General features: G+C 46.6%; 1 protein-coding gene across 1 annotated transcript; it reads right to left on the reverse strand.

Annotated features, from left to right (window-relative positions):
* Positions 1-16562: 16562 nt before the first annotated feature.
* Positions 16563-49146, reverse strand: TARS1 (threonyl-tRNA synthetase 1). The gene is made up of 19 exons (XM_040421002.1): positions 49018-49146; positions 43961-44041; positions 40804-40994; positions 40465-40588; positions 39311-39432; positions 35701-35818; positions 31713-31777; positions 31018-31096; positions 28756-28902; positions 27800-27898; positions 25888-26054; positions 24988-25150; positions 23550-23687; positions 23327-23404; positions 20562-20662; positions 20367-20471; positions 19314-19386; positions 18505-18619; positions 16563-17118 (listed from the first exon to the last, which is right to left on the reverse strand). Exons 1-19 carry the CDS (start codon positions 49063-49065, stop codon positions 16970-16972), a joined length of 2163 nt encoding a protein of 720 aa, XP_040276936.1. The 5' UTR covers positions 49066-49146; the 3' UTR covers positions 16563-16969.
* Between the last annotated feature and the right edge of the window lie 22943 nt (positions 49147-72089).

The raw sequence follows: 72089 nt of genomic DNA on the forward strand, positions 1-72089 counted from the left end.
AACATGTTTGGAGTATTTGGTCGCTGCAGTGGTTCCAAGAATTCCTTTCATGCAATGCACTGTCTGGAGGACCCAGCATTTCCATGCATTACCCAGATGGTGTATTGATTTCAATGGACACTTTGTAATGCTTTATTTTCCCTTTAGAGGCGCTGCAGGAGTTATATTCTTGGTCTGAAAAAAGTTGCATACAATTTTTGTGCTAAACGTTGAGTCTTTTTGTGATTTTTGTGATCTTGCGGCTTTTGAAAAGTTGGTGGGAAACTAAGCGTGTTTCGCTAGGCAAGTAGGTGTAAGGGTACATTTACATGACAGTGAAAAAAAACGTCCATTAAAATGGATGAACTGTCAATTATTCATAACCATTTTGCATCAGTGCGTGCATCCATTTTCTGGTTGTTTATTTGTTTTTAATGGCTGTTAAAAACTACCATTAAAACAGATGAATTTCATAGGCTTTTTGAAATCTCAACCCCTGCAGTGCCCTCAGTATACATAATGCCCCCATAGTGCCCCCTGGACATCCAATGGCCCCCATAGTGCCCAACCCCAGTATAAATAATGGCCCCCATAGTTCCCCCCCCCAGTATAAATAATGCCCCCCCCATAGTCCCCCCCAGTATAAATAATGCCCCCCCCATAGTCCCCCCCAGTATAAATAATGGCCCCCATAGTTCCTCCCCCAGTATAAATAATGGCCCCATAGTTCCCCCCAGTATAAATAATGGCCCCATAGTTCCCCCTCAGTATAAATAATGGCCCCATAGTTCCCCCTCAGTATAAATAATGGTCCCCATAGTTCCCCCTCAGTATAAATAATGGCCCCCATAGTTCCCCCTCAGTATAAATAATGGCCCCCATAGTTCCCCCTCAGTATAAATAATGGCCCCCATAGTTCCCCCTAGTATAAATAATGGCCCCCATAGTTCCCCCCCCAGTATAAATAATGGCCCCCATAGTTCCTCCCCCAGTATAAATAATGGCCCCCATAGTTCCCCCCAGTATAAATAATGGCCCCCATAGTTCCCCCCCAGTATAAATAATGGCCCCCCCATAGTCCCCCCCAGTATAAATAATGGCCCCCATAGTTCCTCCCCCAGTATAAATAATGGCCCCATAGTTCCCCCAGTATAAATAATGGTCCCCATAGTTCCCCCTCAGTATAAATAATGGTCCCCATAGTTCCCCCTCAGTATAAATAATGGCCCCCATAGTTCCCCCTCAGTATAAATAATGGCCCCCATAGTTCCCCCCAGTATAAATAATGGCCCCCATAGTCCCCCCCCCCCCAGTATAAATAACGGCCCCCATAGTTCCCCCCCACTATAAATAATGGCCCCCATAGTTCTCCCCAGTATAAATAATGTCCCCCATAGTTCCCACCCCAGTATAAATAATGGCCCCCTTAGTTCCCACCCCAGTATAAATAACGGCCCCCATAGTGCCCCCAGCATAAGTAATGGCCTCCTAATGCCCTCAAGCATAAATGATGGCTCCCAGCAGGGGGTAGGGGTGCATACCCGGGAGCCATCCTCTTCATCTTTCATCGTGAACCCCCAACAGCACAAGTCAGCGCTACCCTGTCATAGTCTTTTTTGGAGAAAGGGGCCTCAACTGCTGGATAGGCATCGGAGAGATATTGGTGCCCTGCGGAAGAGACAGCCTTCCATGTGGCTTCAAGGAAGATTAATGAGCTATTCCAGATTTTAGATATTGATTGGTTATCAGATAACGGACGGGTTTGGGGTGGCGGGGTCTGGCACCGAGCACCCCCGCCAATGAGCCACTGACCCTGGAAACCAAATAATAGACCGAGTCTGAAGCAGACTGACTTCAATGGGGGCCCAGCTGTAGTACCCTATCACGGCCACCACACAACAAAAGGAGCCTTTTATCAAATATCTTTTTATTGAAGGTTTTTCATACACATACATAGTTAGAAATAGGATGTCAAGACTCCTCACAATAGTAACATTACATTGCAAATTGTAATTATGAAGTAGCATATTGGCCCGATGAGTTGAGCTTCTAGCAAAGAAACAGGGACTAGGCAAGCTTATTTTTGAGGCTCAGAAAAAAAATCAGCTACCATAACAGTCAAGTACATCTTTTGTTGTAATAAGAAGAACAAGTCTAAGAACAAGTGATAACAATTGAGCAGATAAACTAAAGAGAGATCTGATATGTCAACAAGAGACCTAAGGTCTGAGGTCGCCCCCTGGGGAATGATGGGATATTGTATCGAAATTGCAGAAATGATAGAGGAAGGTAATTCCTCTCTGGTGATCGAATGGCCTTCAATGTGTGGATCGGATTCGTCAGTTATGACAGATTTGTCAGCTTTGTCAAATTTGTCAGAGTTGTCAGGTTTGTCAGAGGGCTTGTACACTTCTTTTGTCAATACATGGCAATAATGTGGATTATTGTTTATGTGTGATTCTAGCTTTGTAGTCCTTCCATGGGGACCAAATCTTGAGGAACTTAGGATGTGATCTATTTGCCCAGCTTGCCAGTTCCTCCATGAGGTACAGTTGGTCAACTTTCGTTTCCCATTGTCCAATGGTTTGAGGATCTGGGTTTAGCCAGTGTAGCGGGATTAGGGATCTGGCAGCCTGGACTAACCATGTAGGCAAGTCAGAAGCTTTAGGAGTCCAAGTTTCTGATGGGATCCACAGAAGGACAGACGTAGTAGGTGTGAGCCGGATATAGGTGTCACACATTTGGTTTAATGTGTCTCATATTTGTTCTCAAAATCCTTTTATTCGCGGGCACGACCAAAATATATGTCCCAATGTGCCTCCCTTCTCAGAACATCTCCAGCAACTGTCTCTCGTAGTCCTATTTTGTATAGTTCGTTAGGGTCATTGTACCACCTGGTCATGGTTTTATGAGAGTGTTCTTGAAGTCTGACACACCGTGAGAAGCCATGTGATCTTAAGTGTATTTGGTCTATTTCTACTTTTGAGAAGGTTCTTTCCAGATGCTTCTCCCATTGCCTGATATAAGCGGGAGTACCTGTAGCAACCATGGACTGCAGGTTCCTGTACAGTAATGAGATTGTGTGTTTAGGGATGGTGGGGCTGGATGCTATTTTCTCGAACCACGTCGCTTCCTGTGCCCCTCCATGCCTGGCTTGTAGGGTCTGGCATGAGTTCCTGAAATCCATCTGATCTAGGAAGTTGTGTTTGTTTATGTGTTGAGAGCATAATCGTTCTAAGTCTGATGGTCTTTTAGTGTGAGCTCAGTGATGCTCATGGTTCTGAAAAGAAGCCGGAAAGAGGGGGTGTCAGTCGTTTTGGAGTGTATCAGGTATGGAAGCAGAGATGAGGGTAGGTGTCTCGGAGGGTCAGAAAAAGGTTTATTGTTATCCTGTAAGGGAGTTGATGACATAGTGGACATCTTTGGTTAGGCTGTATATGGGAGGAGGTGAAGTTCCCCCAATGCCCCATAATCCCGCAAGCTGTTTGTCAGTCAGATTGGCTAATTCTAGATCAGAACTCAAGATGCACAGTTGAAGCCATCTTCTCAGCAATATCGCCCTGTAGTATGTTTTTGCATCTGGGAGGCCGAAGCCACCTTGGGAGCGGTCTCTTATTCACCTGTCATATGCCAGTCTTGGCTTTTTGCCCTTCCATAGGAAGGTTGTGAATAAAGTGCGTACTGATGCGAAGAAGGCTTGGGGTAGATATATGGGCACCATTTGGAGCAGGTACAAAAGTTTGGGCATTATGTAGGTTTGCAACAATTCTTTCCTTCCCATCCAGGAGACGTAGGGTAATGATAGGGATTGTAGTTGTTCTTTAATGTGTTTTAGAAGAGTTGAATAATTTTTGGCGTATAGTTTGGAGGGTTTGTTAGTTAGGCATATTCCTAAGTATTTGAGTTTGTCTTGTTGCCGTTTGAAAGGGAAAGCCGTTTGAAATTGATGGATTTGTTGGGGTGGGGTTGTAGAATACCCCTTTAATTCTTAAAGAAAAAAGATAAATTGCCTCAAAGAACGTTTCTTATTTATTTATTTTTTTTGTTGCTCATTCTCTGCTTAACATCTAAATTTCCAGTGACCGGAGGGCACGTTCTAAAGGAATCAATCATTGCAATGTCCTCCGATATATATCAGAGTTGTCATTACTGAGGACCGTCCGTTAATAATTAATCACCATGGAAGGCGTCACGCTAAATATTTCATACTAATCTTCCCAGTTAATTGTATTATTGCTTCGTTTAAATTGATATTGGATCTCCTGAATATCTATTAACCACAGAAAAGCCACCTGCAGCAAAATCCCATTAAATCCATTGACACAAATACAGTCTTTCATTAGCGCCGGCCTTTTAGTTCTGACAGAGTAACATAGTAATTGTGAAATAGTAACATAGTAACATAGGGGCTGACGAAAGACATCTGTCCATCCAGTTCTGCCTATTATCCTGAAAATTTGACTCAGAGGAAGGAAAACCACCCTCATGAGGTAGAAGCCAATTTTCCTCACTTTAGGGGAAAATAAAATTCCTTCCCGACTCCAATCAGGCATCAGAATAACTCCCTGGATCAACGACCCCTCTCTAGTAGCTATGGCCTGTAATATTATTACGCTCCAGAAATACATCCAGGCCCCTCTTGGTCTCTTTTAGTGACTTCACCATCACCACCTCCTCAGGCAGAGAGTCCCATAGTCTCACTGCTCTTACCGTAAAGAATCCTCTTCTATGTTTGTGTACAAACCTTCTTTCCTCCAGACGCAGAGGATGTCCCCTCGTCACAGTCACAGTCCTGGGGATAAATAGATGATGGGAGAGATCTCTGTACTGACCCCTGATATATTTATACATAGTAATTAGATCTCCCCTCAGTCGTCTTTTTTCTAAAGTGAATAACCCTAATGTTGATAATCTTTCAGGGTACTGTAGTTGCCCCATTCCAGTTATTACTTTAGTTGCCCTCCTCTGGACCCTCTCCAGCTCTGCTATGTCTGCCTTGTTCACAGGAGCCCAGAACTGTACACAGTCCTCCATGTGTGGTCTGACTAGTGATGTGTAAAGTGGTAGGACTATGTTCTTATCACGGGCATCTATGCCCCTTTTGATGCAACCCATTATCTTATTGGCCTTGGCAGCAGCTGCCTGACACTGGTTTCTACAGCCACCCTCTGTTTTCTATCCCTCAGCCAGTTACTTACCCACATACAGACGTTTTCTCCCAGTCCGAGCATTCTCATTTTATATACTAACCTTTTATGTGGTACAGTGTCAAATGCTTTGGAGAAGTCCAGATATACGACATCCATTGATTCGCCGCTGTCAAGTCTAGAACTTCCCTCTCCATAGAAACTGATTAAATTTGTTTGGCATGACCGATCCCTCATGAAGCCATGCTGATATGGCGTTATTTGCTTATTTTCATTGACTCCGCTCCAAGATAGCATCTCTTAGAAAACCTTGAAACAGTTTACCCAAAACAGATGTTAAACTTACCGGCCTATAGTTTCCAGGCTCTGTTTTTGGACCCTTTTTGAATATTGGCACCACATTTGCTATGCGCCAATCCTGTGGGACATTCCCTGTCAGTATAGAGTCCGCAAATATCAGAAATAAGGATCTGGCTATGACATTACTAAGTTCTCTCTACATATCCATAGCCATGTCCGGCATTATGTTGGATGATACCCCATATTGGATCCACCCCAATGTGGAGTGTAAATTTACTTTGGGGTCTGGTTTCTGTATTTTGTGTCTGAATTTACTTTGTGGACTGAATTCTGTATTTAGTGTCTGATCTGGGGTCTAAATTTACTTTGGGGTCTGAGCTTTGTATTTAGGGTCTGGTCTAGGGTTAGAATTTACTTTGAAGTCTCAGTTTCTGTATTTTGTGGCTGATCTGGGTCTGAATCTACTTTGGGGTCTGTATTTTGGGGCCAATCAGGGGTCTGAATTTACTTTGGGGTTTGTGTTCTGTATTTTGGCACTGATCTAAGGGTCTGAATTTATTTTAGTATCTCTGTTCTGTATATTGTGTTTGATCTGGGGCTCTGGTTTCTGTATTTTACAACTGATCTGGGTCCGAATTTACTTTTTGGCTCTGAATTCTGTTTGTTGGGTCTGAATTTATTTTTGAATCTGGGGTCTGAATGCTGCTTTATTTTCTCCCCTTTTTTGACAGAATTTGCAATGGAGGCTCCTGATGCAGATGAGAAATGAAGCCGAACATGCACTTCTGTGCGGGTAAAATTTGGGTAAGGTCAAATCTGTTTTTATTCAAGTATGCATTATATTACATGTTGCAGAAAACATTGTGGGGCTACGCGGAGCTCCCACTGTACAGTCGTGGCCAAAAGTTTTGAGAATGACACAAATATTAGTTTTCACAAAGTTTGCTGCTAAACTGCTTTTAGATCTTTGTTTCAGTTGTTTCTGTGATGTAGTGAAATATAATTACACGCACTTCATACACTTCAAAGGCTTTTATCGACAATTACATGACATTTATGCAAAGAGTCAGTATTTGCAGTGTTGGCCCTTCTTTTTCACGACCTCTGCAATTCGACTGGGCATGCTCTCAATCAACTTCTGGGCCAATTCCTGACTGATAGCAACCCATTCTTTCATAATCACTTCTTGGAGTTTGTCAGAATTAGTGGGTTTTTGTTTGTCCACCCGCCTCTTGAGGATTGATCACAAGTTCTCAATGGGATTAAGATCTGGGGAGTTTCCAGGCCATGGACCCAAAATGTCAACGTTTTGGTCCCCGAGCCACTTAGTTACCACTTTTGCCTTATGGCACGGTGCTCCATCGTGCTGGAAAATGCATTGTTCTTCACCAAACTGTTGTTGGATTGTTGGAAGAAGTTGCTGTTGGAGGGTGTTTTGGTACCATTCTTTATTCATGGGTGTGTTTTGGGCAAAATTGTGAGTGAGCCCACTCCCTTGGATGAGAAGCAACCCCACACATGAATGATCTCAGGATGCTTTACTGTTGGCATGACACAGGACTGATGGTAGCGCTCACCTTTTCTTCTCCGGACAAGCCTTTTTCCAGATGCCCAAAACAATCGGAAAGAGGCTTCATCGGAGAATATGACTTTGCCCCAGTCCTCAGCAGTCCATTCACCATACTTTCTGCAGAAGATCAATCTGTCCCTGATGTTTTTTTTGGAGAGAAGTGGCTTCTTTGCTGCCCTTCTTGACACCAGGCCATCTTCCAAAAGTCTTTGCCCCACTGTGCGTGCAGATGCGCTCACACCTGCCTGCTGCCATTCCTGAGCAAGCTCTGCACTGGTGGCACTCCGATCCCGCAGCTGAATCCTCTTTAGGAGATGATCCTGGCACTTGCTGGACTTTCTTGGACACCCTGAAGCCTTCTTAACAAGAATTGAACCTCTTTCCTTGAAGTTCTTGATGATCCTATAAATTGTTGATTGAGGTGCAATCTTTAGTAGCTACAATATCCTTGCCTGTGAAGCCATTTTTATGCAACGAAATGATGGCTGCACGCGTTTCTTTGCAGGTCACCATGGTTAACAATGGAAGAACAATGATTTCAAAGCATCACCCTCCTTTTAACACGTCAAGTCTGCCATTTTAACCCAATCAGCCTGACATAATGATCTCAAGCCTTGTGCTCGTCAACATTCTCACCTGAGTTAACAAGATGATTACTGAAATCTGTTAGATGCAAGTCCTTGTTGATACATAAGATCTTTTTTTTTTTACCATCTCGACAATAGTTTGTAGTGGTTTTCCTGGATTTTAATGCAGGGGGAAAAACCATGTGAGTGGGTTAAAACAAAGGACCTCTCCTCTGGCGATATGGATAAATTTGGTTCCTTTTCCCATGAGACTAGGAAAGGTGGTATATCTGGGTTATTAGAAAATTGCAACTGTGAGTATAAAGTAGAGAGTTTGTCTGGTTTGTTGGTGAGTGAGAATAAGTTTCTCAAACCATGATATGTCCCTGCTAGGGTTGGACGAAATCAAAAATATTTAGACGATAACGATATAAAAAAAATGTATTGCGATAACGATATATATCGCGATAAATACCCGTTTAAAAGAAAAAAACACAAGGAGATGTTATACTGTATGGGGGGCCACAAGGAGATGTTATACTGTATGGGGGCCACAAGGAGACGTTATACTGTATGGGGGGCCACAAGGAGACGTTATAATGGACTATGGGGCAGCAACCAGCAGGAGACGTTATAAAGGACTATGGGGCAGCAGCCAGCAGGAGACATTATACTGTATGGGGGGCCACAAGGAGACATGATGATGAGAGCAGCAGCCACAAGGAGACATTACAGTATTGGGGGCAGCAGCGCAGCCGCAATGAGACATTACAGTATTGGGGGCAGATGGCAGCAGCCACATAAGGAGACATTACATACAGGGTGGGGCTTGGGGGGGGGGGCACCATGTCTTATGGCCACCTGTGTGACTGTGACTTGTCACCTGCCTGCCAGGCTGCCACCACCATAATTCCGTCGGCCCTGAGTAATAAAGTAAATATCTGCTGCGCCACTCCATTCAGGGTTTCGGCGCCATACAGCTCAGGGAGTCCTTTGATTCTAATGTTCTTGCATCTACTCCTGTTTTCCATATCTTCAATTAAAGTAAAAGCCTTATTCAGTTGAGTTTCTTGGGCTCTAATCACATGTCCCGCCATATCACAGGAATTAAGCGAGTCTGACATTACTGATTCCATGTGGTCGATCCGGTGACCTATTGTTTTCAGGTCACTTTTAATCTCTAAAAGGTCCTGGATTACTGGATTTAGGGCTTGTAATATGGTCTTTTTCAGGAAAGCTTTAGTGATCGTCTCATGGTCTCCTGCAGCAGCCTCCATGCTCCTCATGTCGTCTTTCACCTCAGTGGCGGGAAGCGGCGCCATTTTATGTCGCCGCCATTTTATCCTTTTTACAAGCAATAGAAGATAGTGAACTCGCTATAATCATTCCCCAAACAACACCAGTTGCATGCAGAATTCCAGTTAGGGCGAAGCAATGGTTATGCCTTTAGACAAGTTATTTAATGTACTTTGCGAAATGGTGATAGAGGTCAAAGGAAAATGCTATCTCCAGCTCTGTAATGCATGTCGGACAACCAGGAAAAGACTGCAGGAAACAGGATGTGAGGTTGCAGAGGGGGAGGAGTTAAAAAAGGAATGACATAATGAAATACAACTATAGATAACTTCATAAGGTGGCAGTAAAGTACACTAAGTATAGTGGATAACAAAATAACATTGAATACAATAAATTCTAGTTGCAAACCATAGCTGGTACGGAACAAGGGTCTATTGTTTTTTGCAATAAAGCAGTGAGAAGACGATCACTCACCCATCTAATCCATTCTGCGCCTTAATAGCTCGTTTTATTGATGCCATGACCCAGGTGTTTACCCGCGTCTGTATCACAGCGTCAGTTTAAGTAAAAAGGTTGAGCCTCCGGTAATGGTAAAAACATCAAATATTTATTCAGTCATCTTTAAAATTCGCCACATCCAGATGGACATAGACAGTGTTCATCTACTGATGGGTTTTGGGTGTGTCCTCTTTGCACCTTTAGCCATAGAATCATAGATTAGTTGCACCAAACACACAGACATCAGTAAAGTCTCCACGTTATGCTTTCCTCCTCTCTATACTGGATCTGTAGCATAAAACCTGCAGAGCACTTCTCTAGAGATCCCCGTTATGCTCTAGTAATGACGACCATCACCATCTGACAGATGGAGAGGATTCCGTCAGAACAGACATTTTCTCGCCATAAACCATCATCTTCTATTAGTTTTACAGAACAAACCAGCATGACAAACCAACCTAGGCTCCTGCATAGGGTCTAAAGGTTCAGGGGCAGCTGTGACATTGGTGGAGGGATGGATTTTTTTTCTTGCTTTGCGATTATTCACTTCTCCATAACAGTCCATTCTTTACACCTGTCTATACATATTAGGCCGACGCAGCACTTTGGGCTTTTTTTTTAATTAAAAAAAATGACCATTTCCCATAGAAAATGAATGGAGGGCGGTTGCGCATGCATGTTGCGCTCTTGTTCACTTTGGGAGTCCCATCCTAGCAATATGCCATCAATGTGGTTGGCGAGACAACCCCTTTAAATTTATTATAGAAGGAGGTGCTCTTAGGAGCCAGCACTAATATGATCTACAGTTGTGTTCAAAATAATAGCAGTGTGTTTAAAAAAGTGAATAAAGCTCAAAATCCTTCTAATAGCTTTTATTTCTATACACAAAAATGCATTGGGAACACTACACATTCTATTCCAAATCAAAACATGAAGAATAATATATCAAATTTGGGTTGTTCAAGAAATTTAAGAAAAGTGAATATTAGACTGTTTAAAAAAATAGCAGTGTTTGTATTCTTCTTTACAAACTCAAACATTCATTATATAAAGTGAACAATGTTTGAAGATTTTGCTTTCCTTTGAATCTCTTCACTAATATTTAGTTGTATAACCGCTGTTTCTGAGAACTGCTGGACGTCTGTGTTCCATGGACTCAACCGACTCCTGGCCCCTGTGAACAGGTATTCCAGCCCAGGATGATCGGACTACATTCCACAGTTCTTCTCTATTTCTTGGTTTTGCCTCAGAAACTGCATTTTTCATGTCACCCCACAAGTTTTCTATTGGATTAAGATCCGGGGATTGGGCTGGCCGCTCCATAAGGTCAATCTTGTTGGTCTGGAACCAAGATGTTGCACGTTTACTGGTGTGTTTGGGGTTGTTGTCTTGTTGGAACACCCATTCCAAGGGCATTTCCTCTTCAGCATAAAGAAGCATGACCTCTTCAAGTATTCTGATGTATTCAAACTGATCCATGATCCCTGGTATGCGATAAATAGGCCCAACACCGTAGTATGAGAAACATCCCCATATCATGATGCTTGCGCCACCATGCTCCACTGTCTTCACAGTGTACTGTGGCTGGAATTCAGTGTTTGGGGGTCGTCTGACAAACTGTCTCCGACCACTAGATCCAAAAAGAACAATCTTACTTTCATCAGTCCACAAAATGTCTCTTCAGGCCGTGCTCTTTGTCAAATTGTAACCTCTTTCAGCAGTGGGACTTTGCGGGGGCTTCTTGCAGATAGCTTGGCTTCACATCGGCGTCTTCTAATTGTAACAGGACTCACAGGTAACTTTACACCTTCTTTGATCTTCCTGGAGCTGATTGTTGGCCTTGCCATGTTGGCTGTTCTTCTATCCATTCGAATGCTAGTTTTTCGCTTTCTTCCACGTCTTTCAGGTTTTGGTTGCTATTTTAAAGCATTTGCGATCATTTTAGCTGAGCACCCTATCATGTTCTGCACTTCTTTATATGTTTTCCCCTCTCCAATCAACTTTTTAATCAAGGTACGCTGTTCTTCTGAACAATGTCTGGAACAACCCATGTTCCTCAGAGAGAAATGCACTGTAACCGGCGTGTACAACATTTTCTGCCTTTCTTCCTTAAATAAAGGCAATAATTGCCACCTGTTTTTCAAAGAATAAATGACCTCACCCATTGAACTCCACACTGCTATTATTTTGAACATGCCTCTTTCAATTAGTGATTCAATTACACAGAATCAGCAGCATGTATGTCATGACTGTTGGGTCCGTTGGATTTCTATTACTCTACTACACCTGCTAGTAAATTATTTGCCATGTAGAAATATCATTTCTACCAAAAACAGTGATCGATCAGGTTAGTGATGTCTGACTGCTGTTATTTTGAACACAACTGTACCTTCCAAATACCACGGAGAGGACGTACATCTAGAATCATGCCCTCCCCGCTGAGTGTGAGCTGCGGCTGTGAAGGAACGCGACTAATGACAATGTCGTACACTGGTTTCTATAGATTTTCCTCTTCATAATCACCCCGGCTGATGTATCCGCAGCCGCTGACACGTGGGTGATTACTTTATACCACTTACGGAATGCTTTCACAAAAAAACACATCAAAGCAAATCATAATGGGGCTTTTAGTGCAGGTGGCGGTGGCGACCATTTATTTATAATTGTGATAACCTTAGACGTGTATTATTTTCTGCTTAGCGTTCTTTGTATTATGGATTTTCTCCCTATGATCACCGGTTCCTCTGTACTATGCCGCTGTTCCGTGAATGTATGAACACAACAGATAGGGATCTCTCGATCGTGCGCTCTCTTGTTAAAGTTTTTTTTTTTATATATTTTTCCCCTCCCCAACCCTTCATTTCTATTATTCTTTAGGCGAGTGGTCCTCAACAGGTGGCTCCAGTGGTTGTGAAACTACAACTCCCAGCAGGCTCTGACAGCCAGAAGATAGTGTCAGTCTATGACTCATAGGTGTCTGATGGCTGGGATCACCACTGTTCACAAGAAGGAGGGTCCCGTGCCCCCCAGTTTGAATGGAGCCGAGGTGGAGCATACACGCCGCACCTCTAAGGGACGACCGACAATACTGTAGCTGAGCGCTGTGCTCCAATATCTCAGTCAGTCCCATAGAGGTGAATGAAGGGGTAGTGGTACCCCGTTTCAAATGGGGGACAAGAAATCCTGGAGTTCTCACGGGTAAATTCTCACTGATCAGACACGTATCCTGTGTGATGTGTGATACTATGTCACTATGGGACCCTTTACAAACATTTGAAAAAAGATGTGGTGTAGACTCTGGTGGGGAGAAGTAGGTTTGTCATAGGTTGAACACTGGTGGTGACTGGCTGTTTTATTAGGACACTAGCGGGGGCTGGCTGTGGTATTGGGACAAGGGTGCAACCTGGCTCCGTTACTGGGTCACTGGTGCGGGTTGGCTCAGGTATTAGGGCAATGGTGCAGAGTTGCTCTGTTATAAAGAGCACTAGTGCTGGTTGGCTGGTATTTTGACATTGATTCGGGCTGGCTCCGTTATTGGGGCACTGGTGCGGGCTGGCTCTGTTATTGGGGCACTGGTGCGGGCTGGCTCCGTTATTGGGGCACTGGTGCGGGCTGGCTCCGTTATTGGGGCACTGGTGCGGGCTGGCTCCGTTATTGGGGCACTGGTGCGGGCTGGCTCCGTTATTGGGGCACTGGTGCGGGCTGGCTCCGTTATTGGGGCACTGGTGCGGGCTGGCTCCGTTATTGGGGCACTGGTGCGGGCTGGCTCCGTTATTGGGGCACTGGTGCGGGCTGGCTCCGTTATTGGGGCACTGGTGCGGGCTGGCTCCGTTATTGGGGCACTGGTGCGGGCTGGCTCAGTTATTGGGGCACTGGTGCGGGCTGGCTCAGTTATTGGGGCACTGGTGCGGGCTGGCTCCGTTATTGGGGCACTGGTGCGGGCTGGCTCCGTTATTGGGGCACTGGTGCGGGCTGGCTCCGTTATTGGGACACTGGTGCGGGCTGGCTCCGTTATTGGGACACTGGTGCGGGCTGGCTCCGTTATTGGGACACTGGTGCGGGCTGGCTCCGTTATTGGGACACTGGTGCGGGCTGGCTCCGTTATTGGGACACTGGTGCGGGCTGGCTCCGTTATTGGGACACTGGTGCGGGCTGGCTCCGTTATTGGGACACTGGTGCAGGCTGGCTCCGTTATTGGGACACTGGTGCAGGCTGGCTCCGTTATTGGGACACTGGTGCAGGCTGGCTCCGTTATTGGGACACTGGTGCAGGCTGGCTCCGTTATTGGGACACTGGTGCAGGCTGGCTCCGTTATTGGGACACAGTGACGGCACTAATCTGTACCATGGCATTACCTTCAAGGGGCAAGTATATCATGGCCGCAAATCCCTGACGTCGGGTCCAAAAAACCTAAATTAAAAGTAACATGGACAGGGATTTGCAACCATCATATTGGCACCAAAGTGTGCCCGTATGACATTGTGTGAAACTAGCCTTTGTCAAACTTTTTGGGCCACGGTGACTTATGCCAGGGGCAGGTAGAACCAGTTACAAAGCATTTTGTTCTGGGTCAGCATATCCTGAATTAATACTGCAATACCAGACACTGCCAGGATATCAATTTCATACAACCTATAAAAAAAAAATTTTTTTTTGTTGTCGTTGCAAAATTTTGTGCTACAAATCCCAGCTGGTATAAAGCGAGATAAAAAAGTGCATGCACCAGATTTATCGTCCTGAACCTCTTTGATAAAATCAGTTCACGATTACGCCATCGATAGGAAGAGTGGACTGGCTTCTTAAAGAGGACCTGTCACCATCCCAGACATATATGTTTTAGTAGCCAATTGCATCCCCCATGTAATAACAATTCTGGAGCATGTTTTCTTATGAGTATGTTGTGACGTTCTTCTACTGTTCTTGCTAGAAGTTTATGGATATAGGAACAGATGGGTATTACCAGCTGAGGGTGTGCCCATGCACAGTCTGACCCTATCCAAACAGTGCTACCAGTGTCAGGTGGTACAGGAACATACCCGCAACTGGTAACATCCATCTGTAACTTTATCCATAAACTTTTAGCAGGAATAAGAGAAGAACGGCACAGCATAGAGAGTCATAAGAAAACATGCTCCAGAACGGTTATTACATAGGGAATGCAAGTAGCTACTAAAACAGACATTTCAGGAGAGGGGACAGGTCCTCTTTAAATAAGTCTAAAACTTCTTTGCACCAGAAACATGCCAAATTGTTGCTGCATTCTAAGCCACAACCATATGAGTGAACACATGCCAATGATTATTATTATTTTTTTTAGCAGGCCCCCAATAATCCTTAACAGACACTATTACAAGACAGCCCTGTGGGCTCGAGTTGGCTTCAAACTTGCAGTTTTTGAACCTTTTTTTTTAGCTACAATTGGATACGAAAAAAAGCTTGAAGGAAAGATTAAGACTCCTCTATTTTTATCCACATATAAAAATAGAAAAAAGGATTGCGCTGCAGGAGAAGAATCTTCTCAGTATATTTCAGTAATCTTTCATTTATGTTCGGAAAAAGTCTTCAACTAATAGGACCACATGCACACACAAATTCTTAACAATGGCGTGGAAACCTGTAATAAGGTGAAAAAACGCACTATGGTGTAGTAGGCTCCAAACACCTAACGCGCCTTGTGAATAAGGTATACTCACAAAACTCCACTGGTAAAACGCGTGGATAAGGTCTTGTCGATGTCTTCTATCAGAGCTCTGTGGTAGAGAAACCGCACTATGGTGTAGTATGTTAGAAACACCTATCGCGCCTTGTATAAATTATACTCACAAGACTTCACTAGGATAAGGATCTCATCGGCGTCCTCTATGAGAGAGCTCTGCTAGTAAAGTAGGCATAGGTCTGGAGCCGTCAATTCAGCAGATCTGCGTCCAAACTGCGGTCCAACAGGTCAAATGCTGCTTGGAAAGGATAACACCGGACTTCCACTTCCAAGGATCTCAAAGGAAGGAGGTCGCAAGAATGGTGAAGTACGTACCAGTATGTCAGATAAAAATATTTAATATACTCACAAAAGTAAAAGTGTAAAAACGTGTTTAAAAAAACAATCTGTATTGCCCGACTCGGGTTTCGCCATAATGCTTCGTCTGGCGCGTTAGGTGTTTGGAGCCTACTACACCATAGTGCGTTTTTTCACCTTATTACAGGTTTCCACGCCATTGTTGAGAATTTGCGTGTGCATGTGGTCCTATTAGTTGAAGGCTTTTTCCGAACATAAATGAAAGATTACTGAAATATACAGAGAAGATTCTTCTCCTGCAGCGCAATCCTTTTTTCTATTTTTATATTTGGCGGACTCTTTTACCCACATTGTCTAGGATTTGCAGCGCCTGAGGGGACAAGTATCCTATACAGAGACTCTATTTTCTATTTTTATCCACGTCTGTGCTTGGCTCCAAAAAAAATACCAAAACAAAAACTGCACGTGTCATTCCTGCCTTCAAAATTTGACCAATAGAACTTCCTCTATTTGTTAGTACTGTGAACAAGATTAAAGGGGTTTTCCAGAAATTAAAAATAGTTTAGTATAGGCTTAAATTCACATTGCCTAAAATTGAACAGAACAATTACATGGCTGCATACCCGCCAATTCCTGGGCTCCTCTCCTGAGAAGCGATGCTGACTGGATTACAAGACTACCTGGAGCATACTGTCCATCGGTAGTCCAAGACACTTCCTACTTGTCCAGCACTGTCCACGTGATCAGTGCTGACCAATCCAAGGGCAGCAGTTAAGTGCCTTGCCCTAACAAATGTACAGTAGGCACCAGGTAATCTGCAAAGTGGTGCCACCGACTTGGAGGACAGAAGAGGAGCCTGGCAATCGGTGGATCTGCAGATAAAAAGAATGGCACCGTGTAAGTGTTCCGATCATTCCCCGGTTACTGTAAATTTTTCTTCTTGGACCAAAAGGTCACTTAAAAAAATTAATCATACTTCACCGATCCCCCACTTTTCATTCTTCCTGCCAGTGTCTACTCCCTGGACCCTCTCGACATACAGAAGATGACCGCTCAGCCAATCAGGTGCTCATTCTGTCCATATATAAAACCCACCTATTTTACGGCCATATTGGTTGTTACCCAGGACTAAATGCCACCAAAGGACGACTCAAGGACACTGAGAAAGTAGTCATTAAATCAGAACACAAGGATACAAAGCTTCTGAGATTTATTGCGTCTGTAGCATCACTCGGACCCTCGTCAAGATTTGTTCTAACCTACGTAACATGACCAGAACATTGTTCGTGCAGCTTTCTGTTCACTTTCATTAAAGCGGAATCTACGGGGAGGCTACGCTCGTGGCAACTATATGCAAGGTAATGGAAATACCTGACAGATAGAGAAGACAAAAGGACAATCTAATAATATAAAACCGTCCCGGAAACTGGGACCTGAGAATCAAAATTCCCTCGTTCCCAAAGAGAACCAGTGCCGGACGAACCTTCAGAGTTTTTTTTTTCTTTTTGTTTTTGGCTCTTGGATGATCATTTCGTTCCAGCGCAGTGCAAAATAACTGCGCATGGCATTAGTGGTGTTGGCCCTTTAAGAAAGTCAGGCCTTAAAACTCTTCTTCTGAATTCTTGCATCGGGAGTCCTTGAGCTGGAGGAGCCTTGCGATGGTCTCCTCCACCGTGCGCTCGCCATGCACCTTGTTGTCCCTGGTGCGGATGTTTACCGTCCCGCTGGCTTTTTCCTTTTCTCCGATCACTGAAATAAGGTGGAGGAAGAGTTTAATAAGAGTGTCTACCAGCTGTGCCCCCTAGGGGCCAGTGTGCGGTAGTACAGCCATCATTAGTATACACTACTACAGTACTTTCCAATGGCTGCAGAACTACAACTCCCAGTATGACCTGGGGGTTGAAACAGCTGCAGTTGCACCAGACACAAATCAGTGGTCTGCTGTATTACTCATTGCATAAAGGAGAGCGGATATGAGTCTACAAGCTGTGCCCCCTAGGGGCTAATCTATGCCAGTGCAACTATCAACACTACTGCGGTGTCCCTTCCTGTGGCTCTCCAGCTGTTGCAAAATCTTCCATGCTTGCAGCTGTCAGGGCATACTGAGAGTTGTAGTTCTACCACAGGTTACAAACTAAAGGGTCTGCTGAAGGAAGGAAAATGGGAATAACGCTCATGAGACTATGAAATTTGAAAAATGGCGCAAGAGATGTACGCCACATTTACAACATTTATTTTGAATGTACAAAAGGTTTTAAAAAAACGCAAGCAAAGAACAAAACAATGATGTGCCGAATGTATTACTTTTTTCTAGCGGTCCTGGTTTCAGACTACGAACCTACCCCTCTGTAGTCAGATCTTGCAGTCGTACTCCCGTCAATCCCTTACATCTTCGTGAAATGCATTCATTAGCTTTGCAAGAAGTAGGAGACAGCAAGATCTGACTACACTGGGTTTTGTTTGTTGTCTGTTACCATGGAGACACACAGGTCTGTACGCAAACCGATTGGCTATTTCAAAGCTGCATCGTTTTTCATTGCTGATGCATTAAAGCGATAGAAGAAAAAAAAAAAATGGTTGTCAAAGTGAATCTTCACTTTCAGATCCTATTGATAAATGTGCCCCAGTCTATGCCCGAAATCACAGACCAGGGCTTATGAAATATTAATACAGGTCAGGGTTCCTCAAATCCAGTCCTCCGGGAACCCACCAGGTCATGTACTGAAGATTTCCTCAATACTCTGCAACTGATTAAACTGGTTTTTGTAGATCAATAATAATAAGCACATGTATTTCCTCTATAGGAAATCTTCAAGATTAGTGTCCCCTGAGGACGGCTTTGAGAAACACCGACTTGAGTCTTGCTTGCAATATTCTTTTAATCAGAGGAGTTACCCCAGGTTTTGTACAAAAAAAAAAAAAAAAAAAAAAATTCACCATAAATGATTTAGAGGGTTACCTGTTACAGCCACCAGGGGGCAATCTGACCGTGATATAACAGGACCTACTGTATACACAGCTACAGATCTAAGGGTCTAAGCTGCTGAACGATATTGGGGAAACAGGAGGGATTTCATTGACACTAGGCTTCATACAAGCCGTTCAAAACATAAACCAGAGAAGAAGGGATCTTACCGAGGATGAAGTTGTACTGGGCAAGCTGTGCGTTCCTGATCTTCTTATTGAGGGTAGAACCGTGATCGAGATCTACATCGGCCATGAGCCCGGCGTGGTGGAACTGCTCCCTCACCTGTGATGTACAATACAGAATATGGATCCAAGACCCAGACGTCACGGCTCCCGAGCAAGTTACAAACCCAAAGTATTGCGATACTCTATACCCACGCGAAAGAAAAAGAAAAACACCAAAAAAGTTGTGTGCATTCCGCATTTTATGGAACGTGAGGGGTTAATTGGGGTTCGGCGGGTCGCCAGTCACTGAGGCTGGGTGCTGGCTGGGTGATAATGCCGACACCTCCAGCACACATTTGTATTTAGGGGTTAATATATTCATTGATGGCTTCACAGCCCCCTCCACTGTGCCAGCTGATGAGAACATGGTGCTCGCCGAGGGCAGCACGCACCATGTTCTCCAAAATATACTAGTAGTAGCGCAGCCTAGTATCGGAGAACAGGAAGTCCCGGTATCGTATCGATCCAGGTGCAAAGGTATCGATTTGGTATTGAAAGTTCGATACCTGGTGCAACCCTACTGCCTATAATAAGCTGGTGCCAAATCTCTTCTAACCCACGTCTCCCTCCATGTAATAGTCCAGTGCCCGGCCTTCCTCGTATGTTGAACCTGAGCTACAGATATAGCCCCTTTATATAATGATTCCAGGCTCGACCTTCCAGTTATGTGAACCCTTTACACCCCTCCATGTAGATACCCACTTCTGACCTCCCAACCCTAGCCCAGTCATCTGTTCATTGCCTGTTCTGACCTTTTGTGCATAGTCGTCACATGTTGGTCCTACGGGCACCACCATCACTTGCTGAGGAGAAATCCAGAGAGGCCTGTGGGAGGAATACACAAACATCAGGCAGGGAGGAAGGATTTCTGGGCATATTTCCCTCCAAATATTCTATGGAATGATGTGTGTCTACACGCCGCACAACTCTCAATGTCTGAAGAGCTTATATTACTGATCATTTGTGGATGCCATGACGGCCCTTAAAGGTAAGGGGGTCCAGGACTTTCAAATGTAAGAGTACCCCCCTTTCAAATGTAAGAGTACTGAACGGGGTTGAGCTGCAGTACTGGGGGAGCAGCCCTTGTATGTATAGCTCTTGGACATCTCTGGAGGGGCAGTGTAAATACTCAATCAATACACAGAACCCCCTATTACCATTGTAAGAATAGGGTGTTCTGCTGCTCCACCTATACTGGAGAAGACACAATCCCCAATCTCACAATCGTGGGGTCTACCCCCTGGGTTCCTGCAGCAAGTTTACATTGTTAAAGCTTAAAGGGGTTTACATCCCCCCCGTCAGCAATGCCTGTGAAGAAATCCATGCTTACCTGCTCCATGGCACTCCTGTCCGGCTGTCGAGGTCCTCATCTGTTGACTTCTGCATGGACAGGGTCACATGTGTCGCTGCAGCCAATGACTGATCTCCCAAGTGGCAAGTGACCCAGCAGTGACGCACCGCTTGGGCCATACATCACTGACATTGGCTGCAGCAGTGCATGTGACCTCATTGTGAAGAATGGGGGCGGGAAGAGCCACGAACCTCTGGAACAATCAAGTATGGATTTCTCCACAGGTACGGCTGGCTGGGGGGCAAATTTAGGAAATAGAATTCTGAACAATCCCCTTAAAGCTCTCAGACAACCTGTAGGAGCAAGAGCATCTTAGGCCTTGTGGTTGGCCCTTACCAGTCATACACGGATTGCCTATCCTAAGGACAGGTCATCAATCGGCCTTAGTACCGATTTCTCCCTCTATGTGATAAATGGCAGCCTAGACATACGCATACAGATACAAAAGATTTACCATCTGCCTCCATAGTTCTCGGTCAAAATGGCGATCATCCGCTCTACAGATCCCAGTATGGCGCGGTGAATGATAACCGGCCTCTTCTTGTCGTCACCGTCCGGGCTGCGGGAATAAAATCACAGGAGGCCGCATGAGGACGGGTGAAGGTGGGACGCTTATCCGTAACCCTTCTTATACACAGCCCGTACTGACCTGACGTAGGTGAGGTTGAATCTAATAGGGAGCTGGAAGTCTAGCTGTATGGTGGCGCACTGGTGGTAACGGCCTATGGCGTCTTTGATCTGGATGTCAATCTGGAAAACAACAGAAGATACTGGTTAATGGATATCAGAGGGCACGCTGGGGGTTGTAGTTACACAATGAACGGCACATGAACATATAATGTATGAATAGTACTGGTTCTGCGCTCTGCAGGATTTCTCATCTCCGGCTGTTATAGAGGGGGGAGGGGGGGGGGGGGGACGCAAGCAGCCTCCCCTCCCCCATTACCACCTCCATCCACTTTTAATAAAGATAGAACCAGCAGGTCAGACACAGGATAATGGAAAAATCTGGATTTCTCATCCCCGGGCAACGTGCGGCTGGACACGTGTAGGTAATAGTCGCACTGCGCCTTTTATGTTGTCGTAAAACTGTTTCTCCAAAATCCCTCTGCAGATGAGGGACGGCCAGCGACACCTCCCAGGAGGATGTTCGCTCCGCTGTCGCGCTCCTCTAGTTGGAACAATGTATTTAAAAAAAAAGAAGTGGACTTTTGTGAAGGCAAACGCAGGATGGCGTGGGCACGGGAGCTGTGCCACCTGCAGCGGGTGTTACATACAGCGGACATCCTGCTGCAATGGTCATTTAACTCCTCAAACACCGACTAAATGTCATTTTAGGAGAGAGCTGCTTCTGTCACCGACACAATAGTGGGGGGACAATATGGCAGCTGAGGACCTAACAAAAACCCCAGGTCTGCCATATACATGAGATAGCAGCCGGCCAAACACTCACTAGGCAGACGGTTAGCTCTCCCAACAACCCACGTATGCATGCTTCGGTCAGTCGAGCATGCATGTGTTCTCAATGGGGAGTACCGGGCACATCTGGTGGCAGCTCATCTTCCCTGACCAACCAAATGAGTCACTTTAAAGGGGTTCTCATCTGAGATATTGGTGGCATATCGCTAGGATATGCCACCAATATCCGATAGGTGCAGGTCACCCACCTATCTCCAGAATGGGCTCACGAAAAGTGAAAGACAGCGCATCATGCATGCGCGGCGTGATCTCCCTTCATTTATATGGGAAAATAGCCGAGCATGCACAGGAATCAATGGAAAGGTGGCGGCCAGTGCTTTCACTTCTATGGACTGCCGGAGATAGGCGAGCCACTCGGCTATTTTAGAAACTCCCATACAAATGAATAGAGGGCGGCCACCCAGTGGCGGCTGATCACTGCTCACTTCGGGGGTCCTGTTCTGGCGATGGGTACGGGTCACGAAGGTGGCAGGTAATAGTCAATGGTGGCAGTTGGTACCCCCCTGGTTCCTTTATGTATCCTCCCTCAGTATATATGGTTCTGCGTTCTACCGATTCCTATATTAGAGCCGGTATGCCCGCTACAAGGACGCTTGTGCCGTTTCTGTCTGAGCTGCCCAGATCGCTGGTTTTACAGGCAAAGTGTGACCCCTACTGGTACTTCATGGAACTACATCAGTCCTTGGTATCTGCTGTAAATTCACAGTACAAAACGTGAAAAGCAGACGCTACCGTATCCTGTTGAAGACTAATTAACCCCTACTTAAACGGGTTCTCCAGGAATTAAGAAAATGAAAATACTTAAATATTACTTTATTATAAATATATTATCAAATACCTTTCATTATTTATAATGGCTCGTTTTGTCTGGGGAGCAATCAGGGGAAACAAAATGGCCACTGTCCCATTAGTTCACGCAAAACCTGTCCTGATCATACATGAGGACAAGTTACTTCACTACACTGAGGTAAAGAACTGCCTCATCCTCCTCTCTGCTTGTCAGGGATTAGGATCCTGAATACAGATAATAAGAACTTTAGCTGAATCTATGGGAAATTTATTTCATGAGGAGACATGAAGTAGAGAAAGGACGGACAGGACAGACTGTGGTAATGGAGACTGTAAACAACAGCTGCTGCTCAGTAGCCTCACCTCACCACCTCTCATGTCTCCTCATTATCTCCATTCCCACAGAGATTCACCTGTATTCAGGATCATGATTCCTGACAAGCAGAGAGGAGGATGAGGCAGCACTATGGCCCATTGTGGTGAAGTAACTTGTCCTCCTGTGTGATTAGGACAGGTTTTGTGTGCACTGATAGGACGGCGGCCATTTTATTTCTCCTGAAGATTGCTCCCCAGACAAAACGAGCCATTATAACTAATAAAAAAGTATTTGGTAATATATTTATAATGAAGTAATATTTAAGTATTTTCATTTTCTTAATTCCCAGAGAACCCCTTTAAATCTCCACATTCCAAAAGCCAGGACTTTTTCTCCATGCAAGGCTTGTTTCCTGTGAGACAAATTGTACTTTTCATTGGTGACATTTTTTTTTTTGGAAGGCAGGAAGAACAAAAACCAGCAGTTCTGGCGTTGTTTTTCACTATTTTTTATGACTTTCCCACCGAGCATAATAAATATCAATCTTATAGTTTGGGTCATAATTAAGCATTTTCATAAAAAACAAAAAAAACAAAGCTTTTTTTTTTTTTAATAGGCGATTTGTTCTGGCATCAACATGATCCTGATTGTATTCTTTTAATTTTATGTTTTATTATTTTTATATATATTATTTTAATTTTATATAACCCCCAAAAAATGTACACGCGATTGGTAAAGCTTTATTTATCATCTGTTTAGGATTTCGCAATGTACTAGAGACCAGTCCGTGTTTCCTCACTGATTGATTTGGGGGATGTAAATACACCAACCTTTGGTCCATAGAAGGCGCCATCGCCTGGATTCAACACCCACTTCTCTCCAAATTCCTTGAGACTGTTTTCAAGTTGCTGCAAGAAGATTGATACACAGGTCAGATCGGAAAATCTGTACAAGAGAAAAGGACCTTCCAACAACCCATCAACAGGGGGCGCTGCTATATACAACTCCCATTGACATGTATGTAAATCCTTGGCTGGGCAGACCGCTTCTCACCTTCTCAGCTTGATTCCACACTTCAATGTCACCCAGGAACTTCTCTGGCCGTGTGGAGAGGTTCAACTTGAAGGTAAAACCAAAGACGTCGTAGACAGCACGCAGGAAGTCCAGGCAGCTCTTTATCTCTTCTTCAATCTGCAATTATAAAATCGAGCGCTGATCACGGCCCGGTAATTGTCTCTTCCTCCGTGGCCTCTACCGTCTCAATAAATATCATCAGAAATCTGCATATTTTATCTCATTACCAGGGAACCTCCAGCAAAGCTTAAAAGGCTTGCCCCCAAAATATAAAAGTACGCCCTATCCTGTGCATAGGAAATAAGTATCTGATTGATGGGGGTCTGACCGTGAGGACTCCAATGACCCCCTGAATGTTTGAAGTGACGGTGGGGCACATGCACTGCTGCTCCATTAAAGGGGTTATCCCATCTTAGACAATGGGGGCATATCGCTAGGATATGCCCCCATTGTCTGATAGGTGCGGGTCCCACCTCTGGGACCCGCACCTACAAGGAGAACGGAGCCGGGGAGAGTTGTGGCTGGAGGACCCCGGGTTTCCCGGGGTCCTTCCACCACCAGGCGCAGCTCCCCGCCTCTCCCACTGAATTGAATGGGAGCGCACCGCGCATGCGCGGCCACCGCTCCCATTTATTTCTATGGGGCCGACGGAAATAGCCAAGCCAGTGCTCGGCTATTTTCGACGGCTCCATAGAAATTAATGGAGGGCGGCTGCGCATGCGCAGTGCGCCCCCCTCAACTTTTTCCGCTCCGTTCTCCTTGTAGGTGCGGGTTCCAGCGGTGGGACCCGCACCCATCAGACAATGGGGGCATATCCTAGCGATATGCCCCCATTGTCTAAGATGAGATAACCCCTTTAATCTCTAGCCTAGGAAGTCTCATAAAAAATGAATGGAGCAGTGGTGTGCATGCTCGAGCACCGCCTCATTATTCAGGGGACACATGACCCCAAACTAGTCAGATACTTATCACCTGTCCTGTGCATAGGGGATAAGTTTATATCTTGGAACAACACCTTTATCTGACATTTCTGGCTAATTGAAGACAATGGTGGAGAGTTTTCAAAGCTTCTGCACAGGGAAATACTGGAGGAGGTTTTAAGGGGGCCCATTGCATAAATTAAAGTCGAAAACTGGTTGCTACTTTCTCAGCTATTGGGAGACCCACTGACCATCCTTGTTGTGGCTACACGTGGACAGAGCCCTTTTCCTCCATTAGGGAGTAAGCGGGAGTCGCAGGGATTTCCTGTCATTGTGTATCACCCCCGTTCACTATTTAATTGCAATCTTTGGCCGCATGACGTATGCTGTGGCCTTATTGCTCCAATTTTCTGATCTCAGACAACCCATTCCACTATTCAGGCATGCAGGAACGAAAACCAAAGCATTAGGGCCATCACCTAAGTGCATGCACGTACCTGCTCCATTGCACAGAATATGTGGGCATCGTCCTGCTGGAAGCGTCGGACTCTTGTCAGCCCCGTGAGGGCACCGGACAGCTCGTTGCGGTGTAGGACTCCAAAATCGGCCATCCTCAGAGGCAGCTCCCTCCAGGAACGCGGGCGGTGGTCAAACATCAAACTGCGCAAAAGATTTATGGATACACCTTGTGACTTTAAAGTAGTTTCAGAAGTCAAATATAAAAGTTGCAATGTACAGAAGGTATGTATAGCTGGCTAGAGACAGGACGAAGGGACTAGAAAGGACGACTGGTGGAGTCAGCAAAACGTGGCATATCCAGTGAAAACACCTTTAAGGGGTTATCCAAGATCTATAATAACCCCCCGCCCCCCCACAGAGCTTACCTCGCTCCCCGGCACCCGCGTTGTTTCTGATGCCGGGATCCATCCGGCATCAATGAGGGAAGGGGGGTGTAGACTTAGGGGAAGCCAATAGCAGGCCATGACGGGGACGAGCCTCCCTAGGATCGTGGGCGACGCTAGGGAGATGCCAGCAGCAGAAGTGATGCGGGTGCTGGGGAGCGAGGTAAGTACAAACTCTGTGAGGGGCCCGGGCATATTGGGGGGCGGAAGGGCATTATAGATCTTGGATAACCCCTTTAAATATGCCACTGGTACATGTCTAGACAAATGGCACGGTCACAAAATGAGAACAGATATCAGGTGGTCTTGGCATCTTTAGGGTTGTTGAATACAGATGTATCCACTTAACCAGCCTGGCAAAGCTGAGGCACAGTAACAGATCCCATCTGTGGTGCCCAGATCGTATGGCGGCACAGGTGGGGATGTGAATACTTTAGGTTAAAGCCTTTGCATTCTGTCATCTATCATATGTAGAAGTGACCGGGTGTCTCGTACCAGTGCCCCGGGCAGTTCATCGGTTTCAAGGCAAAAATCTCCTTCTCCACTTCGAAAGAGAACATGTTCTCGCTGTAGTGCTGCCAGTGACCGGACGTCTGCCACAATTTGCTGTTGTAGACATTGGGGGTGACCACCTCCTGGAACCCACGCTTCCTGTACTCTTGCTGAAAGAGGAATCAAAAAAGAAGAAATAAAATGAATGATAATAGTCGCGAGCACGATGATACCGCCATGTTACCTGCACCCCCCTGCCACGGCTACCCAACACTGGATGCGACATTACCCCCGGGGGTTACGTGACCTCAGCTCGTTATGGACATTAGAGCAGTGGGGACAAAGAATGGTGGTCCGGATCAGAGCTGGTTATGTTTGAATATGTGGGAACTTAAAAGGATTTTCTCACTTTTGAGAAACTAAAGGGAGTTGTCTTATTAAGACAAGGACAGGGTATAAGTGGGGCGTGACCGCGGGGACCCCACAGATTGCAAGGGCCCAACAGACAGGCATGCATGTCCACCGCTCCATTCAACTCTATGGGACGCCCCCACAGAGCAGAAAGCAGCGGCAGCACACAGGCGGGCATGTCGCTCTATCATACAGGAGCACAGGACCCGTTCTTGTGATAGGCGGGAGCCTCAGCAGTCAGACCCACACCAATCAGTAACTTATCCTCTATTCTGTGAATAAGGGATAAGTTGCCATCATGGGACAACCCCTTTAAAAGAACAGTAAACCTAGATATGAAGGATACGAGCGAACAGAGGATTTTCTGCACGATCCTGAAGCAAACAGTCGTGTGGAAATCCTGCAGAGAACACAGGGCTAATCGCATGCCGATCGGTTACATTTTGAGGAGGTGGGGCATACCAAAGTGGGCGGGGCTTAATGAGCTTTTTGTCAGAATGCAGAAAGGGTAGCGGGCGCAGGTCCTGCTGCAGTCACTCGTCAGCACATGGCTGAGCTCCGGGGACACAGAGAACATTTATTTCTATATTTGGTTTCATATTACAATAAAACTGAAAAACAGGATCAATGGAAAGGAGGAAGAGCTGGGAATGGATGAGAAATGGCAGCTCTGCAGACCACATCATTCTGCTACTATACAGCTGGAGTAGAATTTGGCCTGAATTCCAGATACACATGCATGCTCGGCTTCAATGGGGAGAGTGGAATAAGCGGTTACCAGACTCGCCCTATTGGGGGGGGGGGGGGTTGACGGGACTGGACATGTTAAAATTCTGCATCCTTGATCCTTCTTTTCCCCCCATCATCCAGTGAGAGTCGGGAAACCACTATGTCCAAGAGATGGTTGTCTGATCCCTTCCCTCTCCAAAATGTCAGGTTCAGACAACCTTGTTCTTGTGTAACAGCAACTTAAAGGGGTATTACCAAGTCAGACACTGATGACCTATCCCTAGCAAATGCCATCAATGTCAGACCGGTGCGGGTCCCACCTTTTAGACCGGCTCCTATCTCCAGAACGGAGGCACCAGTGAAAGAGAGCACCATGCCTGCAGAGATTTTAGCATTGTGTCACCTGATAGGTGTTCCCTGCACAGTGGCGCCCTCCTGCCCCATCAGGCTCCGCAGGGAACTGAATGTCCCCGCGCTGCGCAGTTCTCCACACAGCGGGCATCTGGGACGCCGAACTGCACGGAAAACCGCTGAAAGGGTATGCATTGCTAAAAACATGCTGCGGCGCCTTCGTTCTTCGGATTGGTCGGTAAAGAGTTATGCAATCATTTTCTAAGACGGGAATAACTCCTCTGTCCCTGCGGCAACTTCGGGAGGGAGCAGCTGATTGCAGCGCTATTCAATAGGAAGACACACGGAGACGCTGAAGTACAGAAGTCTTCTCTAAGCTCTGGAGACATTGCACCTACGTGGTTCACCATCTTCTGCTCCTTACCCTGATGAAGCCGATCAGCTGGTTATAGATGAACGCTCCTTTGGGCAAGAAAAAGCAGCTCCCGGGACTCAGTTCATGGAAGAAGAAGAGTTCTTGCTCCTATGTTAGAGCAGACACAAAGATAATTAGTGCTACAATGGTCGACAATTCCACGCTCCTGGCTATTGTGGGCTCTGGCGGACAATTTATTCAATAGTTTTCAGTATATGCGAGTTTAACCCATAAGGGCACAGATGGGAAGTCTTGGCCACACAGGAGCTCAAAAGGAATTGGTCGTAACTGACGGCCAAGATCTAAGGCGACCCTTTAAAGGACAGGCACGATCAACCTGCGACCCTCAAGCTGTTGCAAAACTACAACTCCCAGCCTACAGCAGGGCATTGTGGGAGTTGTAGTGTTACAACAGCTGGAGGGCCGCAGGTTGAGCATGCCTGCTTTAAGGGCAAGCCTAATGTCGGCCTTAAAGAGGTTTTTCTGGGATTATCACAATGACGACCTATCCTTAGGATAGGTAACCAATATAACATTGGCGGGGGTCTGGGGACGCCCACCGTTCAGCTGTTTGAGGAGACCGAGGCATTCCAGTGAGCGCTGCGGCCTCCTCGCTGCTTAACAAGCACAGTGACGTCCACTGGGAAGTGGCTGTAGTTGGTATCACAGCTCAGCCCCATTCACTTGAATAGGACTGAGCTGCGCCTAGGCCATGTGAATGATGAATGTGACGTCACTGGCCTAGGAAGAGGTGTAAGTGCTCACAGAGCGACGCATCCTCTTCATACAGCTGATTGGCAGGCGTCCAAGGAGTGGGACCCCTGACGATCTCATACTGATGACCTATCCTGAGGACAGGACCTATCCGCAGGCACTGCAAACAGGAGAATAATGAATGTAGTGGATGCAAATAGGTTAATTCTTCCCCAATGTTGGAATGTCACATCTCATTCAACTGAGCTCACCCTTCCAATCTTTCTGTGATCTCGATTCTTGGCTTCTTCTTGGAATTTCTCCCATTCTTTCAGCATTTTTGGATCAGGAAAAGATATTCCATATATTCTTTGTAGGGTTTCCATATCAGCTTTCCCTTCCCAGTAAGTGGAGGAGTTCTGTAAATCAGAAAGCAACAAAATCAGTATTTTACTAATGCATTCTGGATCTGTCAGCTCTGCTGTGCGGTGTAGTATAGAGGATCTGTCAGCTCTTCTGTGTGGTGTAGTATAGAGGATCTGTCAGCTCTCCTGTGTGGTGTAGTATAGAAGATCTGTCGGCTCTCCTGTGTGGTGTAGTATAGAGGATCTGTCAGCTCTTCTGTGTGGTGTAGTATAGAGGATCTGTCAGCTCTCCTGTGTGGTGTAGTATAGAGGATCTGTCGGCTCTCCTATGTGGTGTAGTATAGAGGATATGTCGGCTCTCCTGTGTGGTGTAGTATAGAGGATCTGTCAGCTCTGCTGTGTGGTGTAGTATAGAGGATCTGTCAGCTCTCCTGTGTGGTGTAGTATAGAGGATCTGTCAGCTCTCCTGTGAGGTGTAGTATAGAGGATCTGTCAGCTCTCCTGTGTGGTGTAGTATAGAGGATCTGTCGGCTCTCCTGTGTGGTGTAGTATAGAGGATCTGTCAGCTCTCCTGTGAGGTGTAGTATAGAGGATCTGTCGGCTCTCCTATGTGGTGTAGTATAGAGGATATGTCAGCTCTCCTGTGTGGTGTAGTATAGAGGATCTGTCAGCTCTCCTGTGCGGTGTAGTATAGAGGATCTGTCGGCTCTCCTGTGTGGTGTAGTATAGAGGATCTGTCGGCTCTCCTATGTGGTGTAGTATAGAGGATATGTCAGCTCTCCTGTGTGGTGTAGTATAGAGGATCTGTCAGCTCTGCTGTGTGGTGTAGTATAGAGGATCTGTCAGCTCTCCTGTGTGGTGTAGTATAGAGGATCTGTCAGCTCTCCTGTGTGGTGTAGTATAGAGGATCTGTCAGCTCTCCTGTGTGGTGTAGTATAGAGGATCTGTCATCTCCTCCTCCTGTGTGGTGTAGTATAGAGGATCTGTCAGCTCTCCTGTGTGGTGTAGTATAGAGGATCTGTCGGCTCTCCTGTGTGGTGTAGTATAGAGGATCTGTCGGCGCTCCTGTGTGGTGTAGTATAGAGGATCTGTCAGCGCTCCTGTGTGGTGTAGTATAGAGGATCTGTCATCTCTCCTGTGCGGTGTAGTATAGAGGATCTGTCGGCTCTCCTGTGTGGTGTAGTATAGAGGATCTGTCAGTTCTCCTGTGTAGTGTAGTATAGAGGATCTGTCGGCTCTCCTGTGTGGTGTAGTATAGAGGATCTGTCAGCTCTACTGTGTGGTGTAGTATAGAGGATCTGTCAGCTCTCCTGTGTGGTGTAGTATAGAGGATCTGTCAGCTCTCCTGTGTGGTGTAGTATAGAGGATCTGTCAGCTCTCCTGTGTGGTGTAGTAGAGAGGATCTGTCAGCTCTCCTGTGTAGTGTAGTATAGAGGATCTGTCAGCTCTCCTGTGTGGTGTAGTAGAGAGGATCTGTCAGCTCTCCTGTGCGGTGTAGTATAGAGGATCTGTCAGCTCTCCTGTGTGGTGTAGTATAGAGGATCTGTCGGCTCTCCTGTGTGGTGTAGTATAGAGGATCTGTCAGCTCTGCTGTGTGGTGTAGTATAGAGGATCTGTCAGCTCTGCTGTGTGGTGTAGTATAGAGGATCTGTCGGCTCTCCTGTGTGGTGTAGTATAGAGGATCTGTCAGCTCTCCTGTGCGGTGTAGTATAGAGGATCTGTCGGCTCTCCTGTGCGGTGTAGTATAGAGGATCTGTCGGCTCTCCTGTGTGGTGTAGTATAGAGGATCTGTCAGCTCTCCTCTGTGGTGTAGTATAGAGGATCTGTCAGCTCTCCTATGTGGTGTAGTATAGAGGATCTGTCAGCTCTCCTGTGTGGTGTAGTATAGAGGATCTGTCAGCTCTCCTGTGTGGTGTAGTATAGAGGATCTGTCGGCTCTCCTGTGCGGTGTAGTATAGAGGATCTGTCGGCTCTCCTGTGTGGTGTAGTATAGAGGATCTGTCAGCTCTCCTGTGTGGTGTAGTATAGAGGATCTGTCAGCTCTCCTGTGTGGTGTAGTATAGAGGATCTGTCAGCTCTCCTGTGTGGTGTAGTATAGAGGATCTGTCAGCTCTCCTATATTACAGAATTTCAGATAGCATATCCCTTTACTACATACATACACATTACCTTGTGAATTTTGAGTGCTTTAATCTTTCCAGTATGTCTGACATGGGGTCCTCTGCAAAGATCGATTAAGGGGCCGCATCTACAAATGAAAACACCACCAAGAATACATTAATGAAGAGCAAACAGAGCGAATGCAGAATCTCCATATTGTGGCGCTGCTTGTTCTGCTGCGTCATTCATTTAAGGTCATGTCAGGCAAACCTGCACTGTCAGTACATTATACCACTGACTACAAGGTCTCCCCATGAACGTCTATATTGTCTAGTTACGAGTAATTCTTGGGTTTCTGCAATTCCTTTAAAGGGTTTTTCCGAGATATTTCAACTGATGACCTGTCTCTGGATAGGTCATCAGTATCTGATTGGTGGGGGGCCGACGGTGCCTTCTCAATAAGCTAATCGTTGGGGGTTCCCGGGTGTAGGACCCCCACTGATCAGATACTGATGACCTATCCAGAGGATAGGCCATCAGATATAATATCTCAAAAAAAAACTTTAAGGAGGAGAGCAACTGCAAAGCATCTATGGCCCTACAGGACCCGGTAAATCTGTGCATCATACAGACAACCGACTGATTTCAATGAAAACTGTGTAATACTCCATTTCTCCTGTGGAGGTGCTGCAGGGCCGCCGAGTGCCTGGCTCTGGGTTCCTTTATGGAACCAGAAGAATGGGATTATGGGACGGTCGTTTTACCTGTACACTGTGGTGGTTGGAGTATCCACTTTTTCATTCAGGATTCTGCACTTAAACTTGTTGTACTAAAAGGAAAAAAAAAAAAAAAAACGGGATGAATTAGTGGGAGAAATAATCAGGAATTAAATATCCACAGGTTCCGCCATACATGACTGACAGATATGAGTCCCATATCCAGAAAGGGGGACCCCCAAACCCTGCCCAGCCTGGTCACTGCCTCCCACAAGATCAGCACACTGCTCCCCTGGTGCGGTCATCATCTGATTGGATAAAGGAAATAATGTAAAGTGTAGCTTCATTATGGATTTGCAATTTTTTAATAGACTGTAATTGCCAAATGTATTAGTATGCTGTTACAGTTCTCAAAGTCAAAGGTCACTGCCCGTCACAAGGTCAACACACCGCCCCCATGGTGCTTTCAATATCGGATTACATAAGTCATTTTGTTCCTTCCCGCTTTCCATGTAGATTATACATGCGTGCTTCTAATAACTACTTAAAGGAGATGTGTCAAGAAACATATTCTACATTTTTCAAACAACATGTAATTAAAAATGTATTGAACCAATGTGTATCTGTATAGCGCCACCTGCTGTTTGTTCTTTTCCTTATTTTTTTTGTCCGTCTCATTGAGCTGGTCAAACGTGCTCAGTTTACATGTTCAACTGCCACCAGCCATATGTTCTGTTGCAGGGATGGCCAACCTGAGGCTCTCCAGATGTTGCAAAACTACAACTCCCAGTATTCCCAGACTGCCTACAGCTATCAGCCTACAGCAGGGCATGATGGGGATTGTAGTTTTACAACAGCTGGAGAGCCACAGGTTGGCCAGCCCTGTTCTATTGGAAGCCATGGCCGGTACAGGGAGAGAGAAGACACATTCCCTGAGTGACCTTTGGCCTATATGTTTTAAAGTGGAGGGACTTTAAAGGGGTAATCCCATCTGAACTATCAATGGCATATCGCTAGGATATGCCATCAATATCAGATGGGTGCGGGTCCCACCTCTATGACCTCTCCCCCGAACAGGGCCCCTAAAGTGAAGAGAGAGCAGCCAGTATGCTCGAGGGCGCGCCGCAGCTTGTAGCCAGGCTCGAGGGCGCGCCGCAGCTTGTAGCCAGGCTCGAGGGCGCGCCGCAGCTTGTAGCCAGGCTCGAGGGCGCGCCGCAGCTTGTAGCCAGGCTCGAGGGCGCGCCGCAGCTTGTAGCCAGGCTCGAGGGCGCGCCGCAGCTTGTAGCCAGGCTCGAGGGCGCGCCGCAGCTTGTAGCCAGGCTCGAGGGCGCGCCGCAGCTTGTAGCCAGGCTCGAGGGCGCGCCGCAGCTTGTAGCCAGGCTCGAGGGCGCGTCGCAGCTTGTAGCCAGGCTCGAGGGCGCGCCGCAGCTTGTAGCCAGGCTCGAGGGCGCGCCGCAGCTTGTAGCCAGGCTCGAGGGCGCGTCGCAGCTTGTAGCCAGGCTCGAGGGCGCGTCGCAGCTTGTAGCCAGGCTCGAGGGCGCGTCGCAGCTTGTAGCCAGGCTCGAGGGCGCGTCGCAGCTTGTAGCCAGGCTCGAGGGCGCGTCGCAGCTTGTAGCCAGGCTCGAGGGCGCGTCGCAGCTTGTAGCCAGGCTCGAGGGCGCGTCGCAGCTTGTAGCCAGGCTCGAGGGCGCGTCGCAGCTTGTAGCCAGGCTCGAGGGCGCGTCGCAGCTTGTAGCCAGGCTCGAGGGCGCGTCGCAGCTTGTAGCCAGGCTCGAGGGCGCGTCGCAGCTTGTAGCCAGGCTCGAGGGCGCGTCGCAGCTTGTAGCCAGGCTCGAGGGCGCGTCGCAGCTTGTAGCCAGGCTCGAGGGCGCGTCGCAGCTTGTAGCCAGTGGGGTGCTGGATGTTTCGGGCATTTAATGGTGCCAAAAACCATACGGTGGATGGAGTCGGAAGCAGAAGGCTCCATCCACTGTGCAGTGGCCATGCTGGGGTGGAATGGAGGGGAGCTGCAGTACATCAGCGCAGGAAACTACACAGTGGACTGAGCCTTCCCTCCACGGTAGTTTCTGACGGCTGCCCGAAAAAGCTGACCGGTGGCGTGCCAGGTGTCGGACCCCCACCGATCTGATACTGATGACCTATCCTGAGAACAGGCCACCAATAAATGTTTCATTCCAGCTCTGCTTTTTTTCCAGGTAATTGCTCAGTGTGAACGCAGGATAATGTAACAGTGAACCTGCTGTGTAGCTTGATCGAGGTCGTGCACTTTTTTCATATTTTTCTAGCTGCAGTTCACAGAAGTAACAAAGTAGTTCCCTAAACTGCAGCTCAATGAGTGAAACTAGAAAACCGCACCATAAGAGTCCATGTAAGCCCGGCCCTCGTGCATCGGCGGCTGTATAGAATTCGCTCCATGTAAATCGGTGATATACACTGCTCAAAAAAATAAAGGGAACACAAAAATAACACATCCTAGATCTGAATTAATTAAATATTCTTCTGAAATACTTTGTTCTTTACATAGTTGAATGTGCTGACAACAAAATCACACAAAAATAAAAAAATGGAAATCAAATTTTTCAACCCATGGAGGTCTGGATTTGGAGTCACACTCAAAATGAAAGTGGAAAAACACACTACAGGCTGATCCAACTTTGATGTAATGTCTTTAAAACAAGTCAAAATGAGGCTCAGTAGTGTGTGCGGCCTCAACGTGCCTGTATGACCTCCCTACAACGCCTGTGCATGCTCCTGATGAGGTGGCGGACGGTCTCCTGAGGGATCTCTTCCCAGACCTGGACTAAAGCATCTGCCAACTCCTGGACAGTCTGTGGTGCAACGTGACGTTGGTGGATAGAGCGAGACATGATGTCCCAGATGTGCTCAATTGGATTCAGGTCTGGGGAACGGGCGGGCCAGTCCATAGCATCAATGCCTTCGTCTTGCAGGAACTGCTGACACACTCCAGCCACATGAGGTCTAGCATTGTCTTGCATTAGGAGGAACCCAGGGCCAACCGCACCAGCATATGGTCTCACAAGGGGTCTGAGGATCTCATCTCGGTACCTAATGGCAGTCAGGCTACCTCTGGCGAGCACATGGAGGGCTGTGCGGCCCTCCAAAGAAATGCCACCCCACACCATTACTGACCCAATGCCAAACTGGTCATGCTGGAGGATGTTGCAGGCAGCAGAACGTTCTCCACGGCATCTCAAGACTCTGTCACGTCTGTCACATGTGCTCAGTGTGAACCTGCTTTCATCTGTGAAGAGCACAGGGCACCAGTGGCGAATTCGCCAATATTGGTGTTCTCTGGAAAATGCCAAACGTCCTGCACGGTGTTGGGCTGTAAGCACAACCCCCACCTGTGGACGTCGGGCCCTCATATCACCCTTATGTAGTCTGTTTCTGACCGTTTGAGCAGACACATGCTCATTTGTGGCCTGCTGGAGGTCATTTTGCAGGGCTCTGGCAGTGCTCCTCCTGTTCCTCCTTGCACAAAGGCAGAGGTAGCGGTCCTGCTGCTGGGTTGTTGCCCTCCTACGGCCTCCTCCACGTCTCCTGATGTACTGGCCTGTCTCCTGGTAGCGCCTCCATGCTCTGGACACTACGCTGACAGACACAGCAAACCTTCTTGCCACAGCTCGCATTGATGTGCCATCCTGGATAAGCTGCACTACCTGAGCCACTTGTGTGGGTTGTAGACTCCGTCTCATGCTACCACTAGAGTGAAAGCACCGCCAGCATTCAAAAGTGACCAAAACATCAGCCAGGAAGCATAGGAACTGAGAAGTGGTCTGTGGTCACCACCTGCAGAACCACTCCTTTATTGGGGGTGTCTTGCTAATTGCCTATAATTTCCACCTGTTGTCTATCCCATTTGCACAACAGCATGTGAAATTGATTGTCACTCAGTGTTGCTTCCTAAGTGGACAGTTTGATTTCACAGAAGTGTGATTGACTTGGAGTTACATTGCGTTGTTTAAGTGTTCCCTTTATTTTTTTGAGCAGTGTATATATACGTGTCGAGCGTTACCTTAAACATTTCCAGCAGAGTCTCTTTGGACACTTCAAGCCTTTCAAATGGTTGTTTCTCCTTCATAATCTTTTTGCACAGGTTTTCCAGGCTGGTGAAGTCGTTGCTGGACACCCCCCTGGCACAGAAGACAGAAGATTTCTACCATTACCAACACAACAACCGCAAATCATACACCAGCAGAATGCTGCCCCCTAGTGACCAATTTACTAAATGCATGCCACAAAAGTCAGAGGGATACCACGTGCTAGGTCACCTGCCTTACAACCCCTTTAAGATTCATTCATCTACCCAGACCGACTTTTAAAGACTGCAAGGACATGTTCCTATCGGAGCAACTTCCGGGACAGTGAGAGGATACCCGTTAGGGAGGGTTCACATCACGTTTTAAGCCTCCGTTTGGCTTATACGTAAAAAAAAAAAAAAAAGATACAAAAATGCAGCACACCACGTTCTTGTATCCTGCACAGTCCGGTAAAAAAAATTAAAATAAGTATACATATTTTTTTTATATAATGGTATAAAAAGCATAAAAGTTTTATTTTTTTACAATGGGACTCTATGGTGAACGAATGCGATTGTATGGCATTAGTCTGAGGCATCCGTTTTACTTAGGCTACTTTCAGACCAGCGTTTTTTATTTTCCGGTATTGAGATCCGTCATGGGATCTCAATAGCGGAGAAAAGCGCTTCCGTTTTGTCCGCATTCATTGTCAATGGGGACAAAACGTAACTGAACAGAACTGAGTGCACCAGAATGCATTCCGTTCAGTTGCGTTCCCATACCAGAGTCAATGGGGACGGATCCGTTTTCTCTGACACAATCTGGCACAATAGAAAACGGATCCGTCCCCCCTTGACTTTCAATGGAGTTCATGACGGATCCGTCTTGGCAATGTTAAAGATAATACAACCAGATCCGTTCATAACGGATGCAGATGGTTGTATCATCAGTAACGGAAGCCCTGCTGGATCCAGCAAAAACGCTAGTGTGAAAGTAGCCTTATACGTTTTTTTTATATATACGTTAACAGATGGGGAAAACATGATGTGAAGCCACCCTTAGTGACACCCCGTGGTACCAGTATAACTTGTAATATGGATCTGATGAAAGCATCAAAAATTCAGGAGGTTAACCTCATTACCCTACGCTCCCATGGTGCAGGAGGCTGTTATGGGGATTGTGTGCAGGATCCTTCCCTGAAGAGAGAGAATTCTCTAGAGCAGGCATGCTCAACCTGTGGCCCTCCAGCTGTTGCAAAACTACAGCTCCCATCATTCCCGGATAGCCTACAGAAGGGCATGGTGGGAGTTGTAGTTTTACAACAGCTGGAGGGCCGCAGGTTGAGCATCCCTGGTCTAGATACTACAACCCCGTCCAGCTTCTTATCATCAGTGACACCCAGATTAGAAATGAATTTAGGGGACAGCACATGTTCTTTAGATGCTTCCTTCAGACCACATCAGTCCTGCAGCTATGCTGCATGCCACCCTGCTTTTCTAGAATCAGATGAAACTAGGGAAACGTTATTTACTGGTACAAGTTGCTGCTGAAAATATCTTAAATGGGGTTATCCTGGAAATAATATTCATGACCTATCGTCTGGATATGTCATCAATACAAGATCGGCGGCGGTCCAGACCCCCCCGTCGATCAGCTGTTAGAAGAGGTCTGGCGCTCTGTGGCCTCTTCCTAGGCCGTGTGACGTCATCATACATCGGTCACATGGCCTAGAAGTGATAGGGGCTGGGCTGCAATACCAAGCACAGCCACTAGACTATCGACAGCGCTGTGCTAGGCGAGTTGGTGGTGGTGGTCCGCAGTGAGCGAGGTCGCTCCGTGGAACAGCTGATCAGTAGTGATCCAAAAAAAATAAAAAAAATACCAAAACATGCCTCTTAGGCCTCCTGCACACGACCGTTGTTGGGTTCCGTGTCCGTGATTTTCTGCGGACCCATTGACTTTCAATGGGTCCGTTGAAAACTCGGAAAATGCACCGTTTGTCATCCGCGTCTGTGATCCGTGTTTCCAGTCCGTCAAAAAAATATGACCTGTAGTATTTTTTTCACGGACAGCGGTTCGCGGACCCATTCAAGTCAATGGGTCTGTGAAAAAACACGGAGGCACACAAGATTCTCATCCGCGTCCGTGATCCGTGTCCGTTTTTTTCCTATCATTTTCAATCCAAACTGGACTTTGATATTTTTCACTTTTCATGTCTTGTGATCCTCCAAAAATCAAAGAAGACACACGAAAAAAAAAAAACGGAAACGGATGACGGAACAACGGAACCCCGTTTTGCGGACAGTGAAAAAATACTGTCGTGTGCATGAGGCCTTATGCTGAAGGAGACCACCTTTTGAGCACTTCCTCTTTGGTTGCAGCTTGTACCTCTAACCGCAGTGATATAGACTCGGATATGGAACCGCACTCACCTCTTACGGTAAATATGAAGTTCCTTTTACCGCTTCTGCATTTCTATCTGAATTCTTAGAAGAGCAGAGCGGGTATGCATGATGGGAGTTGTAGTTTCACGACAGCTGGAGGTTGCCTACCCCTGAGCTCGGTGATAATCACCTGCTATTTTCCTCCTATCTGGCTCCTGGGCTGCTTTGTAGCTCAGCCCTATTAGGACAGGGCTGCGATCCGTGTCTACAGGGGTCCTCGGGTAGTCGGTCTCATCATTGGTTCAGGCTGCTGCTCCCTCCTACTCCATCTCTGTCTTTCAGAAACTAGCTGAAGCTCACCAAGATGTCAATGAATGGAGAGATCATACAAGGGAGAAATGCCTCTCAGGCTGGTGATACACATCCAAGTGCTCCTCGATAAACCTCCATGCTCAGCTTGTCCGAGCATGCAAGTGCCCTGGACCAAGAGAGGGGAGAAAGCAGCTGCCGAACTCCCCTGTCAGAGGATTATCTCACCAAGAGCAAAAGGACAGGGCAGAAGAAAACCAGCTGCTCGATCCTGATCTCCCCCAACATCTAACACTGGGGGGAGAGTCTGGAGAACCCAACACACATTACATGGTCACAATCAGCAGATACGGCCGGCGTGTATCTAATGTGTATGGCCAGCAGTGGAAAACGCAGGACGACAAGGTGATCGGTGTAAGGCTACTTTCACACTAGCGTTGTTTAAACCCGGCGGGCAATTCCGTCGCCGGAACTTCGGAAAAACGTGTGAAAACGGATTACATTTGAATCCTGATCAGGATTTTGATCACAATGAAAAAATGCATTGGAAAAAACGGATCCGCCATTTATGGACTTTTTTTTCGGGTTTAAACATGCAAAAGCCGGGTCCGGTTTGACGGAACACACGGCGCCGGATCCGGCATTAAGTCAAAGTGTTCAGGATTTTTGGCCGGAAATAAAAATACAACATGCTATGGTTTTCTAAAAAGACTGAACTGGATGCATCCTGAACGGATTGCTCTGCATTCAGAATGCATGGGGATAAAACTGATCAGTTCTTTTCCGGTATTGAGCCCCTAGGACGGAACTCAGCGCCGGAAAAGAAAAACGCTAGTGTGAAAGTACCCTAAGACGGAACAGCCTTCTAGCCACTGCTGCGATCACAACACTCAACCACCTAGGAGAGGCTCACCCGTCTTCAAGAAACATGTCGTAATAAAAGCCGCTTTCGATAGGAGGGCCGTAGCACAGGCATCCACCGTACACTCGCTCCATGGCCTCACCCATGATGTGTGCGCTCGAGTGCCAGTATACCTGTCACGGGAACAAAGCAAGAAAGTCACTAAACGCAGCAACGTACAAGAGCGATTCCTTCTCCCACCGCATGAAATCTGGAAGAAGCAACTAAATCAGGGACAAAGTCTGAGAAGATTTACTAAGAATGTACATGACGCACACCAAAATTATTACGGGTAAAGGGTGCATACGAGTTCAATTTCAAGGGGTGTCCAGTTTGGCGAACCCATTTCCGTACACCCTATTGGTGTATTCTGAGTTAATACAGGGGGTTCGCTGCTCAGGATCCTTATCACTTGGTCATAGAGGAGAGCGGTTACATAGAGCGTCTCCCTCTCGCTGGAGGACCTGTCTCGTCCTGCATTACATAGGCAGCCCGTTGATGTCTATGGACGCTGTGTAATGCTTATTTTCCCCTGTGGTGGCGCTGCAGGGAAACTGAACACCTACTGCCAGGTGATTGCTGGAGGGGATTGTGCAAAGTGGAGGACCCCTGTAACTGAGGCATCGTAAAGGGAGTCTGTCACTGGGAAATTGACAGATAAACCAGGGCTAGCTCCGCTAAATGTAACGCTATCTTTCACGACAGCGATCTGTTGGGGGGGAAAAAAAGGACTTTTAATCTGTATGAGCGGTTTGGTGGACCGAGGGCAGGCCCACCACTGTGCACCCTTGCTCCTTCCCCTTCTTGATCGACAGGACCAGGCGAGATGACTATGCCGGAAAAAAGACCCATCCAATCAAGAAGGAGAGGGAGGGGCTGGCAAAAGAAGGAAGCGGGAGAAACAAGAGTGCACATAGTGCTTGGGCCCGCCCTCAGTGCACTTAAATGCTCATTTGCATAGGGATTAAAAATCCTCTCTCTCCAGAATGAAGCAACAGATTTTGACATTGAGCTGTGCTAGGCCTACAAGGCATTGTGCCCGTTTTATCAGCTTCTCGGTGACAGGTCCCCTTTAAGTATCTGCATTTGTGCCGTGTTCAGCCCCGATCGGGAAGCTTCTGTAAATCAACACAGGAATAACATTTTTAAGCAATCCGAACACTTACCGCTTGAGCTTCTTCATCATCGAATTTCAGCAGCGCCAGTGTGCAGTCTGCCTCCAGGGGGCGGTCAAGGTCCCACACCACATTATTCACCTTTGCGATCACTGTATTATCCGCTAACCCCTGACTGCAGGAGACAAAAGAACCAGCATGAAGATGAGGAGGAAGCGGGAATGACCCCCATTAAAGGGACACTAACCCTAATGTCCTCTTAGATTACGCTTTTGTCATCTGTACTTTTGGGGTGACCACCAGCCGCCCTCTTGGGGGTCAGACTTCAACCCATTCATAAAGTGTCAGAGGAACCGTGTCCCAGCGTCATGTCCAGTGTCTCCTCCTCACCTGATCCCAGCAGCTATCTGGTATGGGGTGGTCTTCCAAGACTCTGCGTCCACTTGTTTCCCGTCCGGCAGGGTCACCTTGATTGGTTTGCTTTCCTTTGTGGCTTTCTCAGCAAGGAGGGCATCGTGCTCGGCTTTCAGCTTATTGTATACTTCCAGCCTCTGGTTGATGTACTCGGGCAACGGACTGAGCTGAAGACAGAAAATAAATGGTAGTTTACAGGATATAGCACCCCAGTACAATATACAGCAACCCCGGTACAATATACAATATCCCGCACCCCAGTACAATATACAGCAACCCCGGTACAATATACAATATCCCGCACCCCAGTACAATATTCCTATAATATGCACAATATCCAGCACCCCAGGATAATATACAACATCCATGTATAATATGGCAGATGAGGTTTAACACTGACAAATGTAAGGTTATGCACATGGGAAGGAATAATGCAAGTCACCCGTACATACTAAATGGTAAAACACTCGGTAACACTGACATGGAAAAGGATCTAGGAATTTTAATAAACAGCAAACTAAGCTGCAAAAAACAGTGTCAGGCAGCTGCTGCCAAGGCCAATAAGATAATGGGTTGCATCAGAAGGGGCATAGATGCCCGTGATGAGAACATAGTCCTACCACTTTACAAATCATTAGTCAGACCACACATGGAGTACTGTGTACAGTTCTGGGCTCCTGTAAACAAGGCAGACATAGCAGAGCTGGAGAGGGTCCAGAGGAGGGCAACTAAAGTAATAACTGGAATGGGGCAACTACAGTACCCTGAAAGATTATCAAAATTAGGGTTATTCACTTTAGAAAAAAGACGACTGAGGGGAGATCTAATTACTATGTATAAATATATCAGGGGTCAGTACAGAGATCTCTCCCATCATCTATTTATCCCCAGGACTGTGACGAGGGGACATCCTCTGCGTCTGGAGGAAAGAAGGTTTGTACACAAACATAGAAGAGGATTCTTTACGGTAAGAGCAGTGAGACTATGGAGCTCTCTGCCTGAGGAGGTGGTGATGGTGAGTACAATAAAGGAATTCAAGAGGGGCCTGGATGTATTTCTGGAGGGTAATAATATTACAGGCTATAGCTACTAGAGAGGGGTCGTTGATCCAGGGAGATATTCTGATTGCCTGATTGGAGTCGGGAAGGAATTTCTCTTAAGTGGGGAAAATTGGCTTCTACCTCACAGGGTTTTTTTTTGTCTTCCTCTGGATCAACTTGCAGGAAACAGGCCGAACTGGATGGACAAATGTCTTTTTTCAGCATTATATAACTATGTTACTATGTAATATCCAGCATCCCTTTAATATGTGCCATATACAGCTCTCCCCCCCGAGACATTATACAGCTTTTTTGTGGGACTGTGGAACGGGGATATGGACAGCACGCAGTTTTTGCTACTGAAATGAATGAATGCCGATCGGATGCGAACCAAAAAATATGGTACTGTGAAAAAGTGGAGCATGCTGGGAATCAAAAATGACCACAGACCATATAGAAAACAGCTATCACCCTGGAAAAACCTGCACAGAGATGGAATTGTGTAGAAAAAACCAAATAGACTATTGCGAAAAAAAAATCATTCTGACACAATAGTCACTAGGTCAAGCGTCACTCTGTTGCACTGATGAAATTGCGCAGCGCTGGCCTTAAAGGGGCTGTCCACTCCTTTTCACTTCCTACACCGCTGCCAACCAGGGACCCTCTGATGAAGGAACGACACAGCTCCATCCAGTGACTGGAGCTTGTAACTGCAGCGCTGCTCCTATCCATGGATGGAGCGTCGTAGTACAGCTCTGGCTTCTCCCGCCGGAGATACCCTGAAACGGCCAATCGGTGGGGGTGTAAGCAGCTACACGATAAACAGCTACAAGGCCCATCTGACGCCTCTTATCTACAGGGCAATGCATGTAAGGGATCGGTTACATGCCTGGCTGCTGGACACTCGTTCCTTTGCACTCTCCCAGGGCCTTCCCACCAACACGTGGTTAAATTTACACCAAACGGACCACATTAGACCGTGGTCTCTCTCCACCAAGCTGAACGAGACTCCGAAAAGCGGCAAATGGCGCTCTGCATCCCTCAGATTCAGGGGGCATTCCCATGTCCGTGGGATGTTTGTGCCAGCGTTGCAGAAAGCAAACGGCTGGTCTGCAAAATACGGGCACCGGCCATGTGCGCTCCGCATCGCAGTGCGGATCCACTGACTTCAATGGGTCAGCGATCTGCAAGATGCGGCAAAAGTCCTATCGCCGCATCTTGCGGATGGCGGACCCATTGAAGTCAAATGGGTCTGCACTGCGATGAGGAGCGCACACGGCCGGTGCCCATGTTTTGCAGACCCCAGGTTGGGGGATCTGCAACATGGGCACAGCTGCCCCACGGTCGTGAGTGCGGCCTCATTCAAATGGTGACCAACTGGACAGACTGACGGAGGCCTGCCAGAGGTCCAGTCACCTCTCCTCCGCCGGTCACTACAGTTTAGTGGGCAGGACCGTTTGGTATACAGTCTCCGTTCTGCACCCCTGTGGTAGCAGAAGGGTTAAACTGTAACAGAGCTGCAAAGATGGATGTTGTCACAGTGACTCAGAGAGATTACAGGGATAACGCCCGCCTCCAGCCTGGCAGCCGCTTCCCGGGGGGGGGGTACAGTCAGCGCCAGTGTTTACCAGGGGATTACAATCCTGGCTGCCGTCAGCGAGAGAACACATATGTGACAATGAGGGTCACAGATCCACCGACCACAACCCCCAGGGGGCAGCAGCAGGCGGCAGGGGCGCTGCAGACAAAACTCTGTATTACGCAGTCACCATGATGAGGAAATGCCTCCCGCAAAGAGCTAGAGACCCTCCAGAGCTGCAGACCCCCTGGTTGTCAGGATGAGATCCCTACAGCACAATTACTAAAACATGGCTGCTTTCTGCCAGAAACAGCACCACACCCATCCATGGGCTGTATCTGGTATTGCAGCTCAATTCCATAAAAGTGAATGAGGCAGGACTGCAATACCACACATAACCTGTGGACAGGTGTGGCGCTGTTTTCTTTCTTTTTTTTTTTTTTTTAACTAAAGCAATGTTTGTCTAATTCTGGACAACCCCACTACTAAGAAGGTGACTGCCATAAATCCTTACTTCAGGTCGTCCCCCACCTCCGGATCCTTCTTTAGTCTTCTTTTTACCTCCCTCTTTCTGTTTTCCGCCTTCTGAATTTGGCTGAAAAATAAAAAATTATAACATTTTATAATAATTACATGTAATAGAAAATTACGCACCTTACATTACACCAAGAGAGTCCAGGCCTCCAAATGGCAACTTAAAATGCTCCGAAACGCGACCAAAGAAATCTCATTGGTTCCTACATTTTTAGGCCTCATGCACACGGCCGTTGCCCGTATTGCGGCCCGTAAAACAGCGGGTCTGCAATATACGGGCACCGTCGCCGGTTGTCCTTCCTTGGACCACATTTGGTAGGTAGTAACCCCTACATACCGGGAACGCCCCAAAAGACATCGCTATTTGACTCTTGTCAGAGTCCTTCAGACCCTTTCGCTTGCTCATTTTTCCCGCTTGCAACAAATCAGAGTTCAAGAACTGACTGTTCATGTGCGGCTTAATGGGTCCCCTTGACGGTCAGGAGTTATTTCATGTCTCAGGACCTCAGCAGTGTCCACCCTCCTCCTCCTCACCATCCTGTGCCTGGCTGTACAACAAGTGGCAGCAGCAGGATCCTCCCCCCTCTGCCCGGACCGAACCAGCACACAGATAGTAAGACCAGTCCACGCACAAGGCTGGGCCTACACAGCGCCACAGAGGGTCTCCGAAAAGTCATGCGATCTCCCATTTTTGGCCATTTTCACAGCCAGACTGACCCCACTGAAATCAATGAGCCCGGTTTTAACAGCCGTGTAGACAGGAGTGCGCCCGTCTATCAGCCGTCAAAAGCGGCTACAAGGACATTTAGCGGCTAAAATCAAAGAAGTGCTCACCTCATCCACCTCAACGCATGGAAGCAGCAACCACTGCGCTCTCAGCGTGATGACGTCACATGATCACACTGGGCGCGCAGGTCCTGCAGCATCCAGTCAGGGGCCAGTGTCCCTGCAAGTGCCAGTCGTGAATTTTTTTATGTTGCCACTATACTGGGGGGCACTAAGAGGGGCTTTATATATATATACTGGTGGCCACATTAAGAAGGGCCTTATATATACCCTGGGGGGCACTAAGAGGGGCCTTATATATACCCTGGGGGGCACTAAGAGGGGCCTTATATATACTGGGGGGCACTAAGAGGGGCCTTATATATACTGGGGGGCACTAAGAGGGGCCTTATATATACTGGGGGGCACTAAGAGGGGCCTTATATATACTGGGGGGCACTAAGAGGGGCCTTATATATACATTGCTGTGCTTTTTACTGTCGTGATTATGACAAGCGACCTGTAACGAAAAATCCCACAGCGCTCATGGTCGCATGTCGTATCCGAACCCTAGGGACAGCGCCAAAATGCGACAGCGCGATCTTCATGTTGCCGTGTAGCCCGAGCCTTAATAAAACCGACCAACAGGGTGACAACCTCCTACGTCTTATCTTAAGCAAATGGGAAAAAGAAAAGCAAATAACGACTGTGACATCGAGACAAGAAACAGTGACACAAGGGAGGTACGGGCAAGACGCAGGAAGCTTCTGACCGCGGAACAAGGCGAACGATACATGAGAGGCGGCAGCAGTTAGATGGGGGGGGGGGGGGGGGTCACACTTCCAGATTTAGGTAGATAACCTCTGTAGAAATGAAACGTTCTACGACTTTCTCACAGACTTTATGTTTCAGTTCATCACCATCTCCGCTTGCTGTCAGAGAATGAGAACATTCCAGTAACCCTAACACAGAGAGTTTGCTACAGTTACACCCAGACCAAGGGATTCTCTGAAGTTTACCCTCCGGACTGATACAAGGGAGTTCACAGTCACTGACAACCGCTGTGCTACGCCTGTTCTTTGTTCAGACTGGTTGTCATCGCTCATCTTGTAGTCCAGCAGGAGAGCTGACCAGTAAGATGGCGACGAGTCACAGGCAGGATGAGAGGAGCACTTACCTGCACTGATGTAAAGGAGTCGGCCTTAGGGTCTATTCACACGTCCGTTTTTTCTTTCCTGATCTGTTCAGTTTTTTCAGGAACAGATCTGGACCAGATCTGGACCCATTCATTTTCAATGGGTCCTGGAAAAAAACGGACAGCTCAATGTCTGATTTTTTCCAGGACCCATTGAAAATGAATGGGTCCAGATCTGGTCCAGATCTGTTCCTGAAAAAACGGAACAGATCAGGAAAGAAAAAACGGACGTGTGAATGGACCCTTACTGTACACATTCTAAGGTTTCCATGGTAACTCCCTTTTTCCCTGACTTCCCCAGCTGTAAGCAGGGGCAGTGCTGCTCGCAGCACGTTGATTTGACATCATACAGCGGACCCCCAGCTTCACCCACCAGTCCATTCTGCGCTGCGCTCTCCCGTCCTTCATTATAAAGCGAAGACTCTCTGGAAGCATCCTACGTGTACAATTCAGCTCCACTCTCCTGTCTCGTATTGTGCCATCACTTGTACTGCGCAGGCGCTGGTGGAGGCATCTCGCGCATGCCCAGTCTACCCTGCTCCACTTGTTCATATGTCTGACTGCAGAGCCTTCCAATAAAGCGTCCTGCGCATACACAGTCTACCCCTGCTCCGCTTCCATATATTTCTGACTGCACAGACCTCTGATAATGTGTCCTATGCATGCGCAGTCCACCCCTGCTCCGCTACTTGATATGTACAGACTGCACAGACTCCCCATGAAGTGTCCCGCGTATGCACACACTACCCCATGTTCCCCTTCTTCATATGTCTGACTGCACAGGCTCCCAATGATGCGTCCTGTGCATGCGCAGTCTACCCCTGCTCCGCTTCTATATATTTCTGACTGTGCAGACTCCACATGAAGCGTCCTGTGTATGCGCAGTCCACCCCTGCTCCGCTACTTGATATGTACAGACTGCACAGACTCCCCATGAAGTGTCCCGCGTATGCACACACTACCCCATGTTCCCCTTCTTCATATGTCTGACTGCACAGGCTCCCAATGAAGCGTCCTGTGCATGCGCAGTCTACCCCTGCTCCGCTTCTATATATTTCTGACTGCACAGGCCCCTGATGATGCGTCCTGTGCATGCGCAGTCTACCCCTGCTCCGCTTATATATATTTCTGACTGCACAGACCCCTGATGATGCGTCCTGTGCATGCGCAGTCTACCCCTGCTCCGCTTCTATATATTTCTGACTGTGCAGACTCCACATGAAGCGTCCTGTGTATGCGCAGTCTACCCCTGCTCCGCTTCTATATATTTCTGACTGCACAGGCCCCTGATGATGCGTCCTGTGTATGCGCAGTCTACCCCTGCTCCGCTTCTATATATTTCTGACTGCACAGGCCCCTGATGATGCGTCCTGTGCATGCGCAGGCTGCCCCTGCTCCGCTTCTATATATTTCTGACTGCACAGGCCCCTGATGATGCATCCTGTGCATGCGCAGACTACCCCTGCTCCGCTTCTATATATTTCTGACTGCACAGGCCCCTGATGATGCGTCCTGTGTATGCGCAGTCTACCCCTGCTCCGCTTCTATATATTTCTGACTGCACAGGCCCCTGATGATGCGTCCTGTGCATGCGCAGGCTGCCCCTGCTCCGCTTCTATATATTTCTGACTGCACAGGCCCCTGATGATGCATCCTGTGCATGCGCAGACTACCCCTGCTCCGCTTCTATATATTTCTGACTGCACAGGCCCCTGATGATGCGTCCTGTGTATGCGCAGTCTACCCCTGCTCCGCTTCTATATATTTCTGACTGCACAGGCCCCTGATGATGCGTCCTGTGCATGCGCAGGCTGCCCCTGCTCCGCTTCTATATATTTCTGACTGCACAGGCCCCTGATGATGCATCCTGTGCATGCGCAGACTACCCCTGCTCCGCTTCTATATATTTCTGAGTGCACAGGCCCCTGATGATGCGTCCTGTGCATGCGCAGACTACCCCTGCTCCGCTTCTATATATTTCTGACTGCACAGGCCCCTGATGATGCGTCCTGTGCATGCGCAGGCTGCCCCTGCTCCGCTTCTATATATTTCTGACTGCGCAGACTCCACATGAAGCATCCTGCACATGCGCAGGCTACCCCATGCTCAGCTTATGTCTGACTACACAGACTCCTGATGAAGCATTCTGTGCATGCGCTGTCTAATTCCCCCCCTGCGTCCAGCGCACTCCGTTTTCAGAATGATACAGGAGAGTGCACCGGACGCAAGAGAGACCTTAGAGAGCGCATGTGCTGAACCCAGCGGACGTATATCAGACACTGACCCCCGGATTTCTCCAGTTCTCATTCTGCGGGTTCCGCGTCCAGTCACCGGGACCAATTATCCGTGCAGAACAAGCATCCCAAGATGAAATGTGGCCTCCTTCCCCTCCCCCCCCCGCAGATTTCCATATTATGGGCGGTATACCGAGCCCAATTCCCATTAAAATCAACGGGACATGTTTCATCTGGGGTGGAAATATACGCGTGCGCCACGAAGAACTACAAGTGAAACTATACCGGGTGGAATCCTGTGTCACTGGTCCACGGACGTCTCCATGTGATGCAATCATCGCCATATACATACATACGCCGCTCTATAGCGGGGCGCGATCTGCAATTGTTATCCCCCTCCGTCCTGTCTCCAGAGGCTCGGTCCATGGTGGAAAAACCCCTTTAAAAAGCCTATACAATTCAATATGGCAGCCGCTGATCCCACTCCACATCGCGCTGTGGGAATGAGCGACTGAAGCCCCTGTATGTAAAATACCCTCAGAGGGGCACACGCTGAGCGGACCCCTCGCTATCTGACGGGGGAGGGGCAATTTATTAAATCCGCTCGCGCTCCTCCATTAAAGATGGGTGCCTTTAATTAAAGGGGAACTCTAGTAACTCACCTCCATCTCCCTGTGGTCGCCCTCTGGGTTCAGAATACACCCCTTATTCTATCTGAACACTAAAACTCATAAAATAAAAACGAATTTGGGTAAAAAAATAATATATATAAAACAAAAGCGGTCTGTCTAGGGAATTGCCCCTCCCCCATCTATAGACTACCTCCCCTGCTCCCCGCTTTACCTTACTAAGGCTCAGGTTCTCCATTGTGGCCGCCACGTTCTCCGCCATGCCTGTCACTTCCCGGCAACTGCAGCAGCTGATGCAACCGGCGAAAATCCCAGAGGAGACACCCTAACCGGACAGACAGGCAACGAACCAATCGGAGGCAACCACAGGCCTAGCCACGCCCACAATCACAGGGGGCGTTGTCCGTAGAGAACCAATGGGAAAAAGAACAGTACTAGCACGTCTGGTTGCGTCAGCACTATAGAACTCCTGCTTGTGTCCGGCTTCTCACACGCATTCCGCTGACGACGTGCGGACGTGTGACGTCACCGGTCATGTGACCTAGCGGGCGCTTTGAAGACAGTGCATGCAACCTGCAGGGCGGACACTAGGTGGCGCGTTATTATTGAAATAAATCAAAGTAGCAGCAATAAATGATCAATATCACTGTTAACTCCTTGAAGACGTGGTCTTTTATTTATTTATTTATTTATTTATTTATTTATTAATTGCTGCTTTACTAAAGCAGAAGGAAGCAGTATGGCAGCTTTTTTTTTTTTAGGAATGAGATTTTTTTTTGTATGCCACTAATTTGTCAATGTAATAGGGGGTGATAAAAAAAACAAAAAACATTAACTATGGCATTTATATATTTTTTTTTTACTGCCTCTACCCAGATACCCCCTTCAAGGTGGTTATGGTTGCGACCATATATGCAGCGCGGGGGCGTGACCCGACTATGGCGCCCGGCGGACACACGGAGTGAGCGCTCTCGCTTCCCGACCAACTTTCTATCTCTTTAACCCTTTCAGTGCCCTGTGATTTTCTGTTTTAGCGTTTTCCGTTTTTTTTTTTTTACTCCCTGCCCTCTCGGAGCCGTAACTTTTTTTATTTTTCCGTTGACATGAGGACTTGTTTTTCGCAGGACAAGTTGCGTACTTCCTAATGGCGTCATTTGATATTGCATACGATGTAGTAGGAAGCTGGAAAAACATTACAAATGGGGTGAAATTGGAAAAAAAACTAACAAAAACAATTCGCCACAGTTTTCTGGGTTTTGATTTTACAGCGTGTTCTGTACAGTAAAAGTGACCTGTGACCCTTCATTCTCCGGGTCAGTACAATTACAGCGATACCGCGTGTGTACGTTTTTCTTGTCTTTTAGTACTGAAAAATAAACAAAAATAATGAGAAAACAATAATTTTTTCTTTTCATTGCCTTACTCCTATTGTTCATTTTTCATCACCTTTTTATTCAATATCTTGGGGGGGGGGTCAATGAAAAAAGGAGCATCAGATTAGATTTTTGTTCCATTGCGCCATTCGCTGCGTGGGTTAAATATTTCTATATTTTTATAGTCTGGCACTTTGAGAAGTGGCAATGCCTAGGATTATTTTTTATTTTTTTTTAGTTCATCTATTAGGCTACTTTCACACTGCCGTTTTGGCTTTCCGTATCTGAGATCCGTTCAGGGCTCTCAGACGCGGTCCAAAACGGATCAGTTTTGCCCTAATGCATTCTGAATGGAAAAGGATCCGCTCAGAACGCATCAGTTTGGCTCCGTTCCGTCTCCGTTCCGCTCTGGAGGCGGACACCAAAACACTGCTTGCATTCTTTTTATTTTTTCTACCCCCTAAGGCCTCTTGCACACAAACGTTTTTTTTTCCCCATTTGCGGGCCGTTTTATTGCGTTCTGTATACGGTCCATATACGGAACCATTCATTTCAATGGTTCCACAAGAAAATGCATTCCGTTTCCGTATTTCTGTTCCGTTGAAAGATAGAACATGTCCTATTATTGCCCGCAAATCACGTTCCGTGGCTCCATTCAAGTCAATGGGTCTGCAGAAAAAAAACGGAACACACACGAAAATGCATCCATGTGTCTTTCGTATTTGTTCCGTTTTTTTGTGGAAAACCCAATTTACTGTATACTGTAATTACTGTATACTGTATATGCCATATGGAAAAAACGGAACGGAAAAACAGAACAGAAACGGACACACAACGGAAACAAAAAACACAAAAAACGGACCGCAAAACACTGAAAAAGCCATACGGCCGTGTGAAAGAGGCCTAACCGTTCATGTTGGGAGCACTCCCCCGCTTTTTTCATAGCTGCTTCAAGAATCTTTTCAGGGAAATCCCCATCAAGGAGACGTCTCTTTAATTCCAGGGCCTGTGTCTTTTTTTTATTAATCTTTTTTAGGCCTCTTCTACACAAATGTGTGATGGCCGGTCCGCAACGCCCAGGCACCGACCGTGAGCCAGCCGGAAGCACGGAATGGAACCCCACGGAAGCACTCCGAAGAACTCCCATTCAAGTGAATAGGTCCGCATCCGTGATGTCCCGTGGGCCGCAATACAGGCACGGGGGACACACGGTCGTGGGAAAGAGGCCTTAAGTCTGATGAATTGTCCTCAGGGGACCTCTTATTCATATGTATTATAGCTGAGTGGTTAAGTGCCTTGCCTCTAATGCAGAGTTGTGAGTTCGAATCCCAGCAGAAACTTTTCTGAAATAGAGGCTAAATTCGATTTAAATACACTGGGTGTCCCCAAGCACTGACTCCATGTCTGGACATAGCTATATATGGAGTTAGAGCAGGAACTCCTAAGCCGAACTAGAGTCCCGACACCCTCCCCTCTTCAGAGCAGGGGGCGCCTGGTTTAATGCTCGGGTTCTCCCATTGACTTCCATTGTGCTCGGGTGTTCGGTAGAGTACCAGAGCATCGCGAAGTGTTCTCCCCGAGCACAGGAATACTTTGGTGCTCGATCAACACTAATTCATATCATTAGTTTCATTCAAATATGTTTCAAACTCCACACAATTTTGCGTCACCCCCCTTGTGGTGACGCACAAGTGAGTGCGTGATGACAATAGTGGCCTGAGGAAGCGCACGAGCGTGAACCGGTCGCCGCTACTTCTTCTATTAGTGTAAGCTGTCCTGCCCCGGCCTTGTATTTTTTGTGTCTTTGGAGGAATAAAAGATTTCATTTATTTCACAGTGGTGAGTGCCGCCTATTATACTTCTTATGTATACATGAACTACTGAAGTCACTTTTGAGGCTGGAGCACCGCAATACTGCTTGATGCGGATGTACGGAAACGCTGGGATCCGGTTTGTTGTTCGGGACATGGGCTGTGCCGCCTATCTTTTGCCTGTTAAATATATATGTTTATTTATTTTTAGTTTAACACCTTAAGGACCAGGTCATTTTTATCAAATCTGACCAGTGTCACTTTATGTGGTGATTTTTTGACCTATCCTAGGGCGCAATTTAGCAGGGGGCGCCGGTACCATGCGGTTTAAAAAAAACAAACGTTGGTTAACTTAAGTGGCCGGCGGCGCCCCTCATGCTGCGCCGCCGCTCTAGTAAGCAGGGCCAGCGCTTCTATAGAGTCCTTAGGGGCGCCGGCCCGCAACTAACATTGTGGAAGCGCTCATCTCCAGTCATCTGTATCGCCGTCCTCAGGACAGCGATACAGATGGCTGTGCAGCAGGGCAGGGGAGGGAGAGGCGTGTCCCTTCCTCTGATAGGCTGCAGGCACTAGGCCGGCAGCCTATCAGAGGCCAGCGCAGGCGGCGCGATGACGTCATCACGCCGCCTGAGCCCTGAGCCGTACAGCGCGGGACACAGGCCAGAAGAGGCCTGCATCTCATCGCTGACATGGAAGTAAGTATAAGTTGTTGTTTTTTTGTCAATATTGGTGGCTACTGGGCTGGCACATGATCGGGGGGGGGGGGGGGGCTATGGCTACTGGGACATGATAGGGATAGGGGGGCCTATGGCTTCCTACTGGGACATGATAGGGGGGGCCCTATGGCTACTGGCACATTATTGGGGGGCCCTATGGCTACTGGCACATGATAGGGGGGGCCCTATGGCTACTGGCACATGATAGGGGGGGCCTATGGCTACTGGCACATGTTGATGGGGGGTTCAGGCTACTGGCACATGATAGGGAGTGTGGCGAAACCAACCTCGCCACAGTGTTTTGGAGGGGGCTGTTTGCCAGCCTCCTGCCCCAGAATTATGGCCCATACTAACTTTGAAGGAGAAGACAGACCGGCCGCACAGCTTAAATCTGTGGAACTGTTTTGGGCAGGAAAGCCATGCTTGCGGCCGGTCAAATGTGACTTCCATGGAATTCGGGAACCCCTGCTCAGATCTGGGTGATTTTTGGATATGTTGTTCACCCAGATGAGAGCTATCCATGGATGTATACATTATGGGGATGTGTGGGATTTTGAGGTGTTTTCTGTGTGTTGGGAAAAATGTGTGTTTTCTGTCTGGTAGTGATTAAGTTAGCCCATTACGTTTGGTAATTGTATTTTGTGGATTGCGTCTCAGACAATGCCAGTGTGTTAGTTAATTGCGTCTCAGACAATGCTCATTGTATTTTGTTGATTGCGTTACAGACAGAGGGAAGAGGATTTTGTGTACAATTGCTGGGAGGGTTTCAATACTGTAAATGCATGTGATTGGCTAAAATATAAACTGTCACAGTCTTTTACAAGGGCCCCAGGGGGAGTGTCCCGTGCTAGGAGACCTGCATAAAAGGCTGAAAAATAACCCATTAAAGAGTTCCTGCTTTGCCCCTTTATGAAGTCTTGGCTCATGTTTGGGGGATGGGATAACTACACTCTTGGGGATTGCTATATCATAATACTCCCCTGAGTATAAGCTCTTGTAAGAGCTTGTTCCTGGTTCCTGTCTCTGCATTTAGGAGAGGTTCACCCACTGGAGCCTGGAGCCTTGGCGTAGGTCCAGGGTGGGTAGGAGACGGCGAGACCTCCACCAAGCTTCGGCGGTTCGTGGGGTCTGCAGTGCTGACGGTGTCAAGTGGAGTGCTTGGAGTCCTCTGGAAGCACTAGGAGCATTTATTAACGGAGGTACACAGTCGGGGTGCTAGGCGTTCCGTTACATTGGTGGCAAGCAGTGGGATGGCGTCCTAGTGTGAGGAGAAGCAGCTCGGAGACACCGTTCGTGGATTTACTAAATTGAGGGCAACGCTAGTATCGGTACAGCGCCCTTGGCTACAGCAATATGGATGCCGTTGGTTCCTGCACAGCATTCCATGAGGAAGATCACCCGGATTATAGGGATGCCGAGCGGAAAGGCGTATGGCACCAGGCCCTGGAGGACGTGCAGAGTCGGAGGAGTGAGAGTCTTCCCAGTGAGGAGCAGAGATTACGAATGCGATTGGCGCTGCGACTACCTCTACTGGGAGAGCAACCATTGACGGAGTGGGTGTCAGAGCTTGGGACACTGGTATGGCAGGAAACCTGGCTGGATGACGCTTACCAAGCACTATGGTGGGACACAGTACGACAGTCTCCATGGATGGAGGAGTACGCCAAGCCCGAAGGTGAGGAATATAATTGCCCTGGGTTTTTGTGGGAGTCTTTTGAAGACATTGACTTTGGGAGCACAGAAGAATCTAGATTTTGGGACATTACTGACTACAGGGGGGACTTGCACAATTGGCCTACAACTAGTGGGGTGAGGGCAGATCTGACCTTTCTGGTCCAAAGGGAGTGGGAGCTGGAGCAAGATTATCAACAGTTGTTTCGCTCCATTCAAGCCCAGCACACGATACAAGACAGTTGGATACCAGGCCCAGACCTGCAGCCCTACCCCTGGCAAGTCACAGCTGAGGTATCCTCTACTTCCTCACCAACTGTGGAGGTAGGGGACTTCATAAACTGGTACTGGGAGGAACCCCAGTCGGCAGGTGGAGATGGGACCGTAGTCACTCCACCGGCCCAACAGTGTGGCTGGGGAGGCGGCCCAGATCCCCAACTGCCACTGGGAGTCCAGGGGGAGGAGATGGTCGGTCCCTCACCCCTGCAACAACCAGCATCACGGGTAGTGGAGACAGTCGGTCTCACTCGCCAGCGGCAGTGTACTTTGAAGGGAGAGGAGACAACCGGTCTCTCTCCCCAACCACAGGGGGACAGCACCCCTAACTCCGATGATGCAGATGGGACCGCAGTCTCTGCACCAGGCCTACCGGGATGCTGGACGGCCGGTACGGATCCCCCACCAACCCTGCAGGAATTTCAGGAGGAGGAGGTAAACGATCCCTCCTCTCCACAGCTGATCCGCAACACGGTCCTGGGGGCAGGATTCCCTGACCCCAGCCCAGCGGAAGAGCTGGCATCTGGGCAGAGCGCAGTCGGCCTCTGCCCTCCCCTATCCTCTTCTCCAGAGCCAGACTTCCCACAAGCAACCCCAGCGGAAGAGCTGGCATCTGGGCAGAGCGTAGTCGGCCTCTGCCCTCCCCTATCCTCTTCTCCAGAGGCGGACTTCCCACAGGCTACCCCAGCGGAAGAGCTGGCATCTGGGCAGAGCGCAGTCAGCCTCTGCCCTCCCCTATCCTCTTCTCCAGAGGCTGACTCCCCACTGGCTACCCCAGCGGAAGAGCTGGCATCTAGGCAGAGCGCAGTCAGCCTCTGCCCACCAAGTACCTACAGCTCCAAGCTAGAGAACCACAAGGAAGCAAGGAGAAGCAGATGCCCACTCAACAGCTGGGGACATACAGAACAGAGTCAGGTCCCAAAATTCAACAGGTCCAGTATTGGGTTGTGGGTGGACTGCCAGACTAACTCAGGTACTGACCGACGTGAGGTCAGGTATCTGGTTAGTCTTCCCTGGGAGGGGGAGATGTGTGGCGAAACCAACCTCGCCACGGTGTTTTGGAGGGGGCTGCTTGCCAGCCTCCTGCCCCAGAATTATGGCCCATACTAACTTTGAAGGAGAAGACCGACCGGCCGCACAGCTTAAATCTGTGGAACTGTTTTGGGCAGGAAAGCCATGCTTGCGGCCGGCCAAATGTGACTTCCATTGAATTCGGGAACCCCTGCTCGGATCTGGGTGATTTTTGGATATGTTGTTCACCCAGATCAGAGCTATCCATGGATGTATACATTATGGGGATGTGTAGTGATTAAGTTAGCCCATTACGTTTGGTAATTGTATTTTGTGGATTGCGTCTCAGACAATGCCAGTGTGTTAGTTAATTGCGTCTCAGACAATGCTCATTGTATTTTGTTGATTGCGTTACAGACAGAGGGAAGGGGATTTTGTGTACAATTGCTGGGAGGGTATCAATACTGTAAATGCATGTGATTGGCTAAAATATAAACTGTCACCGTTTTTTACAAGGGCCCCAGGGGGAGTGTCCCTTGCTAGGAGACCTGCATAGAAGGCTGAAAAATAACCCATTTATGCTTTTCCCCTTTATGAAGTCTTGGCTCATGTTTGGGGGATGGGATAACTACACTCTTGGGGATTGCTATATCATAATACTCCCATGAGTATAAGCTCTTGTAAGAGCTTGTTCCTGGTTCCTGTCTCTGCATTTAGGAGAGGTTCACCCACTGGAGCCTGGAGCCTTGGCGTAGGTCCAGGGTGGTTAGGAGACGGCGAGACCTCCACCAAGCTTCGGCGGTTTGTGGGGTCTGCAGTGCTGACGGTGTCAAGTGGAGTGCTTGGAGTCCTCTGGAAGCACTATGAGCAGCTATCAACGGAGGTACCCGGTCGGGGTGCTAGACGTTCTGTTACAGGGGGGGCTCTGGCTACTGGCACATGATATAGGGGAGGCTCTGGCTACTGGCACATGATATTGGGGGGCTCTGACTACTGGCACATGATATGGGGGGACTCTTGTTACTGACACATGATGGTGGGGGACTCTTATTACTGGCACATGAGAGCACATTTTACTGGCACATTATTGGAGGACATCTATGGGGGCACTTATTACTGGCACATTGGGGGCACTTATTACTGGCACATTATTGGTGGGCACTATAGGGGCATCTACTGAGGCCACAAAGAACGGTTATTTTATATGGGGGCTCTGTATAGGGGCATTTTATACTGGGACACATTATGATGGGTACTATGGGGAAGGTGGGAGAGGAGTACTATGGGGTCATCTACGGGGGCACTGAGAAGGGGTATTATATACTTACAAATTATGGGGGACACTGAGGACATCTACTGGGGCACTATATATGGGGCATTTTATACTGGTACATTATGGGGGGCACTAGGAGGAAGGAGGAGAGGAGCACTATGGGGGCATTTACTGGGGGCACTATATAGGGGTATTTTATACTGGCACATTATGGGGGCACTATGGGGACATTAGCTCAACTGGGGGCATTAGAAGGGGGTATTTTTTGCACTGTCACATTATAAGGAGAATTATTTCTACTGGGGGGGGCATTATGGTGGGCTTTATTACTCCCCCATGGTATGACCCCCTAGTAGCAGCACCATCCTCTCCCTGCTCTGCTATCCCTCTGCCCCTTCTCCAAATCCTTATTATGAAATCTTTCTCATTAGGATAAAACACATCAGCTCCGCCGAGCCCCCGGCCAAAGTGTTGAAGTGGTGTCCGAGATCCCCAAGGGCCAAGTGAAGTAATTGTAAGTTTTCATATGAAATATGTTTGTTATACACATATAGCCTACACTGTGCCACACAATATACAGTTTCTTCTGTAAAAGTCATCAAGTGTCAAAGGGGGGGCGGGGCCTTATTGTTTTTCGCCCCAGGCTTGTTTCTTTAGCTATGGCTTAAGTTATAAACGAGTGGAACATATGTGATGTCATGATATGGGCAGATCATCTGATAAGGGGGGGCGGCAATTTTTATCTTGCCTAGGGCGGCACCAGCCCTGTCCTGTATTATACTCCGGAGCTGCACTCACTATTCTGCTGGTGCAGTCACTGTGTACATACATTACTTATTCTGTACTGATCCTGAGTTACATCCTGTATTATACTGCAGAGCTGTACTCACTATTCTGCTGGTGGAGTCACTGTATACATACATTACATTACTTATCCTGTACTGATCCTGAGTTACATCCTGTATTATACTCCAGAGCTGCACTCACTATTCTGCTGGTGGAGTCACTGTATACATACATTACATTATTTATCCTGTACTGATCCTGAGTTACATCCTGTATTATACTCCAGAGCTGCACTCACTATTCTGCTGGTAGAGTCACTGTGTACATACATTACATTACTTATCCTGTACTGATCCTGAGTTACATCCTGTATTATACTCCGGAGCTGCACTCACTATTCTGCTGGTGCAGTCACTGTGTACATTACATTACTTATCCTGTACTGATCCTGAGTTACATCCTGTATTATACTCCAGAGCTGCACTCACTATTCTGCTGGTGCAGTCACTGTGTACATACAATACTTATCCTGTACTGATCCTGAGTTACATCCTGTATTATATTCCAGAGCTGCACTCACTATTCTGCTGGTGCAGTCACTGTGTACATACAATACTTATCCTGTACTGATCCTGAGTTACATCCTGTATTATACTCCAGAGCTGCACTCACTATTCTGCTAGTGCAGTCACTGTGTACATTACATTACTTATCCTGTACTGATCCTGAGTTACATCCTGTATTATACTCCAAAGCTGAATTCACTATTCTGCTGGTGCAGTCACTGTGTACATATACAGTCAGGTCCATAAATATGTATGACTGCAAAGGATTTGCAACCAAGTATTAAAAAGTGAAAGTTTGATTTATGATTATTATTCTGTCCCATTACTTTTGGTTCCTTAACAAGTGGGAGGCACATATGCAAACTGTTGTAATTCCTGCACCGTTCACCTGATTTGGATGTAAATACCCTCAAATTAAAGCTGACAGTCTGCAGGTAAAGCACATCTTGTTCGTTTAATTTCAAATCCATTGTGGTGGTGTATAGAGGCAAAAATGTTAGAATTGTGTTGATGTCCCAATATTTATGGACCTGACTGTATATTTATTCCTATGGCTAAGGACAAGGGTCATGCTTGCCCTGGAGCTGCCTGTATGGTGGCTCTATTGTTCATGTGGACTATCAGGAGGCACTCTGCTGTCATTGTTTATGGAGGAACTCTACTGAAACTATTTTATACACTCTATACATTTTGAGATATGTCACATCTCCCTGAGAAATTCTCTTAGAGGTGGGTAAGTCTGGTCATCATCTACTCTGTTATTTTTACTCCATTTTCTTTGGTCCGGCTCTTCTCCATATTATCTATATTTATGGTAAAATAAATCATTTTTTCTTTTATACATAAGAACTCCGCCGGGAGGAGCCCTAATGTTTCTGATATGATGATGATAGTTCCATGAAAAGACTTTAATGACATTCCTTGAAGAAAGTCCAAGAGTTTCTGCTAAAGAACATAGCGAGGAGGTAAAGCCAAGAAGAACTGCATAAAAGCTGCTGAAACCAGATTGCGCGCTCACCCGGGGAGAACATTCCTTCATCGTCTCTCTAATGTTTATATCTAACCCATCAGGTTCGTTCCGAAATGACTTTTAGTGGAACAAGGCAAATCATTTGCTAAGAATTCCATTGGATTTCTGAGCACAACCATTACTAATCTCAGGGATGAAGGTATCCTGGTCCATCATGAAGGTCCACCTGGTCCACCATTTGTATACTTGGCTGCCCATCACCCAGCACATCGCCCTGAATATGTGCTGCCGACAATATACAAAGTGGATAGGGGAAAATTGATTATAATAATGATTGTTCATTCTCTAATCATTTTGCATCATGTCGTGGGAAAAGCCACTTCATTTTGTGCTGCACTTGCCCCATGTAAAAAGACCCTGACACAGCCCTGTTTAAGTAAACATAGCTCTTCAGGGAAATTCTCTGAAAAAGCAGCAGCACTCCACTAGCTCTTCAGGGAAATTCTCTGAAAAAGCAGCAGCACTCCACTAGCTCTGCAGGGAAATTATCTGAAAAAGCAGCAGCGCTCCACTAGCTCTTCAGGGAAATTCTCTGAAAAAGCAGCAGCGCTCCACTAGCACTGCAGGGAAATTCTCAGAAAAAGCAGCAGCACTCCACTAGCTCTTCAGGGAAATTCTCTGAAAAAGCAGCAGCACTCCACTAGCTCTGCAGGGAAATTCTCAGAAAAAGCAGCAGCACTCCACTAGCTCTACAGGAAAAACTTGTGAAGAATCAGCAGCGATCCACAAGCTCTTCAGGGAAATTCTCTAAAAAAGCAGCAGCACTCCACTAGCTCTTCAGGGAAATTATCTGAAAAAGCAGCAGCCCTCCACTAGCTCTTCAGGGAAATTCTCTGAAAAAGCAGCAGCACTCCACTAGCTCTTCAGGGAAATTCTCTGAAAAAGCAGCAGCACTCCACTAGCTCTGCAGGGAAATTATCTGAAAAAGCAGCAGCACTCCACTAGCTCTTCAGGGAAATTCTCCGAAAAAGCAGCAGCGCTCCACTAGCACTGCAGGGAAATTCTCTGAAAAAGCAGCAGCACTCCACTAGCTCTTCAGGGAAATTCTCTGAAAAAGCAGCAGCACTCCACTAGCTCTGCAGGGAAATTATCTGAAAAAGCAGCAGCACTCCACTAGCTCTTCAGGGAAATTCTTTGAAAAAGCAGCAGCGCTCCACTAGCTCTGCAGGGAAATTCTCTGAAAAAGCAGAAGCACTCCACTAGCTCTGCAGGGAAATTCTCTGAAAAAGCATCAGCACTCCACTAGCTCTACAGGAAAAACTTGTGAAGAATCAGCAGCGATCCACAAGCTCTTCAGGGAAATTCTCTAAAAAAGCAGCAGCACTCCACTAGCTCTGCAGGGAAATTTTGTGAAGAATCAGCAGCACTCCACTAGCTTTGCAGGGAAAACCTGTGAGGCAGTAGCACTCCACTAGCTCTGCAGGGAAAATGTGCAAGGAAACAGCAGCACTTCACTAGTTTGGCAGGGAAACTCTGAAAGGCAGCAGCACTCCACTAGCTCCACAGGAAAATGTGTGAAGAAGCAGCAGCAGCGCTCCACTAGCTGTGCAGGGAAATTCTCTGAAAAAGCAGCACTACTGCACTAGCTCTGCAGGGAAATTATGTGAAGAATCAGCAGCACTCCACTAGCTCTTCAGGGAAAATCTGTGAAAAAGCAGCAGTGCCCCACTAGTTGTGCAGGGACATTCTGTGAAGAAGCAGCAGAACTCCAGTAGCTCTGCAGGGAAAACTTGTTAGGCAGCAGCAGCACTCCACTAGCTCTGCAAGAAAATCTGTGGAGAAGTAGCAGTGCTCCACTAGCTTGGCAGGGAATATCTGAGCAGCAGCAGCACTCCACTAGTTCGAAAGGGAAAATCTGTGAAGAAGCAGCAGCGCTCCACTAGATTCTCTGACGAAGCATCAGTAGCGCTCCACTAGCTTTACTGCTCCTTTATGCTACAGATTTGTTCACATGGTGGATTTTTGCGCTAACCATTGGATTTCAGCAGCAGATTTTAAGTTGTACATACCATGGATCTGCATGTGACCAATCCATTCTGGCCCTAGATGGGGCCCCATTCTGGAGATAGGAGCACTTGGACATTTTAGGTCATATCTTGGGATACTTACCAACATTAAAAGATTCTAAATTTGGGAAATGTAATTCCTGTCCCCGGAAACACCCTGAAAACACTCACTTTTGGGCACTGGATGCCTGTGTTAGACTGAGGACAGCAGCAATGTTCTAGTCAGACATGGTATGTGTGTTACTGTGGCTGAACGGGACAAGACAAAGGGAGCTGCATTTTTTTTGTTAGCACCATGATCTGCATTGGTCACGGTGCAGAAAGGGTTAAATGGCCAGGATCAGAGTTTTCTCCGATCCCGGACATCAGTACTGGAGGGCAGCTGTCATTTTACAGCCATCCACCAGCGATAGATTGCTCGGGAAGCTGATGCCTGTCGAGATGCAGGAAGGGCTAGTGCAGGAATGGGTTAAAAGGAACACTTTAGATAAGACATATGTTGTGCCTTGTGCAGGACCCTAGGGGCGGAGCATGACAGGAATTCAAAGAACAGCAAAGAGAGAATCTGTGTGTCATGCTCCGCCCCCTAGGACCACTAGGCATAACACAGTATGCAAGTGTTCCTTCAAGGAGATTTTTGTGTCTAAGCTACATTTTTTAAAAGAAGAAAGATTTGGTGCTAAACCGAAGTCCCTGTGACTGGGTTGTATCGGCGCGGTGGGTTTTGGGGCGGTTACGCCCCATTATATGCCATTTCTATGCAGTGGTTTCCCCTTACTAACCAAACTCAATGGGGAAATGCTGTGTCTGACCGAGTTTCCGATGGTAGCTGCGCCTTTTATTAGCGTAATATCAACATAGACGGAAACAATTCCAGGGCTGGAATTGACGCTGATTTGCATATTTTTGGTATAATACAATAAATATATGATAAGCTTGTCTAGACCGCAGTCCTATAAAGCGGACCACCTATGAAGACGAACTGCACATTTACTCTGGCAATGAGGAGCACATATTTTTAGGAGAACGTCTGGGTCTGAAGTTGAGAGGTAATTTCAAAGGCAGACTCTGCTCAGACACCTCAAAACCTCTAACTTTGTGCCCTATACCTGCACTGCTTTCTTCATCTGCGCCTCCACCTCATTATGGTGGGTATCTATAAGGGATAGAGGAGGGTAACAGTTCAAATGGAAAGCCATGGAGCCCTTTGAACCTCCATGAAGGCGTGACAGGTCCTCCATAAATAGGAACCGGGCTGCAATACCATGCATGGCCACTACTCTGCAGATGGCGCTGTGCTGTCCTGGTGCCTGTTCTGGAGCACAGCAGCCCAAAATGCTGATTGTGGGAGTAGCGGATTTTGGACCCACCACTTATCTGATAAGTTTCGTTCTCTGGGTCAGTACAATTACAGTGATACAACCTTTTTTGTGCTTTTGTACTTTAAAAAATTAAAAACTTTGAAAAAAAAAATTTTTTTCTTTACACCGCCAAAACTTTTTTTAGATTTGATGGCAAATTTTTTGCAGGACTATCTGTAGTTTCATTGATATACTGGAGATTTACTGGAGTGTGTATGACTATTTGATCACTTTCTTATTCAATGAAGGTGAAGCAACCAAAAAATGGCAAATTGGCTATTTAGATTTATTTATTTTTTTCCATTACGCGGTTCATCTTACAGGATAAATACTTTTAGATTTTAACAGTATAGGCATTTTGGGACGTAGCGATACCTTTGATCTTTATTTTTTATTGTTTATATTTATTTTTAAAAGGTGTGATTTGAATTTTTTTATCTTTTAAAGATTTTTTTATATTTTTTTAAATTATTTTCACCTTTTATGCATGTACTTTAAGTCCTCCTAGGGGAATTTAACATGCAGTCCTCTCATTGCTTCTCCCACACACTGCAATGATTTACCACTGCAGTCTATGGGAGAATCACTACATTCCTATCTGCCACAGGCAGGGCTTGATAGGAAGTTTTCTATGACTGGCCTCAGAGCCTTCAGAAGGCCAGAGGCTGCCATAACAATTGAATGGCTCACACAATCTCTCCACTAGGGAGCCATTTAGGCCCGGGAGCAGAGCGCTCTGGGTATCTGACTGCTCAGATTCCATGGTCCCAATTGAACAAGGCGTCTGAGGGGCTAAAAGTCCACGATCTGCGTTGTTGTCTGTCTGCTATGTAAAGCAGCATGTCTCCCGGCCACCTGCTGTGCAGGGAACAACTGACACCAAGTGACAGCACGTCCATGGTAATGGTGATATGTCCTACTTACTATGATGGGAAACCTATTGCTAAATGAATGGGTTAATCCTGACTGCGGTGGGCTTCACTGAACGGTTAATGGTTTCTGTTCGCTTTCTGTGGATTTTTTTCTTTACTTTGAAGTTCTCTAACAGTTTGTTGTGTCCTTAATAACCCGTAAACTTTTTAGAACTCCCTGCCAGAAGGGAGGGTGATCCCAGAAAACACCTACTCCCTTTCCAGACATCTTTCACTAACCGCAGTGGGTTTCGCCTTTCCAGAGGAATGCTCCTCAGAAGAAATCTCTCCTTCACGCTGCACAGTTTCCTAGAGAAGGCAACAACTGGCTGGTCCAACGCCCCTTCCTCTAAGAACGGCAATTGCCAAAATGTCAGGCAAGACAAATGCTCCCGTAGGAGGCTTGTAAATACTTTCCTCGGCTTCCTCCTGTCCCATAACAGTTTTCAATGATTCTAACCTTTCAGGTCTCTTCCATGCGGACAAGATATGCCAAGATGAAATACGTCCATTCAACGGCATTTCTGCTTCTCACCGCGCCGTCACCAGAAGCTCCTGAGCCCCAACACAAAATCCCTACCGGGTCCCCACCTAACCTGGGCTGATTAAGTAGATTATGGGTTCCCTAAGGCACCAGGGCCTGGGTGCAACTGCTACAGCTCTGCACCACTAGAGCTACACCCTGCTTTTCACATTCACATCTGTGCCTCAAGAAACTAGACTAAAAGGCTGGTGAGGCCCAGACACAACTCCATCAACTATTCCAGGCAGGTTCAGAAGAGGTGACCAAGTGTGTTCAAGGCCCTCTACACGAAACACTAAGGGACATGTGTAGACAGCCGAACCAGCGACTCCCTATACTTCTACACTGCGTGCAGAATTATTAGGCAAATGAGTATTTTGACCACATCATCCTCTTTATGCATGTTGTCTTACTCCAAGCTGTATAGGCTCGAAAGCCTACTACCAATTAAGGATATTAGGTGATGTGCATCTCTGTAATGAGAAGGGGTGTGGTCTAATGACATCAACACCCTATATTAGGTGTGCATAATTATTAGGCAACTTCCTTTCCTTTGGCAAAATGGGTCAAAAGAAGGACTTGACAGGCTCAGAAAAGTCAAAAATAGTGAGATATCTTGCAGAGGGATGCAGCACTCTTAAAATTGCAAAGCTTCTGAAGTGTGATCATCGAACAATCAAGCGTTTCATTCAAAATAGTCAACAGGGTCGCAAGAAGCGTGTGGAAAAACCAAGGCGCAAAATAACTGCCCATGAACTGAGAAAAGTCAAGCGTGCAGCTGCCAAGATGCCACTTGCCACCAGTTTGGCCATATTTCAGAGCTGCAACATCACTGGAGTGCCCAAAAGCACAAGGTGTGCAATACTCAGAGACATGGCCAAGGTAAGAAAGGCTGAAAGATGACCACCACTGAACAAGACACACAAGCTGAAACGTCAAGACTGGGCCAAGAAATATCTCAAGACTTTTATGGACTGATGAAATGAGAGTGAGTCTTGATGGGCCAGATGGATGGGCCCGTGGCTGGATTGGTAAAGGGCAGAGAGCTCCAGTCCGACTCAGACGCCAGCAAGGTGGAGGTGGAGTACTGGTTTGGGCTGGTATCATCAAAGATGAGCTTGTGGGGCCTTTTCGGGTTGAGGATGGAGTCAAGCTCAACTCCCAGTCCTACTGCCAGTTTCTGGAAGACACCTTCTTCAAGCAGTGGTACAGGAAGAAGTCTGCATCCTTCAAGAAAAACATGATTTTCATGCAGGACAATGCTCCATCACACGCGTCCAAGTACTCCACAGCGTGGCTGGCAAGAAAGGGTATAAAAGAAGAAAATCTAATGACATGGCCTCCTTGTTCACCTGATCTGAACCCCATTGAGAACCTGTGGTTCATCAAATGTGAGATTTACAAGGAGGGAAAACAGTACACCTCTCTGAACAGTGTCTGGGAGGCTGTGGTTGCTGCTGCACGCAATGTTGATGGTGAACAGATCAAAACACTGACAGAATCCATGGATGGCAGGCTTTTTAGTGTCCTTGTAAAGAAAGGTGGCTATATTGGTCACTGATTTGTTTTTGTTTTGTTTTTGAATGTCAGAAATGTATATTTGTGAATGTTGAGATGTTATATTGGTTTCACTGGTAAAAATAAATAATTGAAATGGGTATATATTTGTTTTTTGTTAAGTTGCCTAATAATTATGCACAGTAATAGTCACCTGCACACACAGATATCCACCTAAAATAGCTAAAACTAAAAACAAACTAAAAACTACTTCCAAAAATATTCAGCTTTGATATTAATGAGTTTTTTGGGTTCATTGAGAACATGGTTGTTGTTCAATAATAAAATTAATCCTCAAAAATACAACTTGCCTAATAGTTCTGCACTCCCTGTATAGAGAGAGCAGCTCACATGCATGTCCTCTCCACCACCCCTTGTGGGCTACAGATGGGTGAGGAGTCCCAGGGTGAATGCCCCATGTGCCCATACCTCCCAAGTGTCCCTCTTTTAGACCCATCTCCCTCTGTCCCTCTTTGATCCCTAAATGTCCCTCTTTTTGACCCGGGGAAATTAGTGCAGAAATGTGCATTCTTAAATTTACTAAATTTCTCCTTACTGCACTATCTGTATGGTTTCTACCTGTATATTAGGCCAAAACTTCATTATTTTGTGCAATTTGGACCTTAAAATATCTAAAATGATTTAAGAGCTAATATTTAAACGTGTACTGAATCGCAAGAGAAAAAATTGTCCCAGCGGCTCCACGTGCTGCAGTTCTGACGGAGTCAGTAGTTATGCTTTGGGCGGAGTTAGAGGCGTGGCCTAGTATGAAAAAAAGGTCCGTGATGCTCGCCACACATATTGCCCCTCCTGGCCATTTTCAAAAGTTGGGAGGTATGTATGTGCCCTCCCTGTATCCCACCCCCCGTATACCCGAATTGTCACATTATTATTATTATGAGCATAAGACTCACTGGGGGCCTGGGCTCTGATACAAGGGACCCCAGAGATCTAGTGGAAGATAAACCCATTTAGTGGTGACTTTGGAGCAGCACAAATTTTACTGCCTGTTCTATCTACTTACCTCATATCTATTATCTATCTATCTATTATCTATCTATTATCTATCTATTATCTATCTCATATCTATCTATCTATCTATCTTCTCTCTATCTATTATCTATCTATCTATTATCTATCTATTATCTATCTATCTATCTATCTATTATCTATCTATCTATCTATCTATCTAATATTTATCTATCATTTATCTCATATCTATCTATCCATCAATTATCTATCTATCTATCTATCTATCTATCTATCTATCTATCTATCTATCTATCTATCTATCATCTATCTATCTCATATCTATCTATCTACTGTCTATTAACTGTCTTTCCCTGATTCCTGACGGACATATCTGCCTACTGCTGGCAGTATACGTCCTAGTTTCCATTTACCTGTAGAACTAGGCAGCATTGGCAGAAGATGATGATTAATCTACTGGAAAGTTCACTGCAGATTTTATATATTAACCCTGTATCTTCCTCCTGGCCGTGTTTCATACATTCCGCTATAAACATCGGTTCCGGCTCCTTTTGTTGCAGATGATGCTGGGAGCAGCAATGGACGGTGGGACCTGTTACACACCCGCGGTCCTCGGTGGATCAGACATGAGAAGCTTTGACTCATCACACAAATCACTTCTTGTCCTAAACGTATTAGATGTAAGGTTTGTCTTCTACTTATTTCACGCCATCGTACGGCCTCATTGACATGTCCGTGTCTGCGAGAACATTAGTGACAAGATGGTCAGTGGTTCATCCATGAAGGATACTTGTTTGGTCCACGTGTCCACTTTTTGCCCTCTTTCCACTTTTTATTTCCAGGGCATCTCCACTGACAGAACACGCATGCCATCTGTATCGTGTCTGTGGATTTTTACGGATCCATAGACTATAATGTGTGTGAGATATCCGTAATCACGGACAAAAATAAGACGGTCCCGTGGTGTCAATCCACTGATGTGTTAATGCAGACGTTAAAGTCAATTATGTGAGCGGTACGTGGAAACCACGGAGAGCACACACCCACGTGTGAGAGAGGCCTAAGAGGAAGTCCAAATGGCGCGGACGGTTGTGAGGCAGCAGCACTGTTGAGTAATTAAGACCGGAACTGTTCAGGCGGTCTGTATTGTTAATGGCCGTACAACACCTTCGATACTGCGCGGCGATTCACAATGCAGACCAACTGAGCTAGGGCCAGCACCAGCCAGTACGGCCGCGCAGTACTCGACCGCAGCGCTGCCGCATCACAAACAACCATGCCGTGTGGTCGCATCCTAAGGCCTCACTTACGGTCGCGTGTATGGGGCCTTCTAATGAGCTCACAGCATCACTAGTGCGCGAGACACAGGAGATGTGCGTGTAACTGTGCACACATGTACTGCGCACGTCTGTGGTATTATCTGCGTGTACTTGTGTATAGATATGTGACGGTATCGGCATAAGGGCTCATTCAGATGGATACGTTTTTTTGCGGATTAGATGCGGACCTATTCACTTCTACGGGGCTCTTTTCTTCCGTTCTACAGCTCTGCAAAACAAATAAAACATGTCTTATATTTGTCAGTGAAAATCAGGACGTGGCCCTATTGAAGCCTAGGGGTCTGCAAAAATGCGGAAATGCAATCCGCCTTTTGCGGACATGCTGAACTGTCCGCAAAAAAACAGATCCGCATTTTTCTTGACAGCATATGGCTGTCTGAAGAATGAGCCCTAAGTGTATGAATCTGTGTGCATGTGTATGACTGTATTTGTGTGTATGCATCCGAATATATCCATATACTAACAGAAGGACACGGCTTCGCACGGGTATATTTCATCTATTTAATTTAATGTTTGTGTGTGTCGTTAAAAGATATCGACAGTATCCACTATAACAGTGACATCTACAGTACACCGCCCCTTTAACAGTGACCTCCACAGTGCCCTTCCCTTTAATAGTGTCCGCCCCTTTACCAGTGACCTCCACAGTGCCCGCCCCTTTAACAGTGACCTCCACAGTGCCCGCCCCTTCAACATTGACCACCCCTTTAATAGTGACTTCCACAGTGCCCGCCTCTTTAACATTGATCACCCCTTTAACAGTGACCTTTAACCCCTTAAGGACTCAGCCCTATTTCACCTTAAGGACTTGGCCATTTTTTGCAAATCTGACCAGTGTCACTTTAAGTGCTGATAACTTTAAAACGCTTTGACTTATCCAGGCCATTCTGATATTGTTTTTTCGTCACATATTGTACTTCATGACACTGGTAAAATGAAGTAAAAAATATATATTTTTGTTGCATAAAAAAATACATAATTTACCCAAAATTTTGAAAAATTTGCAAATTTAAAAGTTTCAGTTTCTCTACTTCTGTAATACATAGTAATACCCCCAAAAATTGTGATGACTTTACATTCCCCATATGTCTACTTCATGTTTGAATTATTTTGGGAATGATACTTTATTTTTTGGGGATGTTAGGGCTCTTTCACACTTGCGTTGTTCTTTTCTTCCGGCATAGAGTATACAATTTTTTTTATTTATGTAAGTTTTACACAATGATTTCATTTTTGAAACAAAAAAATCATGTTTTAGTGTTTCCATAGTCTGAGACATAATTTTTTCAGTTTTTGGGCGATTATCTTGGGTAGGGTATGATTTTTGCGGGATGAGATGATGGTTTGATTGTTACAATTTTGGCGTACATGCAACTTTTTTGATCACTTTTATTACCTTTTTTGGGAAGTAAGGTGGGCAAAATTTCAATTTCATCATAGTTTTTTATTTTTTATTTTTATGGCGTTCACCGTTCGGGTAAAGTAACATGACCGTTTTATAGATCAGGTCGTTACGGACGCGGCGATACCAAACATGTGTAGGGAATTTTATTTTTTTCATTTTTAATCAGTGATAAATGTGTTTTTAGATTTTTACTTTTTTTTACTTTTTTTTTTACCCAGACCCACTTGGTTCTTGAAGATCCAGTGGGTCTGATGTCTGTATATTACAGTACAGTACAATATATATTGTACTGTACTGTATTTTACTTACACTTTGTCTGAACAGATCTATGCCTTTAGCACAGATCTGTTCAGCACCATGGACAGCAGGATGCCTGAGAAGGCGTCCTGTTGCCATGGGAACCTTCCCCGTCTGCTCAGTTGTGGCCACAACTGCGCAGACGGGGAAGGGTAAGGACTGGGGCTCCCTCCCTCTGTCACCCCATCCTGTCGGGGGACTGCAAAGGCACAGCAGCCCCCTGATGGGAGAGGGAGGGAGCTCCCGACTGTTAACCTGTGCTTTTCCATACCGCGGTCCGTACGGACCGCGGTATGGAAAGGGTTAAACGGCTGACATCGCATCACAGATGTCAGCCGTTTATACCAGGGTGTCAGCAATGTGCTGACACCCTGGTATACCACTGTACACCAACGATTATTGAAGGGGAGGCACCGCCTTCAACACCCCCCTGCACCTCCCGCTGGGCGGCAGTGATCGGAACAACACATGACGTACCGGTACGTCATGGGTCCCTAAGGGGTTAAAGTGGCCGCCCCTTTAACCACCTCAGCTCCCCTAGCTTAAACCCCCTTAATGACCAGACCACTTTTTACACTTCTGACCTACACTACTTTCACGGTTTATTGCTCGGTCATGCAACTTACCACCCAAATGAATTTTACCTCCTTTTCTTCTCACTAACAGAGCTTTCATTTGGTGGTATTTCATTGCTGCTGACATTTTTACTTTTTTTGTTATTAATCGAAATTTACCGAAATGTTTGCAAAAAAATGACATTTTTCAATTTCAGTTGTAAATTTTTTTTTAAAAAACTACATTTCTATATAAATTTTTCTCAAAATTTATTGTTCTACATGTCTTTGATAAAAAAAATATGTTTGGGTAAAAAAAAAAAAAAATGGTTTGGGTAAAAGTTATAGCGTTTACAAACTATGGTACAAAAATGTGAATTTCCGCTTTTTGAAGCAGCTCTGACTTTCTGAGCACCTGTCATGTTTCCTGAGGTTCTACAATGCCCAGACAGTAGAAAACACCCACAAATGACCCCATTTCGGAAAGTAGACACCCTAAGGTATTCGCTGATGGGCATAGTGAGTTCATAGAACTTTTTATTTTTTGTCACAAGTTAGCGGAAAATTATGATTATTTTTTTTTTTCCTTACAAAGTCTCATATTCCACTAACTTGTGACAAAAAATAAAAACTTCCATGAACTCACTATGCCCATCACGAAAATATCTAGGGGTGTCTTCTTTCCAAAATGGGGTCACTTGTAGGGTAGTTATACTGCCCTGGCATTTTAGGGGTCCTAATTCGTGAGAAGTAGTTTGAAATCAAAATGTGTAAAAAATGGCCGGTGAAATCCTAAAGGTGCTCTTTGGAATGTGGGCCCCTTTGCCCACCTAGGCTGGAAAAAAGTGTCACACATGTGGTATCGCCATACTCGGAAGAAGTAGGGCAATGTGTTTTGGGGTGTATTTTTACATATACCCATGCTGGGTGAGAGAAATATCTCTCTAAAGTCAACTTTTCCCATTTTTTTTATACAAAGTTGTCATTATAGAGAGATATTTCTCTCACCCAGCATGGGTATATGTAAAATGACACCCCAAAACACATTGCCCAACTTCTCCTGAGTACGGCGATACCACATGTGTGACACTTTTTTGCAGCCTAGATGCGCAAAGGGGCCCACATTCCTTTTAGGAGGGCATTTTTAGACATTTGGATCCCAGACTTCTTCTCACACTTTAGGGCCCCTAAAATGCCAGGGCAGTATAAATACCCCACATGTGACCCCATTTTGGAAAGAAGACACCCCAAGGTATTCAATGAGGGGCATGGCGAGTTCATAGAAGATTTTTTTTTTTTGGCACAAGTTAGCGGAAATAGATTTTTTTCTCACAAAGTCTCCCTTTCCGCTAACTTGGGACAAAAATTTCAATCTTTCATGGACTCAATATGCCCCTCAGCGAATACCTTGGGGTGTCTTCTTTCCAAAATGGGGTCATTTGTGGGGTGTTTGTACTGCCCTGGCATTTGAGGGTCTCCACAATCATTACATGTATGGCCAGCATTAGGAGTTTCTGCTATTCTCCTTATATTGAGCATACGGGTAATGAGATTATTTTTTCCCGTTCAGCCTCTGGGCTGAAAGAAAAAATGAACGGCACATATTTCTTCATTCGCATCGATCAATGTGGATGAAAAAATCTCTGCCAAAAAAAAAAAGGAGGGGAAAGGCGTCTGCCAGGACATAGGAGCTCCGCCCAACATCCAAACCCACTCAGCCCGTATGCCCTGGCAAACCCGATTTCTCCATTCACATCAATCGATGATGAATGTGGATGAATAAATCATTGGCGGGATTTTTATTTTTTTATTTTTTTATATACAAAGTG

The sequence above is a fragment of the Bufo bufo genome, chromosome 2 (assembly GCF_905171765.1).
Source record: "Bufo bufo chromosome 2, aBufBuf1.1, whole genome shotgun sequence".
NCBI classification, from domain to species: Eukaryota; Metazoa; Chordata; class Amphibia; order Anura; family Bufonidae; genus Bufo; species Bufo bufo.

Bases quoted from the DNA above. Each gene is read 5' to 3' on its own strand.
- TARS1 (XM_040421002.1), bottom strand. From the start codon at position 49,065: ATGGCGGAGAACGTGGCGGCCACAATGGAGAACCTGAGCCTTAGTAAG. The intron at 31,097-31,712 runs GTAAAACGACCG...TTTCATTTGTAG, and splicing joins CCAACCACCACAGTGTACAG to ATGCGGCCCCTTAATCGATC. The intron at 28,903-31,017 runs GTAATGTGTATG...TCTGATTTACAG, and splicing joins AAGCACTCAAAATTCACAAG to AACTCCTCCACTTACTGGGA.